At 43.8% G+C, this 72,089-nt stretch overlaps 1 long non-coding RNA gene across 1 annotated transcript; it reads right to left on the minus strand.

Annotated features, from left to right (window-relative positions):
- Positions 1 to 19,984: 19,984 nt before the first annotated feature.
- On the minus strand, positions 19,985 to 41,573 carry LOC117525217. The gene is made up of 3 exons (XR_004564993.1): positions 41,561 to 41,573; positions 40,678 to 40,684; positions 19,985 to 20,077 (listed from the first exon to the last, which is right to left on the minus strand). It is a non-coding gene; the product is annotated as an uncharacterized LOC117525217 (long non-coding RNA).
- Positions 41,574 to 72,089: the final 30,516 nt, after the last annotated feature.

Below are 72,089 nucleotides of genomic sequence, written 5' to 3' on the forward strand. Positions count from 1 at the left end.
CGGTCAAAACGACCCCCTATGAGCAAGCACTTGGCAACAGTGGGAAGGAAAAACTCCCTTTTAACAGGAAGAAACCTCCAGCAGAACCAGACTCAGGGAGGGGCAGTCTTCTGCTGAGACTGGTTGGGGCTGAGGGAAAAAACCAGGAAAAAGACATGCCGTGAAGGGGGGCAGAGATCGATCACTAATGATTAAATGCAGAGTGATGCATACGGAGCAAAAAGAGAAAGAAACAGTGCATCATGGGAACCCCCCCACAATCTACGTCTAAAGCAGCATAACCAAGGGATGGTCCAGGGTCACCCGATCCAGCCCTAACTATAAGCCTTAGCGAAAAGGAAAGTTTTAAGCCTAATCTTAAAAGTAGAGAGGGTATGTCTCCCTGATCTGAATTGGGAGCTGGTTCCACAGGAGAGGAGCCTGAAAGCTGAAGGCTCTGCCTCCCATTCTACTCTTACAAACCCTAGGAACTACAAGTAAGCCCGCAGTCTGAGAACGAAGCGCTCTAATGGGGTAATATGGTACTACGAGGTCCCTAAGATAAGATGGGACCTGATTATTCAAAACCTTATAAGTAAGAAGAAGAATTTTAAATTCTATTCTAGAATTAACAGGAAGCCAATGAAGAGAGGCCAACACGGGTGAGATATGCTCTCTCCTGCTAGTCCCCGTCAGTACTCTAGCTGCAGCATTCTGAACCAACTGAAGGCTTTTTAGGGAACTTTTAGGACAACCTGATAATAATGAATTACAATAGTCCAGCCTAGAGGAAATAAATGCATGAATTAGTTTTTCAGCATCACTCTGAGACAAGACCTTTCTGATTTTAGAGATATTGCGTAAATGCAAAAAGGCAGTCCTACATATTTGTTTAATATGCGCTTTGAATGACATATCCTGATCAAAAATGACTCCAAGATTTCTCACAGTATTACTAGAGATCAGGGAAATGCCATCCAGAGTAACGATCTGGTTAGACACCATGCTTCTAAGATTTGTGGGGCCAAGTACAATAACTTCAGTTTTATCTGAGTTTAAAAGCAGGAAATTAGAGGTCATCCATGTCTTTATGTCTGTAAGACAATCCTGCAGTTTAGCTAATTGTTGTGTATCCTCTGGCTTCATGGATAGATAAAGCTGGGTATCAACTGCGTAACAATGAAAATTTAAGCAATACCGTCTAATAATACTGCCTAAGGGAAGCATGTATAAAGTGAATAAAATTGGTCCTAGCACAGAACCTTGTGGAACTCCATAATTAACTTTAGTCTGTGAAGAAGATTCCCCATTTACATGAACAAACTGTAATCTATTAGACAAATATGATTCAAACCACCGCAGCGCAGTGCCTTTAATACCTATGACATGCTCTAATCTCTGTAATAAAATTTTATGGTCAACAGTATCAAAAGCAGCACTGAGGTCCAACAGAACAAGCACAGAGATAAGTCCACTGTCCGAAGCCATAAGAAGATCATTTGTAACCTTTTCTGTACTATGATGAATTCTAAAACCTGACTGAAACTCTTCAAATAGACCATTCCTCTGCAGGTGATCAGTTAGCTGTTTTACAACTACCCTCTCAAGAATCTTTGAGAGAAAAGGAAGGTTGGAAATTGGCCTATAATTAGCTAAGATAGCTGGGTCAAGTGATGGCTTTTTAAGTAATGGTTTAATTACTGCCACCTTAAAGTACTGTGGTACATAACCAACTAATAAAGATAGATTGATCATATTTAAGATTGAAGCATTAAATAATGGTAGGACTTCCTTGAGCAGCCTGGCAGGAATGGGGTCCAATAAACATGCCGATGGTTTGGACGAAGCAACCAATGAAAATAACTCAGACAGAACAACCGGAGAGAAAGAGTCTAACCAAATACCGGCATCACTGAAAGCAGCCAAAGATAACGATACATCTTTGGGATGGTTATGAGTAATTTTTTCTCTAATAGTCAAAATTTTGTTAGCAAAGAAAGTCATGAAGTCATTACTAGTTAAAGTTAATGGAATACTCAGCTCAATAGAGCTCTGACTCTTTGTCAGCCTAGCTACAGTGCTGAAAAGAAACCTGAGGTTATTCTTATTTCTTCAATTAGTGATGAGTAGAAAGATGTCCTAGCTTTACGGAGGGCTTTTTTTATAGAGCAACAAACTCTTTTTCCAGGCTAAGTGAAGATCTTCTAAATTAGTGAGACGCCATTTCCTCTCCAACTTACGGGTTATCTGCTTTAAGCTACGAGTTTGTGAGTTATACCACGGAGTCAGACACTTCTGATTTAAAGCTCTCTTTTTCAGAGGAGCTACAGCATCCAAAGTTGTCTTCAAAGAGGATGTAAAACTATTGACGAGATACTCTAACTCCCTTACAGAGTTTAGGTAGCTACTCTGCTCTGTGTTGGTATATGACATTAGAGAACATAACAAAGGAATCATATCCTTAAACCTAGTTACAGCGCTTTCTGAAAGACTTCTAGTGTAATGAAACTTATTCCCCACTGCAGGGTAGTCCATCAGAGTAAATGTAAATGTTATTAAAAAATGATCAGACAGAAGGGAGTTTTCAGGGAATACTGTTAAGTCTTCTATTTCCATACCATAAGTCAGAACAAGATCTAAGATATGATTAAAGTGGTGGGTGGACTCATTTACTTTTGAGCAAAGCCGATAGAGTCTAATAATAGATTAAATGCAGTGTTGAGGCTGTCATTCTCAGCATCTGTGTGGATATTAAAATCGCCCACTATAATTATCTTATCTGAGCTAAGCACTAAGTCAGACAAAAGGTCTGAAAATTCACAGAGAAACAGTAACGACCAGGTGGACGATAGATAATAACAAATAAAACTGGTTTTTGGGACTTCCAATTTGGATGGACAAGACTAAGAGACAAGCTTTCAAATGAATTAAAGCTCTGTCTAGGTTTTTGATTAATTAATAAGCTGGAATGGAAGATTGCTGCTAATCCACCGCCCCGGCCCGTGCTACGAGCATTCTGACAGTTAGTGTGACTCGGGGGTGTTGACTCATTTAAACTAACATATTCATCCTGCTGTAACCAGGTTTCTGTTAGGCAGAATAAATCAATACGTTGATCAATTATTATATCATTTACCAACAGGGACTTAGAAGAGAGAGACCTAATGTTTAATAGACCACATTTAACTGTTTTAGTCTGTGGTGCAATTGAAGGTGCTATATTATTTTTTCTTTTTGAATTTTTATGCTTAAATAGATTTTTGCTGGTTATTGGTAGTCTGGGAGCAGGCACCGTCTCTACGGGGATGGGGCAACGAGGGGATGGCAGGGGGAGAGAAGCTGCAGAGAGGTGTATAAGACCACAGCTCTGCCTCCTGGTCCCAACGCTGGACAGTCACAGTTTGGAGGATCCAAGAAAATTGGCCAGATTTCTAGAAATGAGAGCTGCTCCATCTAAAGTGGGATGGATGCCGTCTCTCCTAACAAGACCAGGTTTTCCCCAGAAGCTTTGCCAATTATCAAAGAAGCCCACCTCATTTTTTGGACACCACTCAGACAGCCAGCAATTCAAGGAGAACATGCGGCTAAACATGTCACTCCCGGTCTGATTGGGGAGGGGCCCAGAGAAAACTACAGAGTCCGACATTGTTTTTGCAAAGTTACACGCGTAACCGAGTGTCATTACTGCCGACGTGAATTACAATCTTACCAAATTTACGCTTAGCCTTAGCCAGCAATTTCAAATGTTCTTCGATGTCGCCTGCTCTGGCCCCCGGAAGACAATTGACAATGGTTGCTGGTGTCGCTAACTTCACATTTCTCAAAACAGAGTCGCCAATAACCAGAGTTTGATCCTCGGCGAGTGTATCGTCGAGTGGGGAAAAACGGTTAGAGATGTGAACGGGTTGACGGTGTACACGGGGCTTCTGTTTAGGGCTACGCTTCCTCCTCACAGTCACCCAGTCGGACTGCTTTCCCGACTGCCCGGGATCTGCCAGGGGGGAACTAGCGGCGGCTAAGCTACCTTGGTCCGCACCGACTACAGGGGCCTGGCTAGCTGTAGAATTTTCCACGGTGCGGAGCCGAGTCTCCAATTCGCCCAGCCTGGCCTCCAAAGCTACGAATAAGCTGCACTTATTACAAGTACCGTTACTGCTAAAGGAGGCCGAGGAATAACTAAACATTTCACACCCAGAGCAGAAAAGTACGGGAGAGACAGGAGAAGCCGCCATGCTAAATTGGCTAAGAGCTAGTAGCTACGCAACCTAGTGATTCCTAAAAACACACAAAGTGAATAATGTGTAAATAATTTAAAGGTGATTCAGCAGAAGGAGTGCTCCAATCAAGGCACCAAACAGGCCACGAAGCAGCACAGGCAACGCACGACAATGGCGCCAAAATAAAATAAAAATCAACTAAACACGCTGTGGAGCAGCACAGATAACGCACGACAACAGTGCTAAAAGAGAAAAAAATAAATAAATAAAAAAAATAAATAAAAACGAAAGCGTTAGCAAGCTAGTTAGCTTGCCAACGCTGATGAAAGTTAGCTGATAAAAGTGCTCCGTCGCGATGTTTTTGACCGTTAGAGGTCTTCCTTAGGCGTTGGAGCACAGTAAAAAAGTAAAAAAAAAAGTAAAAAGGTAAAAAAGTAAAAAAGTCTTGAAAAAGACTGTTAATTCAAGTCCAAAGCAACAGGTAGCAGTCTCTGTGTAAACAGTCCCAACAGAGAGCCAAAATTCTGATGCCGATGTAGTAAGCACAACAGCTCTGTAAACACTGATCTTGGTCTTGCATTTCAAGCTGTTGTTGTTCAACACCAAAGGTGCTGTTCACCTTTGCATTGGATGAGATGGACATCAGTATCATCTCTGGATGCTGTGAAAGAAATTTAAAGTGCACTGAACAAAATCCCTAGGAGGAGTTCGTTCAAATACAATGTGTAGAAATCACGCCAAAATGAGAAGAAAATTCAAAATGGCCGACTTCCTGTTTGGAGTAGACCCATGATGCAAGAAACTTTTTTGTTCGTCTATGCAAATCACACGTGTACCAATTTTCATCTCCCTACTCCAAAAAAACTCCTATGTGGAGGGGTTTTTAAAAGTTTCAAGGGGGAGCTATTGAGGCATTTTGCCCCGCCCATGGGCGACACCCCTATGAATTGTAAGAGGTTGTTGTGCTTGACCTGTGTATCAATTTTCATGATGATATGACAAAATTAAAGCTGTCAACGAAGAACGTAATTTCATGGCAAAGGGTCGATATTCGGCATGCCGCCACAGGGATGCTGTTACTCATAACTTCACGGCGATCATCACCTACGTTCACAAACTTGTTCTGCATGTTTTAGAAGTGGAATGAAGTTGATGGGGTTAACTATGTGACATCAGTACCTGTTAAAGTAAAAAAGGCCATTTCCTGTTACCACCGGGGGGTGCTATGGCGGAGGTGGGAAGTTAATATATGCACATGTTCAGGGCAGAGGCCCTCATCATGTCCAGCAGGTTTGAAGGATCTACCATGAAGTATGTGGGCGTAACAGCCGTTCGAAGTGAAATGGCATGCTCTGAAAAGCTTGCCAAAGTTTGACGAACCCTAGCAGCCACGACTTTGGACATACCGAAATTCTTTTCATAACTTTTGATCACCATGGAGTCATGATGACCCAGCAGTGGGGAATAAGTTTCATTACAGTAGAAGTCTTTCTGAAAGCGCTGTAACTAGGTTTAAGGATATGATTCCTTCTTTGTTATGTTCTTCAATGGCGTCTCACTAATTTAGAAGATCTTCATTTAGCCTGGAAAAAGAGTCTGTTGCTCTATAAAAAAGCCCTCCGTAAAGCTAGGACATCTTACTATTCATCACTAATTGAAGAAAGGAAGCCCTACCGTTAATTAATGCTTCGATCTTAAATATGATCAATCTATCTTTGTTAGTTGGCTATGTACCACAGGCTTTTAAGGTGGCAGTAATTAAACCAATACTTAAAAAGCCATCACTTGACCCAGCTATCTTAGCTAATTATAGGCCAATCTCCAACCTTCCTTTTCTCTCAAAAATTCTTGAAAGGGTAGTTGTAAAACAGCTAACTGATCATCTGCAGAGGAATGGTCTATTTGAAGAGTTTCAGTCAGGTTTCAGAGTTCATCATAGTACAGAAACAGCATTAGTGAAGGTTACAAATGATCTTCTTATGGCCTCAGACAGTGGACTCATCTCTGTGCTTGTCCTGTTAGACCTCAGTGCTGCTTTTGATACTGTCGACCATAAAATTTTATTACAGAGATTAGAGCATGCCATAGTAATACCTATGGCATGCTCTAATCTCTGTAACAGGCACTGTAAAAGGCACTGCGCTGATTTGGCGCTATATAAGAAAAAAGTTGATTGATTGATTGATTGACTTTATACATGCTTCCCTTAGGCAGTATTATTAGAAAGCATTCCTTAAATTTTCATTGTTACGCAGATGATACCCAGCTTTATCTATCCATGAAGCCAGAGGACACACACCAATTAGTTAAACTGCAGGAATGTCTTTCAGACATAAAGACATGGATGACCTCTAATTTCCTGCTTTTAAATTCAGATAAAACTGACCTCATTGTACTTGGCCCCACAAATCTTAGAAACATGGTGTCTAACCAGATCCTTACTCTGGATGGCATTACCCTGACCTCTTGTAATACTGTGAGAAATCTTGGAGTCATTTTTGATCAGGATATGTCCTTCAGTGCGCATATTAAGCAAATATGTAGGGCTGCTTTTTTGCATTTGTGCAATATCTCTAAAATTAGAAAGGTCTTGTCTCAGAGTGATGCTGAAAAGCTAATTCATGCATTTATTTCTTCTAGGCTGGACTATTATAATTCATTGTTATCAGGTTGTCCTAAAAGTTCCCTGAAAAGCCTTCAGTTAATTCAAAATGCTGCAGCTAGAGTACTGACAGGGACTAGAAGGAGAGAGCATATTTCACCCATATTGGCTTCTCTTCATTGGCTCCCTGTTAATTCCAGAATAGAATTTAAAATTCTTCTTCTTACTTACAAGGTTTTGAATAATCAGGTCCCATCTCATCTTAGGGACCTCATAGTACCATATCACCCCAATAGAGCGTTTCGCTCTCAGACTGCAGGCTTACTTGTAGTTCCTAGGGTTTGTAAGAGTAGAATGGGAGGCAGAGCTTTCAGGCTCCTCTCCTGTGGAACCAGCTCCCAATTTGGATTAGGGAGACAGACACCCTCTCTACTTTTAGGATTAAGCTTAAAACTTTCCTTTTTGAAAAAGCTTATAGTTAGGGATGGATCAGGTGACCCTGAACCATCCCTTAGTTATGCTGCTATAGACTTAGACTGCTGGGGGGTTTCCCATGATGCACCCAGTGTTTCTTTTTATTCACCTCTTTTTGCTCTGTATGCACCACTCTGCTTTTAATCATTGGTGATTGATCTCTGCTCTCTTCCACAGCATGTCTTTTTCCTGATTCTCTCCCCTAAGCCCCAACCAGTCCCAGCAGAAGACTGCCCCTCCCTGAGCCTGGTTCTGCTGGAGGTTTCTTCCTGTTAAAAGGGAGTTTTCCTTCCCACTGTCGCCAAGTGTTTGCTCATAGGGGGTCGTTTTGACCGTTGGGGTTTTTCTGTAATTATTGTATGGCTTTTGCCTTACAATATAAAGCGCCTTGGGGCGACTGTTTGTTGTGATTTGGCGCTATATAAATAAAATTGATTTGATTTGATTTGATTTAATGATGTTGACCAAATCTGAAGACTGGATGAAATCCCTAGGACGAGTTCGTTCAAATGTAAGTATTGGAAATGGCCAAAAATGGCAAAAATTACCTCAAAATCGAAACTTAAAATCAAAATGGCAGACTTCCTGTCGACATTTCACCATGACGTTAAGAGCCTTTTTTGTGCATCCTAGCATGGGAAATATGTGTACTGAATTTCGTGAGGCTATGACGAAAAAACCCCTATGCAGAGGGTTTTTTGAAAATTTCTAGGGGGTGCTTATTTCGCGACCTTCTGCGCGGCCCCCAAAATATCCAATCTCGTATCGGGCCGGACAACTTTGCAAAGTTTGGTGAGTTTTTGAGCATGGGAAAGGGCCGAAATTTGGATTTTAAAAGTGAGAATAATAATAATAATAATAATAATAATAATAATGCTAAAGAATAAATAATAATAATAATAATAAACAGCGCAATAATAATAATAAACAGCGCAATTACAATAAGGTCGTAGGACTTTTTCCTACTCGGGCCCTAATAACTAGGACTGCAAGCAGTCATGTACGGGACCTCGTTCCACGCGGCCGCCAACCCAGGCCAGTGCGTCCCCTTGTAACCAGATGTGGGCATGTGTGTAGAGGGGCAACCACTCATCACACAGTTCAAATTTAAAGCAAATCACACAATGCATGAAGGAGTTAAGACGAGTTGATGGTTCATCCAGTCGGGGGCGCTTAGTGCACAAACAGAGGAGCCAGGTGTGTTCAGGGGCCAACCCTCATCACACATGTGAAGTTTCAAGTCAAACAGGCAAAGCATGAAGGAGTTATCCTGACTTGATGTTCCATGGCGAGGGGTCAAAATGGTGGCGCCATAGCGGGCACACCCTTTGACATAGAGAAAAGCTTTCGATAAATTTTGATCAGTATCGTCTCTGGATGATCTGAAAGAAATTTGAAGTGCATTGGACAAAATCCCTAGGAGGAGTTCGTTCAAATACAACGTGTAGAAATCACGCCATAGTGACATGAAAATTCAAAATGGCCGACTTTCTGTTTGGAGTAGAATTGGAAGGAAGTTGATTGGATTAACTATGTCCAGCAAGTCTGAAGGATCTACGATGAAGTATGTGGGTGTGACAGCCGTTCGAAGTGAAATGGCATGGTCCGAAACGCTCGCTAAAGTTTGACGAACCCTAGCAGCCATACCTTTTGACCTACAGAACTTCTTTTGATAACTTTTGATCAGCATGGTCTCATGATGATGTGTACCAAATTTGAAGACGGTTGGATGAAATCCCTCGTACGAGTTCGTTCAAATGCAAGTAGTGGAAATGGCCAAAATGGCAAAAATTACCTCAAAACGTAAAATCAAAATGGCAGAGTTCCTGTTGACATTTCACCATGACGTTAACAGACTTTTCTGTGCATCCCAGCATGGTAAATATGTGTACCGAATTTCGTGAGGCTACGATAAAAACCCCCAAAGCGGAGGGTTTTTTGAAAATTTCTAGGGGGCGCTATTTTGCTGCGACGATGTGCGGGACCCACAAAATACCAAATTTCGGATCCGGCCGGACGAGTTTGCAAAGTTTGTGAGTTTTTGAGCATGGGAAAAGGCCAAAATTTTGATTTCAAAAGTGAGAAGAATAATAATAACTAGGACTCGTTCCGCGTGACCGCCTACCCAGGCCAGCGCGTCCCCTTGTGACCAGATGCGCATGTGCGTACAGGGGCTGACCCTCATTACACATGTGAAGTTTCAAGTCAATCTGGTAATGCATGAAGGAGTTATGACAAGTTGATGATTCATCCAGTAGGGGGCGCTCAGAGCACAAACAGAGGAGCCGGGTGTGTTAAGGTGCTGACCCTCATTACACGTGAAGTTTCAAGTCAATCAAAAAAATTTTTTTCCTCCCAAAATGAGACATCCTGCGCTGACGTGCAGCAGCCGGCTGAGCTCAGCTCAGAGGTATGGAGTGACATTCATGCCAAAATGTCTGAAAGGAAATGCTTTTGACAAAAACTACAGATTTTATTTTTATTTATGTCCAAATATCAAGGATCCAGTGACCAATTTCATATTTATTTACTTTAAGACTCAATAAAATATTGTTGACATAGAAAACCTGTAAAGCCTACTTTTAGTACACAGAAAATTCACAGGCGGTATCAATAAGGGAATCGATAAGGAATCAGATCGATAAGCAGAATCGATAATGGCATCAATAGATAAATTGTTATCAATACCCATCCCCACTCCTGAGGAAGCCCATTTTGGCCGCTTGTACCCGCGATCTAGTTTTTTCGGTCATGACCCAACCCTCATTACCATAGGTGAGGGTCGGAACGAAGACTGACCAGTCGATCGAGAGCTTTGCCTTTTGGCTCAGCTCCCTTTTCGTCACAACAGTACAATAGAGCGAATGCAATACTGCCCCTGCTGCATCGATTCTCTGGCTGCTCTCATGCTCCATCATCCCCTCACTCGTGAACAAGACCCCAAGGTACTTGAACTCCTTCACTTGGGGCAAGGCCATATTCCAGGGCTTAACATAAACCAATTTGCCCCACTGGCCCCTAGGGCAGGTAGAATTTAGAAGTTAGTGGCCCACAGTGTGGGAGCATTGGCCCATGGTTTTGCACGCGAGAGTTCATGATATTCCACCTTGAAATCCTGCAAAAAAAAAACTGCCTATATAATATAAACCAATACAGAAAAAAACATAAAATAGTCTATGGACCATGAAGTAAAAAAAAAAAAAAAATAGAATTTATCAGAGGGCATTCTCAAGTGTAAAAAAATAAAGTGACTCCCATAAAATTTAGAAGGCATTTTTTAAGCAACCCTTAGAGTTGGCTAACTCACAGTCAGAAATGTAAAATACAGATGTAGGTCTATATCAAAACTAAAAAGTATGCCTTGTCTGGATTGGAATTATAGATTTAAAAATTGAAAAAAAAAATGCTTGGCTCCTTTGCAAATGTTGTCACTGTGGGGTTTCCACAAAGGCAAGCTGGTTAGACTTTTAAACTAGCTTCAAAACAGCCAGGGTCTCCCAGGACCAAGCATATACTTTACTTACTTGTCAGCATACGACAGATAGGCCCTGCAGATTTGGCAGAAAACCTCTTTCTTCTCTTGGTCATGACCAAGCCATGGCCATTTCTGTGGCCAGGTCGGGACAAAACCTCTCTTCCTCTTGTTTCTTTCATATAGCCTGTCTCTCTCCCTTAACTCATCATCACTAAGCTTCCTCTTCTGGCCAATTCCTTTAGCAAAACTCTTTCCTGGTTGTTGTCCGGGTTTAGGTGGATGTAGTTTAAAAATATTTCAATTTGAATTTCAAAGCATTCTGTTAGATTTGCGTCTTGTTCATCTTCGTTTCTTGCAGCTTCCTGCGCATTTAAATATGCTAATGAACACTGCCGAAGATCGGTGACGAAAACGGCCAAACACATGCTCCACGCATTCGACAACATACGTTTCAATATGCGCAGAGCATGGAGCGTGGTTAGGGATGGGTATTGATAAGATTTTATCGATATTAGACCATTATCGATTCCGCTTGTGAATTTTCTGTGTACTAAAAGTAGGCTTTAAAGGTTTTCTATGTCAACAACATTTTATTGAGTCTTAAAGTAAATAAATATGAAATTGGTCACTGGATCCTTAAACTCTGGACCTAAATAAACTCTATATGGTGGCTCCTTGATCTCTGAATAGAAATAGAAATAAACAAAATCTGTCCAAAGCATTTCCTTTCAGACATTATTGGCATGAATGTCATTCCATACCGCTGAGCTGAACTCTTGCAGCTCGCTGTGCTTCACGTCAGCATCAGTTTAATTCATAAAGAATGCAGGACGTCTCATTTTGGGAAGAAAAAAAAAAACGCTTTAGTTGATTGTAGTTTATTTTCTGTATTACAGTGTTTGGAAAGAGGTGTCATTTTATTTAAAGCAGCAATTCAATTTGAAGCCATTATTTCCAACCGGACAGTGTCTTGGCAGAGAGCCGTGCAGCATTTGGAGCTGTGTCAATGGAGCGGAGGACATTTCTCGTTTCTTGACTGCCACAAGACAAGATCCCACTTAGAGACTTTAATCTGCACAAAAGTGACTCACAGTCACGATTGACATATTTTAATGGCTTTGAGAGGAGTTAAGAAGCGACTTGCCGCTTCTGAAGAGTTATTATTACTATTATTGCTGTTGTTGTTGCTATTATTATTATGAATATATAAATTAAAAAATATTACAATCTTTAATACATTTGACTCTTATGACAAGCCCTGAGCCATTAATTATTATACAGAAAACAAATGCACACAAACGTGCTGAAATGCCAACAGCTACTGCTAACTTTAACATTGAAAACGCCATAGACATGTTAACGCGTTAGCATTAGTCCCCTTTTTAAGTTACAAAATACATCTATCAACTGTTTCAGAAGACCATAACAGGTTGGTTTAACACAAAAGGGTATATATTACTCACAGGCAGCGGTGGGGACAGATAACAAAAAAAAATTAACTTTGATAACAGCACTTGTGTCTTTGAGCGTCCTGCCCCCTGCTGGAAGCTCCAGTTTACTACAAGGCTTCCAGCACAAGCACAGCTGAGAGGAGCCACAAAGCTCAACTCTCTACTTAATCACAACACTGCCGTCAGGTGGAGGTCTTGGAAAATAAAGCAATGCTGACTTATGGTTTGGTGTAAATGAAATGAGTACTGATAGAATAACTCCATTAATGTCAATTCTGTCATTTGTGCAAAGTTAAGATATAACATATATCTTTTAATGTTGAATAATGCACTAATTCTGAAGTTTTGTAACAAACACAGACAGATGGCATTCTGGGTAAAATGTGCCTCCGGTAATACTGATTGGTTGACTCATTCATTCTATGTAAACCAACACGTTAATGTGGGGTGTGTCGTGTGTTGGTGTTTACAGATAATTGTGCTTTTGTAAAATATGCCATTTTTTATTTGTAAAAAGAAAAAAAAAAAGGCCATTTTCAAAAAAAAAAAAAAAAAAAAAAAAAAAAGCCAAGTTGTAATTAGATAACCGTCTGATATAACTGGTGTCAAAATAAATAGAACACAGCCATGATCTACTGGTGCCAGTGCAAGTTTTGGCCCTTTTTCAGCTGATTTTTCATTCGTGCGAGAATTTTTTGGATTGCACCGAGTTTCAAGTTAATCACACGTCCTGCATCGTTTAGTATACATGGAGTAACAAGCTGCGTTTAACATCTCACGACCACCTCCTGATCGGCGATCGTATGGTCAGATGAAAATCAAACCTTTTTAATTCTTGTCAGTCGTCGTGAGGGTATCCCGCTGGTGAAGCGCTACAAGCGTCCAACCTCTCGCACTGTGCCTGTGCAAACACTGCAGACCTGTCTTGTAATGTTTTTTTGTTGTTGTTTTGTTTTGTTTCTAAACTTTGATGTCTCCCATTGAGTTTTTGTAAATTAATTTTGAAAAAAAGCTTCTGTTTACGTTTTGCTTCTGGAAACATGAGTCCAACGTGGTTTTTGAACGTACAATGTGCGTGAGAACATAAACGTGCGCTCTGAACTTTTACACCGTGCGGTTCTGTGGTACAGTTTGAGCGGGAACCGAGTACAGTGATTGAAAGTATCAGCCCAGCTTCAGGGCGAATACTGCCATGAACACTACTGGCCAGTAGATGGCAGTAGACACCTTGAAAACTTGCCAAAACAAAATTCCAGATAATCTGTGTCTGCTACTCTGCTACGTTTAAGATGCATGGAATTTAATAAATGCAAACACAATAACAACGTCTATAATCATTTCTTAACGATACCCAACCCGAGATGCGAGATGTGGTCCGTGGTGCGAGACCAAAACAAACAAAGAAGAAGAAGACCAAAACAAACTTGGTGGACTCAGTGAAGTTTGATGACATGGAGATGTGACAAAATTCGACTTCGTCACCACAAAATATGGTAAAATAAATAGAATTTTGCGTATTTTTGTTGTGGCCCAAGCAGGCCATCATTTGATAAATTGTAGTGGCCCACAGTGGCCCGAAAGTGGGCCAAATTGGTGCTGGGCCAGCGGGCAAATGGCTGTGTCGAGCCCTGTATTCCCTACCCAGAATAGACAATCCATCGGTTTCCTGCTGAGAACTATGGCCTCAGATTTAGAGGTGCTGATCCTCATAATAATAATATATAATAATTTATTAATTTATATAGCGCCAAATCACGAGTAATCGTCTCAAGGTGCTTCACAAGCATTTAAAAGCAGAATAAAATGAAATAAGATTAAAATACAATAAAAATTTTAACCATAAAAAATTAAAAGAAGTAAAATAAATAAAAAGTATAAAAAAAAAGACACAATAAAATACTAATGATAAAATAGGGAGAAGAGATGGGGATTCCCATGATGCACTGAGTGTTTCTTTCTCTTTTTGCTCTGTATGCACCACTCTGCATTTAATCATTAGTGATTGATCTCTGCTCCCCTCCACAGCATGTCTTTTTCCTGGTTCTCTCCCTCAGCCCCAACCAGTCCTAGCAGAAGACTGCCCCTCCCTGAGCCTGGTTGTGCTGGAGGTTTCTTCCTGTTAAGAGGGAGTTTTTCCTTTCCACTGTCGCCAAGTGCTTGCTCACAGGGGGTCGTTTCGACCGTTGGGGTTTTTCCGTAATTATTGTATGGCCTTGCCTTACAATATGAAGCGCCTTGGGGCAACTGTTTGTTGTGATTTGGCGCTATATAAATAAAATTGATTTGATTTGATTAGTTTGTAAGAGAGTAATATAATGAGTATCTGTGCTGAATTTGATGCTTCCATCACCGTTTGTAGGATTGTTTCAGTTATCTGCTGCACTCAATCTGCAAGAACTTTGTAAAAACATTTATGGCAGAAATAACCAAAATGTGGGCCATGAAGGTGCTGCAGATACTCCATGAGAAATCACAAAATTAAATAAAAATGTCTCATTTTCAATCTTGTAAACTTTCAAAATTACCCAAAAGGTTAGATTTACAGGGTGGGCCAATAAAATGTTACCACTTTTTTAATTTGTACAATTAAAAAATGTAATAAATTATTGAACTGTGTGGAAAACAAGAGACAAAGTGGGAAACCTTTGGTATCATATAGTAATTTGATGCTTCTGTTACAAGTCTGTAAATAAAATTTTGAATAAGTTCTCATTTCAAACACTTGTGTATGATCAAAAAGTGGTAACAGTTTATTGGCCCACCCTGTATTTGAAAAATGTATTCAGAAATAATAAAATATAAATTATTCTTCATTTATGTCTCACATTTTAATGGCATATATGTGGAAATACTTCATATGCATCTTGTGTTGTTCTAAATTGTAATGATAGTTTAGGTGGGCTCCAGAAGCTTCTCAGATTCACAGTCTCAGCTCTTTGCTGCCCCCTTGTATCCTGCTTTAATCTGTGAGAATGCAACATATTTCTGTCGGAACTGAGCTCTGGGTCTCTGGAACTCTGTCCTTCTGTGAGATACTGTTACTGTGCTCGTCATGTCATTGTTGCGCACGTGTTCTAGTCTTTGTCTTACTCCCTCAAGCTATTTACAGACACTGTTCCAGGTTCTGAAGGTTCCTTCCAGGACCTGTACGTGGTCTATTAGATAATAAACCGACCCTTTTATTTATTTTTTTAACTATATGGATTTGAATGACATGCGATTACAATCATGCTTGAACCCTCGTGCGCATGCGTGAGTTTTTTCACGCATGTCAGTGACGTCATTTCCCTGTGGGCAGGCCTTGAGTGAGATGTGGTCCCGCACTCTCGGCTGAATTCCTTTGTTTCACACGCTGCTCGAGACGGCGCGCGTTGCTTTATCAACATTTTTTCTGGACCTATGAGGAATATCCGAGTGGACACTATTTGAGAAATTAAGCTGGTTTTCGGTGAAAAGTTTAACGGCTGATGAGAGATTATGGGGTGTTTCTGTCGGTGTAAGGACTTCCCACGCAGTGGGACGTCGTGCAGCGCTTCCAGGCGCCGTCGTCGGCCTGTTTCGACCTGAAAACATCCTAATTTAAGGCTTAATTCACCCAGGACGACGTGAGAGAACAGAGAAGATTCAGAAGAGGCCGGCATGAGGACTTTATGCGGACATTACATTGTTTAAGGACATTTTTTAATGAAAGACGTGCGCGCAAATTCGCAGAGTCGTTTCCGTGACGACTCGGCAAATCTGTGTGCGCCGCGACAGGAAAAACACCTCCGTGTTGAAAACCATTTGTAAAATTCAGGTGGCTTTTGATGGCTTTCAACAAGTGAGTAACTGAGAAATTGTTTAACAGCTTGGGCATGTTCCAACTTGCCCGTTAAGGTTTCCAACGGAGGTGTTTTTCCTATCGTGACCCCCCGCGGTCGGGTCCGGCCCGACATGCGACTCTGCCCGCACGTTCTTTCATTACAAAATGTCCGTTAACAATGGAATGTCCGAATAAACTCCTCATGCCGACTTCTTCTGAAAGTTCTCTGTTCTCTGACGACTTCCTGGGTCAACAGAGCCTGAAATGTGGAAGTTTTCAACTTGAAACGGCAAGACGCTGCCACCTCGAAGCGCAGATCGCCGTCAGGCGCCATGGACCGTCCTTACAGCGACACTACCAGACCAAAATCTCTCATCAGCCGTTAAATTTTTTACCGAAAACCAGCTGAATTTATCGAATGGTGTCCACTCAGTTGTGTCTTACAGTTTTGAAAAAATTTTGATCAAACAAAGCAGCAGTCTCTGAGCCATTCCTAAATAATGAAAAAATCGAAGAGAGGGTGGGCCACTCCTCACTCAAAGACTGCCCACAGGCGAATGACGTAACCGACAGGCGTGAAAAAACTCTCGCATGCCCACGAGGGTTCAAGCATGTCTGAAGTAAAAACATATGAATGAAATCCTTATAGTTTTTGAAAAAAATAAAAAGGACCGTTACTTTATTGACAGACCTCGTATTTTACTGATTAATGATTTATTTACCTGCAACAATTAATCAGAATGTCTTTTTTAAGTCACTTTGTCTGCATGACACGTGGATTACACGTAATGTCTGTTGATATAGATGCATCGTAGGTCTGCCAGTTATATACACCAAATAGAGAGTTAAGGTAACCTACATTGACACTTGCACAAATTTGACTGCTACCACAAAACCAAAGATAGTTCTGTTAACAAAGACTGTTTCTGGGACCAGACTTCCATCACAACCCCTCTTTCTCCCTCTCTCTCTTTTGAAAACCGACATTTCTGCACACTTACACATTTACACTATTCAGGTCAACGTGTCACATCTGGTAGCAAATCCGGATATTAATACTACCAAATTACCAAGGAAATGGAGGAATAACCGATGAGGAAAATATTTGACCGTTACAACAACATGTTATAAAGTATCAGTAACACAAACAAAGCTGAGTGAACAAACCTGTTCTGTAGAAGAGATTTGGAAGATTAAAAATGGAATCCAGCCCTTTACCTCTTTTGTTCTCTTCTTTTAATTGACTCATTTCTTCTTCCTGGTCTGTGATCATTCCTTCATCAGCTGTAGTCTCAACATGTCCCTCAGCTGCTGGACTTCAGACATGTTTGTAAAAAGACTTTAAAACAGACAAAGGAAAGAGAGAGTCAACGACCAAGTGGAGGAAAAACTAAAAACAAGCCGTTTTAATCATCTGCTGCTGCTCTGCTGCCCAGGCTGACCAATCACAAGTTTGTGACAACACCGAAATGTCCCTGTGCTGGGACAGATGTCCAAAAGCAGGAGACACCAACCCTGATCCCAGAGATCACTTCACGTGCACATTTTCCTTATGTACCTGCTGCAACCAACTGATTAGCGAGAAAGAGAGATGATATTAATGTCCATGAGATGTTTGTTTAAATCAAACTATGATGGTGTTAAAATAAAATTAAGTGTTCTGAACTTACACGCTCAGTGATCGGGAATAGAAATGAAGATAATGAGACACTGTCCCTATTTTGTGGCAAATTAATGGGACAATTTAGTTTACAATAAGACATTTGCCAGAAATTATGGCAACAAATTTATAACAATTTTTAAGCTAACATTTGTGTTTAGCTTTCATTTAGATATATTTTATATGTTTAGTTGCCTCAATGGTCAAACTTAGAGCCTTATGAGTGAATTTAATTTTCCAGGATTGTTGAAAAATAATTCAAATGCTTGGTTTGGGCCATATGGCAAAAAAGTAACTTTTTTCCCCATATTGATAATTTGGATGTGTACTATGATACATATATTATGTATCATAGTACATTCAGTAGTATTCAGTTATATTGACTGAAGCCTGAAGAAACCATGTCAGATTGAAAAATTAGATTAAAATAATGTCATGTAGTAGTAAATACATTCTCAAAGCATTTTGTAATTTAACAATGATTTGGTACCAGTGTCGAGGACAAACACTCTAGAGCTCAAATCTTGTGCCAAACATCAGGGGGACTTCCCCTAATATAGATCTGGCAGAGAAAGATTTACATACAGTACAGTACACTGAACAGCAAAGTACATTCAGGAGGAGAAAAACAGCTGAAGCTCACAGAAAAATCCTACAGCAATAAAATGCAGCAGCCAATCACATCTACACCGAGCAACGAAAGACAACTGATGATGTCACGTAGCCTAGCCGTAGGGATGGGTATTGATAAGATTTTATCGATGTCAATACCATTATTCATTCCGCTTATCAATCCGATTCACCTCTTGTGAATTTTCTGTGTACTAACAGTAGGCTTTACAGGTTTTCTATGTCAACAACATTTTATTTAGTCTTAAAGTATATAAATATGAAAATGGTCACTGCATCCTTAAACTCTGGACATAAATAAACTCTACATGGTGAATCCATGATCTCTGGACACAAGTAGAAATAAACTAAATCTGTAGTTTTTGTCAAAAGCATTTCCTTTCAGACATTATTGGCATGAACATCTTTCCATACGTATGAGCTGAGCTCTTGCAGCTGACTGTGCTGCACGTCAGGATGTAATTCATAAAGAATGCAGGACGTCTGATTTTGGGAGGAAAAAAACATTTTAGTCTATTGTAGTTTGTCTGTTAATACAATGTTTGGAAAGAGGTGTCACATGTCCAGTAATAACATGTCACATGTCACATGTAATAACTGGTCACATGTCCAAGAACTCTTCCACTCTCAGAATGCGCAATAAATCATTTGTATGTGTGATATTATCAACACTATCAGAAGCCATAATTCACCCTCAGTGTTAAACAGGTTTATGAAGTTGTCTTATTCAGATAGATCTTCAATTTTATTTTCTTCTAATATGGTTATTTTTATTATAGGGTAACATGGGGGTTAGTGCGCTTATGTCTAATCCAGGAGGTTGCAGTTCCAAGACCAGCCATGCCCATTCTCCATGTCATGTGGAGTTGCGTCAGGAAGGACATCGAGTGTAAAACTTCTGCCAAATCAACATGCATATACATATTAGATCTGCTGTGGCGACCCTGAGCAAAAAGATACAAGCTGAAAGAACTTAGGATGGTTATTTTCTTACCCAGTCTCTTGCTCTTCATGTCGACTTGTATCTCTGTTTATCTGTGCAGTTGGAACATCAGCAGTTTCCTTCAGGATAAATTAAGTGTTCTGACTTTACCTGGTTAACAGGGTGCTGCGTTTTGAAGCACAGTGTTTCTATAACAAAGTGAACAAAGTTTGATAAATGATTATTTTTATGTTCAGAGGTTTGCATCACTGTGATTTAGAATCTTTGAATGAAACCATGGTGTTGTGCTCATAGTTCAGCAGTTTGGAGTCATGTTGATACCAGCTTCTGATTTTATGAATTGCGTGCAAAGTTCCATTTTTTGTGTGTATAAAATGAGGAAAAATTGTAATCGATAGTATCGACTGATTAGCTTCATCAATCCATCACCAAGCTGAATTGTCCTTCATTTATCATCATAAAGTACAGTTTGTTTTATGTATTTTTGCTGATATTTGGTGTTCGGTCTATAATAAGAACTCCAACACAAACTAACAGTGGACAAACCTGCTCTGGATCAGCGAATTTCAGGCTTGAAAACAGCATCCAGTACGTTGATTAGTTTCTTCTCTTCTTTAAATCCACTCGTTTCTTCTTGCTGCTCTACGATCTGTTTGTTTCTACCAACTCAAATATCTCGGCATTAGCAGCAGTTAGCCGCTGTTTCAAAAACCTTCTCAGCTGTTCCACCTTTTCGCGCTAACTTCGCCTTTTCTTCTTCTTCTGGTTTACTGTCGACCTTTGTGCTTCTGGAGCTCTTCAAAAAAACATATTCGAGGATCATAGAGTGAACTTTGATCAACGTCTCCAGCTAACTAGCTTTAGCATCGGACCACAACAGGAAACAATTCTTCTTCGTTGCATTCTCATGGCGGTGACGATTCATTGCATTACCGCCACCTAATGGACTGAAGTATGGACAAGAGATTTGCAGAAACATAAAAAGAACGAAGAAAAGCTATATTCTCTCCATCAATCCTGTAACTTAAAGATGTTGAACTGTTGGGTTCTTCAATGTGCTCTTCACACAGCTGTCATTGTCAGAGTGCAGCAGATAATCAATAAATGACTGTGACTTTGCTCCTGTGAGTACTTTTCCTGCTAGTCAAACAAACTGAAGGTTGTGTGTGAGTTTGATCCTCCATTATCTTCAGACACAGTTTTCCAGTCCTTTATGATGCAACGTCAACAGGTTATGAACCCAGGAAGTTGTTTGAAAGCCGATGGAAGAGATTATGTTTTGATGGAGATGAGAAAAACTACTAGTTATGGGAAACTAAGTTTCTCGTACACCTGCATCTGCTCGGTTGAAAGAGGACCAAACTCCAAGAGCCAGATGAAGGTGATGACGGTGCAGATGAAGATGCTGAAAGAAATGAAGAGGTGTTTGTTGAACTGATTCAAGTGTTGGATGATAAAAGTCACTTGTGATGAGAGATGCAGCGGACGATGGCAGGAAGATGCTTCAGATTCTCAGTGACCATGATGCTGGTAAGGTGAAGCCACATGTGATCAGCCTGTATATGCAGCTGACATCAAAAAACTGTTCATGAGATCGTCACAGATTATATTATTCACAGAGACTGTTATCACCACACAGAGGAAGGAAGAAGAGATTTTGAGTGATGTTTATTTAAAAGGTTTGATTCAAGTTACAAGCCACAAAAGCACATATTAGAGCACAGAGGACAGAGGACCAGCGGGGTTGTGTTAAAGCCTGGAACTCCGATGAGGGCGCTCAACCCACATAGACAATATCCATGGTAACGGACAGACTTCTGAAGCATGGTTCCACTCCCTTCCCCCTACCCCCTCCCTTCCCTGATCAACACCTCCCCTCTCCGGCGCCGTCAACGTCACTTTCCCAAGCTGGCTGACTGGCGGCGCGACTCAAGGTTGCAGCGGCTGTAACACACCACATCGCCTCAATTGGGAAAACGGACTGTTCAAGTTTTAGTGCACATAACAATGTCAAATGTATATGTGTTGTCTTAATTTCTGATGTGTGCCATTATTACGGTGAACAAGTAATAACTGTGGATTAATTGCGGTTTGTCTGTGGTATGTGAGTGTGCAAATCTCGTTGTTGTCATGACAATGATAAATAAAGCTATCTATCTATTAAAGACAGGTACAGCCAATGTTCTTGATTGACAGCAGAGATTGTACGGTGGACATGATACTGATGAAGGCATTGTACGTCCCATTGTTCCACCAAGACAACTTGTCCATTCTTTAAAGGAGTAGAGACAGCGCAACCACCAGACTTTCTGGTAAGTCAGAACAGCTGTTTTGATTTTATTTTCCGCTCCATGCGTCCGTCACTTCACTTTCTGATTGGCTGCACATCACATTCAGCAGGCTGCGTGCTCATTAGTGGTCGGAGGACACCACACACGCTGCGATATCGGGCCCAGACAATCCAACATGTTGAATATCCCTGATTTGCGATCAGAGTGCCCCTGACGTCCTTTCAAGCAGATCAGAGCACTCTTAACACACCACATACGGGAGGAATATCTGATAAGATTATCTTTAGCGTCATCACGATCGCCGTGGCGTCCTTAAGATTGTCAGAAGGGGAAGATCGGGTCCAGTATCGGCCTAATTATCTTGCCGTGTGAACCAGGTATAAGTCATACCCAATGTCATGCTCCTTCAGGATCTTGCTGAGCTGGTCTGTGGTTAAGCAGAATAAAAGTGGTGAGAGGCTGTTTCCCTGGAATATTCCTCTCTGAACTCATATGTCTGGAATTATTATTTGCTCCTCTGTGTGGTTTAGGGTGATGGTGGTGTTCCACTTGTTCATTTGTGCCCTCAGGAAAGATCTTATTTCCTCTTTGATATTGTAGAGTTTTAAGCACCTCATGATCCAGGAGTGTGGCACGCTGTCAAATGTCGTTTTGTAATCAATCCAAGTCATGTTAATGTTTCTCCTCCTTTTTTTGCAGTCCTCCAGGAAAGCTTTATTTATCAATAACTGGTCTTGAGTTCCTAAAAAATTTCTTATGCAGCCTTTTTGCTCATTTTGGATTTTGTTGATGCCAGGTGCTTTGAAGTTACTGTATTCACTCATTTTCTTTCTGCTCTCCCCTTCAGTGATTACAACTACTGGCATTTGCTGTTTATCTTTGTTTTTTCTCTTTTATTACTTCTATCCACTCGACCTCCTGGTGTTGTTTTGGGTCTTCAAATTGTGGTCTCCACAATCTTTCAACTTCTTCTCTCTCGGGTGGCTGTTGTACTTCTATTGTGACCTTTGCTGTGTTTTTGTTTTTGTCTTCGTTTTTCATTTGCCTTGAATTTCCTTCTAATAGGGTGCAGTGGGCCCCAGACATGGGGTCTAAAGTTGCACCCTTAACATTACTGACTTTGTATCCGAGGGCTCTCTTCAAGATGGTGACCTATCCTCTCCTTAAATACTGTCTTTGATCTCCTGCCCCACTTCTCATGTTTTAGTAAGTGAAGGTGGTTGGCTCTCACTGCGGTATTGTATCACTTCCTGTTCCGGAGCACAGCGGTGTTTTTCTGTATCTGTTAGCTGTTTAATCTGCGCAGTTAGATTGATCTAGTTATCTAGATTACGATTTGTTTCCCAGTGTAATCTTTACGTGCCTTAACTAAAGCACTCATTCTGCTGAATCACCTCTAAATTATTTACACATTATTCACTTTGCGTGTTTTTAGGAATCCGCTAGCTTAGCGTAGCTACTAGCTCTTAGCCGATTTAGCATGGCGGCTTCTCCTGTCTCTCCCGCACTTTTCTGCTCTGGGTGTGAAATGTTTAGTTATTCCTCGGCCTCCTTTAGCAGTAATGGTACTTGTAATAAGTGTAGCTTATTCGTAGCTTTGGAGGCCAGGATGGGCGAATTGGAGACTCGGCTCCGCACCGTGGAAAATTCTACAGCTAGCCAGGCCCCTGTAGTCGGTGCGGACCAAGGTAGCTTAGCCGCCGTTAGTTCCCCCCTGGCAGATCCCGAGCAGCCGGAAAAGCAGGCTGACTGGGTGACTGTGAGGAGGAAGCGTAGCCCTAAACAGAAGCCCCGTGTACACCGCCAACCCGTTCACATTTCTAACCGTTTTTCCCCACTCGACGACACACCCGCCGAGGATCAAACTCTGGTTATTGGCGACTCTGTTTTGAGAAATGTGAAGTTAGCGACACCAGCAACCATAGTCAATTGTCTTCCGGGGGCCAGAGCAGGCGACATTGAAGGAAATTTGAAACTGCTGGCTAAGGCTAAGCGTAAATTTGGTAAGATTGTAATTCACGTCGGCAGTAATGACACCCGGTTACGCCAATCGGAGGTCACTAAAATTAACATTAAATCGGTGTGTAACTTTGCAAAAACAATGTCGGACTCTGTAGTTTTCTCTGGGCCCCTCCCCAATCAGACCGGGAGTGACATGTTTAGCCGCATGTTCTCCTTGAATTGCTGGCTGTCTGAGTGGTGTCCAAAAAATGAGGTGGGCTTCATAGATAATTGGCAAAGCTTCTGGGGAAAACCTGGTCTTGTTAGGAGAGACGGCATCCATCCCACTTTGGATGGAGCTGCTCTCATTTCTAGAAATCTGGCTAATTTTCTTAAATCCTCCAAACCGTGACTATCCAGGGTTGGGACCAGGAAGCAGAGTTGTAGTCTTACACACCTCTCTGCAGCTTCTCTCCCCCTGCCATCCCCTCATTACCCCATCCCCGTAGAGACGGTGCCTGCTCCCAGACCACCAATAACCAGCAAAAATCTATTTAAGCATAAAAATTCAAAAAGAAAAAAATAATATAGCACCTTCAACTGCACCACAGACTAAAACAGTTAAATGTGGTCTATTAAACATTAGGTCTCTCTCTTCTAAGTCCCTGTTGGTAAATGATATAATAATTGATCAACATATTGATTTATTCTGCCTAACAGAAACCTGGTTACAGCAGGATGAATATGTTAGTTTAAATGAGTCAACACCCCCGAGTCACACTAACTGTCAGAATGCTCGTAGCACGGGCCGGGGCGGTGGATTAGCAGCAATCTTCCATTCCAGCTTATTAATTAATCAAAAACCCAGACAGAGCTTTAATTCATTTGAAAGCTTGTCTCTTAGTCTTGCCCATCCAAATTGGAAGTCCCAAAAACCAGTTTTATTTGTTATTATCTATCGTCCACCTGGTCGTTACTGTGAGTTTCTCTGTGAATTTTCAGACCTTTTGTCTGACTTAGTGCTTAGCTCAGATAAGATAATTATAGTGGGCGATTTTAACATCCACACAGATGCTGAGAATGACAGCCTCAACACTGCATTTAATCTATTATTAGACTCTATTGGCTTTGCTCAAAAAGTAAATGAGTCCACCCACCACTTTAATCATATCTTAGATCTTGTTCTGACTTATGGTATGGAAATAGAAGACTTAACAGTATTCCCTGAAAACTCCCTTCTGTCTGATCATTTTTTAATAACATTTACATTTACTCTGATGGACTACCCAGCAGTAGGGAATAAGTTTCATTACACTAGAAGTCTTTCAGAAAGCGCTGTAACTAGGTTTAAGGATATGATTCCTTCTTTATGTTCTCTAATGCCATATAACAACACAGTGCAGAGTAGCTACCTAAACTCTGTAAGGGAGATAGAGTATCTCGTCAATAGTTTTACATCCTCATTGAAGACAACTTTGGATGCTGTAGCTCCTCTGAAAAAGAGAGCTTTAAATCAGAAGTGTCTGACTCCATGGTATAACTCTCAAACTCGTAGCTTAAAGCAGATAACCCGTAAGTTGGAGAGGAAATGGCGTCTCACTAATTTAGAAGATCTTCACTTAGCCTGGAAAAAGAGTCTGTTGCTCTATAAAAAAGCCCTCCGTAAAGCTAGGACATCTTTCTACTCATCACTAATTGAAGAAAATAAGAACAACCCCAGGTTTCTTTTCAGCACTGTAGCCAGGCTGACAAAGAGTCAGAGCTCTATTGAGCTGAGTATTCCATTATCTTTAACTAGTAATGAGTTCATGACTTTCTTTGCTAACAAAATTTTAACTATTAGAGAAAAAATTACTCATAACCATCCCAAAGACGTATCGTTATCTTTGGCTGCTTTCAGTGATGCCGGTATTTGGTTAGACTCTTTCTCTCCGATTGTTCTGTCTGAGTTATTTTCATTAGTTACTTCATCCAAACCATCAACATGTTTATTAGACCCCATTCCTACCAGGCTGCTCAAGGAAGCCCTACCATTATTTAATGCTTCGATCTTAAATATGATCAATCTATCTTTGTTAGTTGGCTATGTACCACAGGCTTTTAAGGTGGCAGTAATTAAACCATTACTTAAAAAGCCATCACTTGACCCAGCTATCTTAGCTAATTATAGGCCAATCTCCAACCTTCCTTTTCTCTCAAAAATTCTTGAAAGGGTAGTTGTAAAACAGCTAACTGATCATCTGCAGAGGAATGGTCTATTTGAAGAGTTTCAGTCAGGTTTTAGAATTCATCATAGTACAGAAACAGCATTAGTGAAGGTTACAAATGATCTTCTTATGGCCTTGGACAGTGGACTCATCTCTGTGCTTGTTCTGTTAGACCTCAGTGCTGCTTTTGATACTGTTGACCATAAAATTTTATTACAGAGATTAGAGCATGCCATAGGTATTAAAGGCACTGCGCTGCGGTGGTTTGAATCATATTTGTCTAATAGATTACAATTTGTTCATGGAAATGGGGAATCTTCTTCACAGACTAAAGTTAATTATGGAGTTCCACAAGGTTCTGTGCTAGGACCAATTTTATTCACTTTATATATGCTTCCCTTAGGCAGTATTATTAGACGGTATTGCTTAAATTTTCATTGTTACGCAGATGATACCCAGCTTTATCTATCCATGAAGCCAGAGGACACACACCAATTAGCTAAACTGCAGGATTGTCTTACAGACATAAAGACATGGATGACCTCTAATTTCCTGCTTTTAAACTCAGATAAAACTGAAGTTATTGTACTTGGCCCCACAAATCTTAGAAACATGGTGTCTAACCAGATCCTTACTCTGGATGGCATTACCCTGACCTCTAGTAATACTGTGAGAAATCTTGGAGTCATTTTTGATCAGGATATGTCATTCAAAGCGCATATTAAACAAATATGTAGGACTGCTTTTTTGCATTTACGCAATATCTCTAAAATCAGAAAGGTCTTGTCTCAGAGTGATGCTGAAAAACTAATTCATGCATTTATTTCCTCTAGGCTGGACTATTGTAATTCATTATTATCAGGTTGTCCTAAAAGTTCCCTAAAAAGCCTTCAGTTAATTCAAAATGCTGCAGCTAGAGTGCTGACGGGGACTAGAAGGAGAGAGCATATCTCACCCATATTGGCCTCTCTTCATTGGCTTCCTGTTAATTCTAGAATAGAATTTAAAATTCTTCTTCTTACTTATAAGGTTTTGAATAATCAGGTCCCATCTTATCTTAGGGACCTCGTAGTACCATATCACCCCAATAGAGCGCTTCGCTCTCAGACTGCAGGCTTACTTGTAGTTCCTAGGGTTTGTAAGAGTAGAATGGGAGGCAGAGCCTTCAGCTTTCGGGCTCCTCTCCTGTGGAACCAGCTCCCAATTCAGATCAGGGAGACAGACACCCTCTCTACTTTTAAGATTAGGCTTAAAACTTTCCTTTTTGCTAAAGCTTATAGTTAGGGCTGGATCAGGTGACCCTGAACCATCCCTTAGTTATGCTGCTATAGACGTAGACTGCTGGGGGGTTCCCATGATGCACTGTTTCTTTCTCTTTTTGCTCTGTATGCACCACTCTGCATTTAATCATTAGTGATCGATCTCTGCTCCCCTCCACAGCATATCTTTTTCCTGGTTCTCTCCCTCAGCCCCAACCAGTCCCAGCAGAAGACTGCCCCTCCCTGAGCCTGGTTCTGCTGGAGGTTTCTTCCTGTTAAAAGGGAGTTTTTCCTTCCCACTGTAGCCAAGTGCTTGCTCACAGGGGGTCGTTTTGACCGTTGGGGTTTTACATCATTATTGTCTGGCCTTGCCTTACAATATAAAGCGCCTTGGGGCAACTGTTTGTTGTGATTTGGCGCTATATAAAAAAAAAAATTGAAAATTGAAATTGAATTGAAGTAGTCAAAGATCTTTTTCTTCTCCCCAACAGATCAATTTATAATGATGTAGTTTCACTTGATTCTTTTAGCCCTTTGATGGTGTTGTTGCTGGGGTCCAGGATCAGAACTATCTGGTGGATGACCCAGCTGATCTGGTCGATGACCCAGCTGAGTGCTGCCACAGAAGAGATGTCTCCCCGCAGCACTGGGAGAAGTTGCACCATTGCTTTCTTCACACGCTCTCGTGCCTAGGGCGCTTTGTGGAGTTTTTAGCTGGGGTTTGTTTCTTTTGAAACATCCTCATACCAAGATCTCTCCTGGCAAACCCCTTCACAGTGGGGCCGAGGACACTCGAGGCTCGTGCCCAGTAGGAAGTATGAATTATCATGTGTTTGTTCAGGTGGCTCTTTCATTCAAATCTTTGACCACATGCAGAACAGCCAAGTGTTCTTTGTCCTGTCTGAATTCTCTTGTCTGTGTTCAGAGATGCCTTTTGTTTTTGTCCTTTATGCCGATTGGGACAGCTAAATGATATTCCACTTGCTTGACTCCCCTTGTGTTGCTCCAGGTTGTCAATGTGACCAGAAACATTTCCATATTTAGAAAAATGTAATTGTTTCTCAGCAATGTTGCATTTGCTTTTACTAACAATATCAGTATTTTGTTGACACTTAAAACTTGACTGAAGTTTTCTGGCCTGTTTCCAGTCATCAATGTCATCAGTCTCCGTTGCAGAACTGTCTGAACTCCTGCCACTGGTATCTGGTTGTGGATGACTGTTTGGACTCGAGTTGCTGGCTGGTTGAAGTCAATCAATCAATCAATCAATCAATCAATCAATCAATCAATCAATTTTTTTATATAGCGCCAAATGACAACAAACAGTTGCCCCAAGGTTCTTTATATTGTAAGGCAAGGCCACACAATAATTATGTAAAACCCCAACGGTCAAAACGACCCCCTGTGAGCAAGCACTTGGCTACAGTGGGAAGGAAAAACTCCCTTTTAACAGGAAGAAACCTCCAGCAGAACCAGGCTCAGGGAGGGGCAGTCTTCTGCTGGGACTGGTTGGGGCTGAGGGAGAGAACCAGGAAAAAGACATGCTGTGGAGGGGAGCAGAGATCGATCACTAATGATTAAATGCAGAGTGGTGCATACAGAGCAAAAAGAGAAAGAAACAGTGCATCATGGGAACCCCCCAGCAGTCTACGTCTATAGCAGCATAACTAAGGGATGGTTCAGGGTCACCTGATCCAGCCCTAACTATAAGCTTTAGCAAAAAGGAAAGTTTTAAGCCTAATCTTAAAAGTAGAGAGGGTGTCTGTCTCCCTGATCTGAATTGGGAGCTGGTTCCACAGGAGAGGAGCCTGAAAGCTGAAGGCTCTGCCTCCCATTCTACTCTTACAAACCCTAGGAACTACAAGTAAGCCTGCAGTCTGAGAGCGAAGCGCTCTATTGGGGTGATATGGTACTACGAGGTCCCTAAGATAAGATGGGACCTGATTATTCAAAACCTTATAAGTAAGAAGAAGAATTTTAAATTCTATTCTAGAATTAACAGGAAGCCAATGAAGAGAGGCCAATATGGGTGAGATATGCTCTCTCCTTCTAGTCCCCGTCAGTACTCTAGCTGCAGCATTTTGAATTAACTGAAGGCTTTTTAGGGAACTTTTAGGACAACCTGATAATAATGAATTACAATAGTCCAGCCTAGAGGAAATAAATGCATGAATTAGTTTTTCAGCATCACTCTGAGACAAGACCTTTCTGATTTTAGAGATATTGCGTAAATGCAAAAAAGCAGTCCTACATATTTGTTTAATATGCGCTTTGAATGACATATCCTGATCAAAAATGACTCCAAGATTTCTCACAGTATTACTAGAGGTCAGGGTAATGCCATCCACAGTAAGGATCTGGTTAGACACCATGTTTCTAAGATTTGTGGGGCCAAGTACAATAACTTCAGTTTTATCTGAGTTTAAAAGCAGGAAATTAGAGGTCATCCATGTCTTTATGTCTGTAAGACAATCCTACAGTTTAGCTAATTGGTGTGTGTCCTCTGGCTGGCTTCATGGATACATAAAGCTGGGTATCATCTGCGTAACAATGAAAATTTAAGCAATACCGTCTAATAATACTGCCTAAGGGAAGCATGTATAAAGTGAATAAAATTGGTCCTAGCACAGAACCTTGTGGAACTCCATAATTAACTTTAGTCTGTGAAGAAGATTCCCCATTTACATGAACAAATTGTAATCTATTAGACAAATATGATTCAAACCACTGCAGCGCAGTGCCTTTAATACCTATGGCATGCTCTAATCTCTGTAATAAAATTTTATGGTCAACAGTATCAAAAGCAGCACTGAGGTCTAACAGAACAAGCACAGAGATGAGTCCACTGTCCGAGGCCATAAGAAGATCATTTGTAACCTTCACTAATGCTGTTTCTGTACTATGATGAATTCTAAAACCTGACTGAAACTCTTCAAATAGACCATTCCTCTGCAGATGATCAGTTAGCTGTTTTACAACTACCCTTTCAAGAATTTTTGAGAGAAAAGGAAGGTTGGAGATTGGCCTATAATTAGCTAAGATAGCTGGGTCAAGTGATGGCTTTTTAAGTAATGCTTTAATTACTGCCACCTTAAAAGCCTGTGGTACATAGCCAACTAACAAAGATAGATTGATCATATTTAAGATCGAAGCATTAAATAATGGTAGGGCTTCCTTGAGCAGCCTGGTAGGAATGGGGTCTAATAAACATGTTGATGGTTTGGATGAAGTAACTAATGAAAATAACTCAGACAGAACAATCGGAGAGAAAGAGTCTAACCAAATACCGGCATCACTGAAAGCAGCCAAAGATAACGATACGTCTTTGGGATGGTTATGAGTAATTTTTTCTCTAATAGTTAAAATTTTGTTAGCAAAGAAAGTCATGAAGTCATTACTAGTTAAAGTTAATGGAATACTCAGCTCAATAGAGCTCTGACTCTTTGTCAGCCTGGCTACAGTGCTGAAAAGAAACCTGGGGTTGTTCTTATTTTCTTCAATTAGTGATGAGTAGAAAGATGTCCTAGCTTTACGGAGGGCTTTTTTTATAGAGCAACAGACTCTTTTTCCAGGCTAAGTGAAGATCTTCTAAGTTAGTGAGACGCCATTTCCTCTCCAACTTACGGGTTATCTGCTTTAAGCTACGAGTTTGTGAGTTATACCACGGAGTCAGGCACTTCTGATTTAAAGCTCTCTTTTTTAGAGGAGCTACAGCATCCAAAGTTGTCTTCAATGAGGATGTAAAACTATTGACGAGATACTCTATCTCACTTACAGAGTTTAGGTAGCTACTCTGCACTGTGTTGGTATATGGCATTAGAGAACATAAAGAAGGAATCATATCCTTAAACCTAGTTACAGCGCTTTCTGAAAGACTTCTAGTGTAATGAAACTTATTCCCCACTGCTGGGTAGTCCATCAGAGTAAATGTAAATGTTATTAAGAAATGATCAGACAGAAGGGAGTTTTCAGGGAATACTGTTAAGTCTTCTATTTCCATACCATAAGTCAGAACAAGATCTAAGATATGATTAAAGTGGTGGGTGGACTCATTTACTTTTTGAGCAAAGCCAATAGAGTCTAATAATAGATTAAATGCAGTGTTGAGGCTGTCATTCTCAGCATCTGTGTGGATGTTAAAATCGCCCACTATAATTATCTTATCTGAGCTAAGCACTAAGTCAGACAAAAGGTCTGAAAATTCACAGAGAAACTCACAGTAACGACCAGGTGGACGATAGATAATAACAAATAAAACTGGTTTTTGGGACTTCCAATTTGGATGGACAAGACTAAGAGTCAAGCTTTCAAATGAATTAAAGCTCTGTCTGGGTTTTTGATTAATTAATAAGCTGGAATGGAAGATTGCTGCTAATCCTCCGCCCCGGCCCGTGCTACGAGCATTCTGACAGTTAGTGTGACTCGGGGGTGTTGACTCATTTAAACTAACATATTCATCCTGCTGTAACCAGGTTTCTGTAAGGCAGAATAAATCAATATGTTGATCAATTATTATATCATTTACCAACAGGGACTTAGAAGAGAGAGACCTAATGTTTAATAGACCACATTTAACTGTTTTAGTCTGTGGTGCAGTTGAAGGTGCTATATTATTTTTTCTTTTTGAATTTTTATGCTTAAATAGATTTTTGCTGGTTATTGGTAGTCTGGGAGCAGGCACCGTCTCTACGGGGATGGGGTAATGAGGGGATGGCAGGGGGAGAGAAGCTGCAGAGAGGTGTGTAAGACTACAACTCTGCTTCCTGGTCCCAACCCTGGATAGTCACGGTTTGGAGGATTTAAGAAAATTGGCCAGATTTCTAGAAATGAGAGCTGCTCCATCCAAAGTGGGATGGATGCCGTCTCTCCTAACAAGACCAGGTTTTCCCCAGAAGCTTTGCCAATTATCTATGAAGCCCACCTCATTTTTTGGACACCACTCAGACAGCCAGCAATTCAAGGAGAACATGCGGCTAAACATGTCACTCCCGGTCTGATTGGGGAGGGGCCCAGAGAAAACTACAGAGTCTGACATTGTTTTTGCAAAGTTACACACCGATTTAATGTTAATTTTAGTGACCTCCGATTGGCGTAACCGGGTGTCATTACTGCCGACGTGAATTACAATCTTACCAAATTTACGCTTAGCCTTAGCCAGCAGTTTCAAATTTCCTTCAATGTCGCCTGCTCTGGCCCCCGGAAGACAATTGACTATGGTTGCTGGTGTCGCTAACTTCACATTTCGCAAAACAGAGTCGCCAATAACCAGAGTTTGATCCTCGGCGGGTGTGTCGTCGAGTGGGGAAAAAGAAGTCATCGTCATCTCCATCAGCTTCTGCTGTCAGTGTTCTGTGTACAGATGAGCTGCTGGCTACGGGCTCAGCCTCTGTGCTCTCATCACTTCGGCTTTGATGAAGCTGTGATGACTCTGGTTTTTCATCATCATTTTCACTTTTCACAGGGACGGCAGTGAAACCAAACTTGGTGAGATCTGCCTCCTCCAGGTGCTGAAGCTGCTCTCCCTGCTGACTTATCCACAGCTTCTCTTCTTTTTTAATGTCCTCCTGGTCAACACTCAGATTCCATTCCTGGTGTTCAGACAGAATTTATTCTTTCATCACCAACAACGGCTGAATGTCTGTAAAGAAACAAATTAACAATAAATGTTAGAACAACACTCAATAAAATAAAGTATCAGTGTGGTGAGCTTAACCTGACAGCAATGAGTTTTTGTACTGATGGAAGTGATAAAGTGGAAATGTACATCAGGAGGGTTTGTTTTACATTTCACACTTTTTAATTCAACCTTTGTTTTCCAGAATTGACGAATGTAAAGTTTTATTTTCTGGATTGCCACATAAGAGTATGAGACATCTACAGATGGCACAGAATGCTGCTGCTCGAGTGTTGATGAAAACCAGTGGTGGGCACAGATAACAAAAAAATTAACTTCGATAACAGATAATCAGATAACTGAAAAGTTATCGTTGATAAAGATAAACCAATAAACCACCCAAAAATGTATCAGATGTTACAGATAACCGATAAATTCCAGCATTGTTTCCCATGCACTTGCAACTAGTAACAAGCTGATTTTGAGTTTTAACACCACGATTCCGTCTGGAAGCATCAAAAAGGATGACAGACCCAAACAATGAGTCAGCACTTTTGTCTTTGAGCATCCTACCACCTGCTGAAAGCTCCTGTTTATTACATGGATTCCAAAACAAAAGCAAGCTTAGAGAAGCCACAAAGCTCAACTCTCTACTCAATCACAATGCTACTGTCAGGCGGAGGTCTTGGAAAATAAAGCAATGCTGAGTTATGGTTTGGTGTATAAATAAAATGAATACTGATAGAATAACCCCATTAATGTCAATTCTGTCATTTGTACAAAGTGAAAATATATATCTTTTAATGTTGAATAATGCACTAATTCTGAAGTTTTGTAACAATCACAGACAGATCGCAAAGGATTCTGGGTAAAATGTGCCTCCACTAACACTGACTGGTTGACTCATTCATTATGTAAACGAGAATAAAGCGAGAATTTTTTGGATCGCACCAAGTTTCAGGTTAACCGATCGTACAATGTGTGTGAGGACATAAATCGGGAGCTCTGAACTGTGGATCTGTGGTACAGTTTGAGCTGGAACTGAGTACAGTGATTGAAAATATCAGCCCAGCTTCAGTTTGAATACTGCCATGAACACTACTGGCCAGTAGATGGCAGTAGAGACCATGAAAACTTGCCAAAACAAAATTCCAGATAATCCATGTCTGCTACATTTTTAAGATGCATGAAATTTAATAAATGCAAAGACAATTTACCAGAGTTTTAGGCACTAGAGTTTAATGCTGTTGTCCATGGAGCCTGATCAGAGTGTCTGAAATGCATTTATCCTGTCGTGAATGTACTGAGATTACCCTATTCTACCCATAATGCACTGGGCACAGCATGTCCACGCTAAAACTTTAAATATTAGCGCATTACTTTAAAACTAAAACATATATCTGATATTTTCACTTTATAAAACTTCAGACGTGATGGTAATTTTAAATAACTTGTCCTAAATTAGTTTGGTTAAAATTTGAACCATAAGTTAAAAATGTATGCCTCTGGATGACTTGGGTGATATTGCCCACATTATTGTGTGGGCCGCCCGAAGAGGAGGTACTGCTGGCTCACTACCAGAGGGCATCCTGCCTGTTGTCTGGTTTCAGGCACCAGAGGGCGCAGTTGTCGGTGGAGTCCACCAGGTGCACGGAGCTGACAGCTGTCACACATCATCATCACCACCTATAAAAGTCTGGGAGACATCACACTCTGCCGAGTTATCAGCTTACCAACCAACTCAGCTTACCAACCAACTCAGCCATGTGACTCGAAGAGCAGATTTGACAGGGAAACATCAGCAACTGTTAAATCTAAAAACAAATAGAAGAAAGCTGATACAAGTTTATTGCACCAAATTCTTTTTCAAAGAGATGTGGGCATCTGCTTTGTTTTTTGAGCCAGGAACAATAAGAACTCAAATTAACCCTGTCAGGACCTGCAAGGAATGGTCCTCCCCTACTGGACCACAAATATTGGAAATATTTGCTGTTTCGCAGTTGTGAATCTCGCACCGTCTTACGGTCCGTGACTCACGCGAGAGGTCGTTTCAGCAGAGTTCCAGTGTCAGGAGTTCAGCCCTCAGTGTAAACACACCTCGTGAAGCATGGATAATATGACAACATTGGGGCACGGCAGAAGTTCATCACAGGTGCTACACCTCCTCTAGATAACGTCTCTGCTTCAATACACCTGAGTCAATTCATGAGATCATTCGCAACACTCTGGAGAACCTGACTGCATAGTGATGAGGTAATTCAGCAATTTGATTCAAGTGTGTTGGACTAGGGACACATCTAAAAGTTGCAGGACACCGGCTGTTGAGGACAGGTGTTGAATACTCCTGCTACAGACTCCCTGCAGGTGGTGATCCCACCGCAATGGCTCTTTGGGCTGACCTAGACCGAGTCCCATAATAGCACACCTGGCCACCATGTGCTTGCTGCAAGCGCCACCCACCATCCCACCCCTCAGCCTTGGCACCAGGAGGAGTATCCCTAATCTGGTCGAGGTGACTCCATCCATTGTTGTGTCAATCATAGAGTTATAAAGATCACTGCTTTATCTCCTCACCTGGGACCAATTTGCTAAGGGAGGCCATACCAGGAGCAAATGCTCCAGATAACACAGCTATCAGGATCACTGGAGCACATAACTACCCCCCCACCATGATAAGGTGACAATCCTGAATAATTATGACATGGCTATCTTAACAACATATATACTTTCATTCATTCATTTTCATCCACTTATCCAGGTCCAGGTCGCAGTGGCAAGAGAACAAGCAACTCATCCCACACTTCGTGATCCTCTGTCAAGTCTTGCAACTCTTACAGGGGGATCCTAAGGTGGTCCCAAGCCAGGTGGGAAATACAATCCAGTCAGCATGTTCTGGGTCTTCCCCGGGGTCTCCTCCTGGTTGAATGTGCCTGGAAGACCTGTCTAGGGAGACAACCAGCAGACATCCTCACCAGGTGCCTGAACCACCTTAGCTGGCTCCTGCCAATGCAAAGAGGCAGCGGCTCCATTTAGAGTCCCTCCAGAATAGTCGAGCTTCTCACCCTGTCCAGGAGTGTAAGCCCAGATACTGAAGAGAGGAATCTCATTTCCATCAGGTGTACCCTCAGTCTTTTTCTTTCAGTCATTCAAATCAACTGGTAAATTGAAAACCTCACCTTCCAGCTCAGCTCCTTCACCACGACGGTCCGGGACAGCATCCATAAAACATCAGACCCTGCCCCAATCCATCTATGGATCTCGCACTCCAACCTACCCCACTCATGAACAAGACTCTGAGATACTTAAACTCCTCCACTTTATAACTCTCCCCTCAGTGCACATTGGAGGTCACTGCCTGATGAAGCCAACAGAACACAATCATCCACAAAAAGCAGAGATGGAACTCACCAAACTGGACACCCTCCGGCCCCTGACTGCACCTTGAAATCATGTCCATGGAACTCTCATGAGGCAACCCCACCGCTGGACACCGTTGTGCGTCAACCACTTAACCCACGACGTGGGCAGGTGGTGCACGGAGGTCTAAAAAGTAGGCTGGAGGCTAATTAAGCAAATTATTTTAACTTTGCAATGCAGCACAAGGAACAACATTGCTATTTTAACATTTGAATTGGGGGGAGCAGCTTCACTCAGGTAAAGACCCCCTGCTTAGTCCATGACCACTTTTATCCCATGAAGTACAACATGGCTGCAGTATGCAAACATTTCAGAAAGCCTTATTTTTCATTAAAAGTGCAATTATTGATAATTTTTCTCTCTCTCTCTCTCTCTCTCTCTCTCTCTCTCTCTCTCTCTCCTGTTGTGGCATATCAAATAAATGGACTGCATTTATATAGTACCAGCGTGCCCAACAGCGGGCTGGCTTCCAGTCGATCGCATGCAGGTGGGGAAAAAAAATCTCCCACGGTTCTTTCTATCTGTGAATGTGCAGGGTCAAGAGGTCGCAAGGAGCTACAGTGAAGAGCTACGCGAGCGTACAATGATGGATGCAAAAAAAATCCAAAACTTATTCAAATGGCAAATCAATCTGCCTTATCTGCAATGCAAACATGGCGTTACCAAAGAAAGAGAATTTGGAGCGGCATTTTAAGATGATCCATAAGAGCTACGATGCTAGCTTCCCGGCTAAATTACCTCTTTGCGCCCGAAAAGTGCAGGAAATACCACAAGTAATGGGCCTTTCACACCGGACACTTTGGAAGCATCAGAGGCATCACAAATCAGTCTAAAAAGCATTTTTTCAATGAGACGTGTTGCTTTTTAGAGCCATCAGAAGTGTCGCGTCAAAAGCTGAGCTAAACTGATGCTTCTGACGGGAGCGCACATTGCCGCTTGTTGACAGGCTGACACGGTCAAAGTTCAACCCAGTCCAGCTTTCACTGCTCTAAACTGTGACGTAGCTTCACGCTGTCCAATAGGAACGATGCGTCGGGCCAAAACACGGAAGACTAGTGGCAGAAACCACTGATCTCTATAAAACAGATCAGTGCAGAAACCACTGATCTGTACAAAAACAGAAACATGTCACAGGACTGCTCACTTATAGAGTTTTCTGAAGAAAAATCCTTGCAAATTTGTTTTGTTTTTTTTGTTTTTTTTACAACCCCAATTCCAATAACATTGGGGCATTGTGAAAAATGTAAATAAAAACAGAATACAATGATTTGCAAATCCTCTTCAACCTATATTCATTTGAATACACCACAAAGACAAGGCATTTAATGTTCAAACTGATAAACTTTATTATTTTTTGTGCAAATATTTGCTCATTTTGAAATGGATGCCTGCAACACATTTTAAAAAGTTGGGACGGGGCAACAAAAGACTGGGAAAGTTGATGAATGCTCAAAGAACACCTGTTTGGAAACAGGTGAGTGTCATGATTGGGTATAAAAGGAGCATCCCCAAAAGGCTCAGCTGTTCACAAGCAAAGATGGGGCGAGGATCATCACTTTGTGACAGCTGCGTAAAAAAAATAGTCCAACTGTTTAAGAACAATGTTTCTCAACGTTCAGTTGCAAGAAATTTAGGGATTCCATCATCTACAGTCCATAATATAATCAGAAGATCCAGAGAATCTGGAGAACTTTCTACACGTAAGCGGCAAGGCCGAAAACGAACACTGAATGCCCATGACCTTCGATCCCTCAGGCGGCACTGCATTAAAAACTGACATCGTTGTGTAAAGGATCTTACCGTGTGAGCTCAGGAACATTTCAGAAAACCATTGTCAGTTAACACAGTTTGTCGCTACATCTACAAGTGCAAGTTAAAACTCTACCATGCAAAGTGAAAGACACACATCAACAACATCCATAAACGCCGCAGCTTCTCTGGGCCTAAGCTCATTTGAAATGGACAGACACAAAGTGGAAAGTGTGCTGTGGTCTGATGAGTCCACATTTCAAATTGTTTTTGGAAATCATGGAGGTCGTGTCCTCCGGACAAAAGAGGAAAAAGACCATCCAGATTGTTACCAGCGCAAAGTTCAAAAGCCAGCATCTGTGATGGTATGGGCGTGTGTTAGTGCCTATGGCATGGGCAACTTAACATCTGTGATGGCACCATCAATGCTGAAAGGTACATCCAGGTTTTGGACCAACACATGCACATGCTGCCATCCAAGCAATGTCGTTTTCAGGGACGGCCCTGCTTATTTCAGCTAGACAATGCCAAGCCACATTCTGCACTTGTTACAACAACATGGCTTCGTTGTACTGGACTGGACTGGACTGGACTGGTACTAGACTGGCCTGCCTGCAGTCCGGACCTGTCGCCCATTGAAAATGTGTGGCGCATTATGAAGCACAAAATATGACAACGGAGACCCCAGACTGTTGAACAACTGAAGTCATACATCAAGCAAGAATGGGAAAGAATTCCACCTACAAAGCTTCAACAATTAGCATCCTCAGTTCCCAAACACTTATTGAGTGTTGCTAGAAGGAAAGATGATGTAACACATGGTAAACCTACCACTGTCCCAACGTTTTTGAAATGTGTTGCAGGCATCAATTTCAAAATGAGCAAATATTTGCACAAAAACAATAAAGTTTATGAGTTTGAACATTAAATATCTTGTCTTTGTGGTGTATTCAATTGAATACAGGTTGAAGAGGATTTGCAAATCATTGTATTCTGTTTTTATTTACATTTTACACGTCCCAACTTCATTGGAATTGGGGTTGTACCTCTAAATTTCTGATTAATGTAATAAAAAAAGTTTTGAACATGTTTAATAGCAAACTAAATAAATAAACAAAAGGTTCTTTAGAAACATTTCTTCATCTGTAAATTAAAAGCACCTGCTATTTCAGATTAGACAATTTCTTGTTTAACATAAGAAACCTTGGACATTTATTTTTTTAGACAAATAAAATAACATGGAAATTTGTAAATTTTTTAAGGCTGGTAAATTATATCTCATTTCAACCAGAAAAACAGACACTGTAAATAAATACAGTTATTATAAATGCAGGAGGAGATAATTTAAGAATGATTGCAGTGTGATTGTAAAGTAGGATTTCTGTGACATAAACCTCATGATTAAATATTTCTTTTAATTGAGTCATTTCAACTTGTAATTACATCAAAATATGTGATTGCCTTTAATGTTGTGATCAGGACAGTCATTTCTAAAATATGAATTTGATTAGTGATTGTGAATGTTTTAACATTGTGCACATTTGACTTTGATTTCATAGACATTTTTAATGATCCATTCATTTATTGTTAAAATATAAAATCAAACAGCTTTTCCAAAAAAAAAAAAAAAGTTGCTGTTTAAAGAACCTTTTACTTAGAAGCAGGTGATGTTATGCTGGATTCTCTGGACCAGATGTCGGTCTCTTCTGCAGCTTTGGTGTTGTTGTTGAAGACACTTTTCTCCTATTTTGAAGAGCAGAGATGTTTTCTTTCGACTGGACTTTATGGTGTTCAGATCATCAATGGAAGTTTTTGAAGTGCATCTGTATTTAAGTTGTCCGCACAGCAAATGTTCCTGATTGGGGCAAATAAAAATATTTGTTAAATTATAAATAAACAAATAAACACTATCCCATCATTACCCCATCCCCGTAGAGACGGTGCCTGCTCCCAGACTACCAATAACCAGCAAAAATCTATTTAAGCATAAAAATTCAAAAACAAAAAATAATATAGCACCTTCAACTGCACCACAGACTAAAACAGTTAAATGTGGTCTATTAAACATTAGGTCTCTCTCTTCTAAGTCCCTGTTGGTAAATGATATAATAATTGATCAACATACTGATTTATTCTGCCTTACAGAAACCTGGTTACAGCAGGATGAATATGTTAGTTTAAATGAGTCAACACCCCCGAGTCACACTAACTGTCAGAATGCTCGTAGCACAGGCCGGGGCGGAGGATTAGCAGCAATCTTCCATTCCAGCTTATTAATTAATCAAAAACCCAGACAGAGCTTTAATTCATTTGAAAGCTTGACTCTTAGTCTTGTCCATCCAAATTGGAAGTCCCAAAAACCAGTTTTATTTGTTGTTATCTATCGTCCACCTGGTCGTTACTGTGAGTTTCTCTGTAAATTTTCAGACCTTTTGTCTGACTTAGTGCTTAGCTCAGATAAGATAATTATAGTGGGCGATTTTAACATCCACACAGATGCTGAGAATGACAGCCTCAACACTGCATTTAATCTATTATTAGACTCTATTGGCTTTGCTCAAAAAGTAAATGAGTCCACCCACCACTTTAATCATATCTTAGATCTTGTTCTGACTTATGGTATGGAAATAGAAGACTTAACAGTATTCCCTGAAAACTCCCTTCTGTCTGATCATTTCTTAATAACATTTACATTTACTCTGATGGACTACCCAGCAGTGGGGAATAAGTTTCATTACACTAGAAGTCTTTCAGAAAGCGCTGTAACTAGGTTTAAGGATATGATTCCTTCTTTATGTTCTCTAATGCCATATACCAACACAGTGCAGAGTAGCTACCTAAACTCTGTAAGTGAGATAGAGTATCTCGTCAATAGTTTTACATCCTCATTGAAGACAACTTTGGATGCTGTAGCTCCTCTAAAAAAGAGAGCTTTAAATCAGAAGTGCCTGACTCCGTGGTATAACTCACAAACTCGTAGCTTAAAGCAGATAACCCGTAAGTTGGAGAGGAAATGGCGTCTCACTAACTTAGAAGATCTTCACTTAGCCTGGAAAAAGAGTCTGTTGCTCTATAAAAAAGCCCTCCGTAAAGCTAGGACATCTTTCTACTCATCACTAATTGAAGAAAATAAGAACAACCCCAGGTTTCTTTTCAGCACTGTAGCCAGGCTGACAAAGAGTCAGAGCTCTATTGAGCTGAGTATTCCATTAACTTTAACTAGTAATGACTTCATGACTTTCTTTGCTAACAAAATTTTAACTATTAGAGAAAAAATTACTCATAACCATCCCAAAGACGTATCGTTATCTTTGGCTGCTTTCAGTGATGCCGGTATTTGGTTAGACTCTTTCTCTCCGATTGTTCTGTCTGAGTTATTTTCATTAGTTACTTCATCCAAACCATCAACATGTTTATTAGACCCCATTCCTACCAGGCTGCTCAAGGAAGCCCTACCATTATTTAATGCTTCGATCTTAAATATGATCAATCTATCTTTGTTAGTTGGCTATGTACCACAGGCTTTTAAGGTGGCAGTAATTAAAGCATTACTTAAAAAGCCATCACTTGACCCAGCTATCTTAGCTAATTATAGGCCAATCTCCAACCTTCCTTTTCTCTCAAAAATTCTTGAAAGGGTAGTTGTAAAACAGCTAACTGATCATCTGCAGAGGAATGGTCTATTTGAAGAGTTTCAGTCAGGTTTTAGAATTCATCATAGTACAGAAACAGCATTAGTGAAGGTTACAAATGATCTTCTTATGGCCTCGGACAGTGGACTCATCTCTGTGCTTGTTCTGTTAGACCTCAGTGCTGCTTTTGATACTGTTGACCATAAAATTTTATTACAGAGATTAGAGCATGCCATAGGTATTAAAGGCACTGCGCTGCGGTGGTTTGAATCATATTTGTCTAATAGATTACAATTTGTTCATGTAAATGGGGAATCTTCTTCACAGAAGAAGATTCCCCATTAATTAATTAATTATGGAGTTCCACAAGGTTCTGTGCTAGGACCAATTTTATTCACTTTATACATGCTTCCCTTAGGCAGTATTATTAGACGGTATTGCTTAAATTTTCATTGTTACGCAGATGATACCCAGCTTTATCTATCCATGAAGCCAGAGGACACACACCAATTAGCTAAACTGCAGGATTGTCTTACAGACATAAAGACATGGATGACCTCTAATTTCCTGCTTTTAAACTCAGATAAAACTGAAGTTATTGTACTTGGCCCCACAAATCTTAGAAACATGGTGTCTAACCAGATCCTTACTGTGGATGGCATTACCCTGACCTCTAGTAATACTGTGAGAAATCTTGGAGTCATTTTTGATCAGGATATGTCATTCAAAGCGCATATTAAACAAATATGTAGGACTGCTTTTTTGCATTTACGCAATATCTCTAAAATCAGAAAGGTCTTGTCTCAGAGTGATGCTGAAAAACTAATTCATGCATTTATTTCCTCTAGGCTGGACTATTGTAATTCATTATTATCAGGTTGTCCTAAAAGTTCCCTAAAAAGCCTTCAGTTAATTCAAAATGCTGCAGCTAGAGTGCTGACGGGGACTAGAAGGAGAGAGCATATCTCACCCATATTGGCCTCTCTTCATTGGCTTCCTGTTAATTCTAGAATAGAATTTAAAATTCTTCTTCTTACTTATAAGGTTTTGAATAATCAGGTCCCATCTTATTTTAGGGACCTCGTAGTACCATATCACCCCAATAGAGCGCTTCGCTCTCAGACTGCAGGCTTACTTGTAGTTCCTAGGGTTTGTAAGAGTAGAATGGGAGGCAGAGCCTTCAGCTTTCAGGCTCCTCTCCTGTGGAACCAGCTCCCAATTCAGATCAGAGAGACAGACACCCTCTCTACATTTAAGATTAGGCTTAAAACTTTCCTTTTTGCTAAAGCTTATAGTTAGGGCTGGATCAGGTGACCCTGAACCATCCCTTAGTTATGCTGCTACAGACGTAGACTGCTGGGGGGTTCCCATGATGCACTGTTTCTTTTTCTTTTTGCTCTGTATGCACCACTCTGCATTTAATCATTAGTGATCGATCTCTGCTCCCCTCCACAGCATGTCTTTTTCCTGGTTCTCTCCCTCAGCCCCAACCAGTCCCAGCAGAAGACTGCCCCTCCCTGAGCCTGGTTCTGCTGGAGGTTTCTTCCTGTTAAAAGGGAGTTTTTCCTTCCCACTGTAGCCAAGTGCTTGCTCACAGGGGGTCGTTTTGACAATTGGGGTTTTACATAATTATTGTATGGCCTTGCCTTACAATATAAAGCGCCTTGGGGCAACTGTTTGTTGTGATTTGGCGCTATATAAAAAAATTGATTGATTGATTGATTGATATATAAAATAAAAAACAAACAAAAAAATGGGGATAAAACACACAGAAAAAAAAATTGCCTGAAAAAAAAATTATTTAAAGTTGAGATTTTGTGGTCTCTGAAAAAAGCTGTAGCTTTACTTGGTAAAAAAAAAAAAAGACTGAACCATTTACAAATTAAAGCGTTCACTCAGATCAACTGTGCTAAAAGGCTAATCTGATGTTAGCCGATCAATAAACCTTCACAGCAGTGCAGAAACGTCACGTTTTATTTTTAGAGTATTCTCACCTTGATAAAGCTGCGGAACTAAGCTCCGCTGGTCAAACTGGGACGTCGAATATGTCCAAAAATTGGGAGATTTCGGACTGAGTGGGTCTGCTCCATCCCCCGGCTGCCTGCCTCACTCTGCACAGGGATGATACCTGAACCCTGGCTTGTCCGTGATGGTCGGTCCGCTGTCCCGGTTCGATTGATATCCCACCAAGTCGTCAGTCCTCCCTCAGTCAGCATCACTCCGAAAAGTAGCTGAATAAAAGCTCTCCCAGCAGTGTGATGGGAGCATTGTTCTATTGGTGTTTTTTAAAGCTTCTTGTGGTTCAGGTGATGCAAATTCAAGATGGCGATCGCTAAACTTTTTTTGGGGTTGTGGAAACAGACAGAGTGTGATGTAGCAATTTCTACCCCCCTGCCGCTGCTTCAGAAGTGAAGCATCTGACGTCACATGTTGAAGCGTTGGTAGGCGTTGCCTGAAGCTTATAAAGCAGCGTGAAATGTCCTTAAGGCTGCAACCATAGATTCTTATCATGTTAGCCGTGTTTTGGAAAAAGGAAAGAAATCTTTCAAGGATGGTGAGATTGTGAAAGTAGTGTTCATGGAAGCTGCAGGTGTGCTCTTTGCCGATTTTAAAAATCGAAAGGAGATTGTGTCTGCTACTCAAGGAATTCTGTTACACAACGATGCGAGGGAATGGGAACGGCAATTGAGGAATGTTATTGAGGCATGTGAGTGTTTTTCTCTGCGATGAATCCACTGATGCTGTGGTCAGCTATGTGATTTTATTAGAATAGTTTTTGACAACATGAATGTAAAAGAAGAGCTGCTGACCATTTTGCCTTTGAAAGTGCACACGAGAGGCACAGATATTTCTCAAGTTTTTATGGAATTTGTTAATAAGAGCCAGCTGCCCTTCTTAAAACTCATTTCTATTGTCACTGATGGGGCTTCAGAGATGGTTGGACGTACTGCTGGGTTCATCGGATTGCGAAAACAGTGTGAATCTTTCCCAGACTTCCTGAATTACATTGCATAATTCACCAGCACAGGTTGAGCGGGAAGATTTTAAATATGGAATATGTTTTGGATGTGGCCAACAAAATTGCTTGTTCTGTTTGAGCCAGGAGTCTGCAGAGGCGATTATTTTGTGCAAAGCTGGAGGAGACAGGTGCAGAACACACAGATCTGCTGCTCCACACAGATGTTCGATGGCTCAGCCGAGGGAATTTCTGGAATGGTTTTCTCAGTTGTTGCCTGAAATTAAAGAATTTCTGAAACAGTCAACTCATGCTGAATATGCACAGACAGTCAGTGGCTCTTGGATTTAGCCTTTCTTACTGATCTGACTGACAAGCTCAATAACTTGAATCTAGAACTGCAGGGTAAAGACAAACACATCAACATGATCAGCTCCATGAACACATTTAAAAGCAAGTTACACTTCAAGCAGGCTGCAACAGTGTGATCTGCGGAACTTTCCACACATGAACGCAGAAGTTAAGCGACAAGACAAAGACTGTGCGGAGCTTGAGAGTGCACGTTATGCTGAGCAAGTGCAGAGCATCTTGTCAGAATTTGACAGGCGCTTTACTGATTTTGCTTCCATTGAGCCTGTTCTCACTTTTCTCTGTTTTCCATTTGGGGAAAATATTGATGTGGATGTATAACATCCAAAATAGCAAACTCTTTTCAACCTGGATAGCTGTGCTATTGAGAATGAGATTGACAATAAGATGAAATCCAGAGCAACACCTGGCTTAAACGCCCAATTTTGGAATCTAATGCAGAAAGAGAAATGCCCCAACCCCGGACAAACTGCACAGAATTTGACTGCGCGTTTTGGATCAACTTATCTGTGTGAATCTGCCTTTTCACAAATGAAAATCAGCAAGTCAAAATACAGGTCAACCATGACAGATGACCACCTTGCAGATCTCAGCTCCTACTGTCCGGACTCCACTACTGCACTCAGCTCCTACTGTCCAGATTGCAATAGACTAGCTGCCTCCTCTCAGTGCCAGAAGTCCCAGTAAGGTAGGGCAGTGGTGGGCACAGATAACCAAAAAATTAACTTCGATAACAGATAATCAGATAACTGAAAAGTTATCTTCGATAAAGATAAAACAATAAACCACCCAAAAATGTATCGGAAGTTACAGATAACCGATAACTTCCAATATTACCTCTGACACATCTACAGCTAATAGTAGAACAAATTTAATAGCTTACAATAATATTAAAAATAAAGACAGACCCCAACAATAAGACCACACTTTTCTTTCTACATTCTGCCCTTGCTGGAAGCTCTTATTTACTACAGAGCTCCCAACACAGAAACACTCCAAGAGCAGCCGTAAAACCAACTATGACACCCCGGTCAGGCGCAGGTCTTCAAAAATAAAGTCATGCTGACTTATGGTTTTGATTATAAATAACATTAATACCGATAGAATAACTCCATTAATGTCAATTATGTCATTTGTACAAAGTTAAAATATTAATAACTAATTAATAATTATAACATATATATTTTAATGTTGAGTAATGCACTAATTCTGAGGTTTTGTAACAAACAGACAGATCGCAAAGGATTCTGGGTAAAAGTGCCTCTTTTTGGAGCAAGGCGGAGGGGAAGGTGAAGGGTTACAAATCTCTCCGTTTGGAGGGGTAGGAGGAGCTTACTGCTGTCTCTGAAAAAACAAACATGGCGCCGAAAGAGCCGCACAAATGAAGTGGCTTTCATTACAAATTACGCTGTTTAGAAAGTTATAACTTGCCAAAAAACTTTACAGGCAGTTGTCTAAGACAGCAGCGTGTCTGCTGCTGGATGCATGTTGCGTATGTTGTCGTTCTGAAGAATATCGTAACATCGCTCGTGCGCTGCGTTATAATGCACATACACACGAACGCTACGATAAGACACTTTTATATCTCACAACGGAGAAAATCATGATAAAGTGTAAGCACGTTAATTTGTATGTTCATAAATCTTTGGATAATATCAATCCCTGCTGTTGGATTTCAAGGTCTGTAACGTGTGTGTATTTTGTAAACAAACGGAGCCCTGAACACACTCATCTAATAAGCTTTCAGGCAGAAAATGAAAAGTTTCATCAATGGGAATAAGTTGGAAAATATATACACACACATGTATATGTGTAACACATAACCTGACGTCCTAATAGACTGATATTATTTGTCAAGGAAATTTCTAAAGGAAATAAGGCTGGATGCAAAAAATGGGAGAATTTGAAAAAGAAATAAGGTTGTAATTCCATTAAAAAAGTGAAACTTGTATAATGTATACATTCATTGCACACACACAAAAAAAGCCATTTGCAAAGCCAAAAAGTTGATTTGACAATCATCTGACATAACCGGTGTCGGGTTTAGAATACTGTATCTTTGATAAGAGGAAGAGACAACCAGGCAATAAAACAAGTGAGAGATAGAATTCAATTTAAGCTCGCGAGGAGTGCAGTCAGGCTGTACACCAAAGCTACACTAAAGTCTGGCCCGCTCTTTTTATTTAGGACTTCCCTACATACATGGGCGGTACAGCTCCTGAGGGGAAGAGTGATAGCGTGTGAGCTGTTGCCGCAGAACCGCTGATTGCACAATACATTCAGGACGTTCAGAACCTTTTTAATCTTGGGCTCGATTAAGATGTGTTTAAGACATCTAACGATTAATCACACTTCTTCTGACACAAGGACTAATGTATCATAATCACACTGTGGTTGGAACATTCAATTCTCTATTCTTTATCTCACTGCTCCGCTTACGGCTGCATCCTGCCTGAGTCATCTTCACATGTCCTGAAAAAGAGCTTAGCGTGCACACAGAGATACCACAACTTGCAGAAACACGTCATGTCACATATCTTAAGTAACCTTCACCCATCACATCAGTACAATACACTTTATCAGAGCAGAGAGAACTACATTCTACCAGAGCAGAGAACACAAAACATGCATGATAAAATAAAACAGTGTATCTACAGAATAACTCCAACATTTCCCCTCTGTTTATCATGCATTCCAACGGTATTACATCTTCACCTAAAAGTAAACAATTGTTACTAAGCAACCACTTCTTATTCAGATTTTCAGCTGCAGGGTCATTAAACAATGGTAAGAATACATTTACACTCGGGAGGTCTTATCGTTGGTGTTGAGGTCATCGTCAGGTTTACTATATTCACCTGGATCAGGGAACAGATCTGGAAGATAGTGGTCGTAGTTGTCTTCTTCATCAGTCTCATTATCGTCATCTTCTGGATGGTTACCCAGAAGGGGGTATGCCTGAGCTGAATCTTGTCTGGCTGGTGAGATAGCAGTGGTTATCAAATCCAGCTGCTATCTGATCAGCCAGTTTGTACTCATCAGGCACTCCTCTGGGGACTCCTATTGCGTCAATATATGTTGGATCTCCCTCTCCTTTCCAATCTCTTTTTACTCTATGCCAATTTTCAGGCACCACAGACTTTAGGTGCGTCAACAAGTCCTTGGCTAAAATGGGAATGGCTTTTACTGGGAGGAGTAGGGACACTAAAGCACAGTAGCCTGACACATTCCTAGGCAATCTGTCAAAAATTCTATTATCTCCACACCACCACCACACGTCACTTCGGCTGACTGGTATAAATGAACCGTTTATCTGTATTATTCGACTACACCACTTGTCTTATTACATTTTCAGCTAAAGCTTCATAGGCTAAGAGTGTGTTAACTCATCACGTCAACAGTTCAAGCTTGAACTGGAGTTGTGAGCTTTTCAATATCATCATAATTCTCAACACAGTCATTATAGTTTTCTCCACTAAGGTCTGACTGTTTCAATGCTTGATATTTTGGCATAGTTTGTTGGAAAGCCAGATTACACTGTACAAATGTATTTGACACCATTTTGCCAACCATTGTTTTGATATAAGGGATCACACAACACATGCAAAGTCCAATCAGAATTAGGACTATAACAACTGGTGTCACCATTTTCAATAGTAACTGCCACCATGGTCCTGAAGTCAACCAGGACCAGAGATTCCACCGGTTCACGGCTAGGGTGTCTTTATGCATTGCATCACAAAGTTTATTCAGCTCTTCCAATTCATGAACAGACCCAATCGATAATTCAGAGTTTCAATCATTAATGAATTTTTTTTTTCCACTCCTATCCAGGGGAACAATGAATGTGCTATTTTATCTCCTACAGACCACAATTTTTGGTCCTTTGGTACATCCGAGCCCCACATGTGATCATGTGGTAACACATCTGGGTATATCAATCTCCTCCGTCTGGTGCTGCCATTCTTCTCTGTGGAGGTCCTTGGCACTACCACATATGTATGGTCAGTCACCTGGTTAGGTGCACACACACCACCCCAATTTGGTGGGAGACTCATGTACAGTCTGGAACCACAAAGCCAATAGATGTCATCATACACCGGAGTACCATTTACAGGTGGCAGCAAAAACTTACTAACATAAGCACATGCTTCATCCGTTCCCCATGGACAGGAGCCTGTATAATTACATCCCCGTCCAATGTGATGAAGATAAGTACCATCCACATATTATGTTTTGGTTAGGCTTAAATTATTTGATAAAACATACGTTTGGGTACACAGACGTTTCTTAATTTTACCTACAGTTTTATTCCCTGTCCCGTAAAAGCAAATCGGGAATGGCCATTGTGAATTTAACGTGATGATATTTTTGCATTTCCCTTCAGTCTAGTCAATGGAGCAGCACTTGGGCACGCTTGTACGTCCTCTGTTGAAATCCCTATCATATAAGTGGTTGCACTGAGGCAAGTGGTGTTACATCTTATCAGATTTGCTGAGAACTGCTGCTCCCGAAATACAGTTTGATTATGCATCCGTATGATAAGACATTCTGTCACCCTAGCAGGGTACAGTTTAGCCGTCAGAGCTGGGTGTGTTGAGGATATAGGCATTTGCGAACAAACATAACAATTAGTAACGTAATTCCATAGCCAATAAATGAACATCTCTGTACCACAAATTAGTATGGTATATATGAGGGTGTCCATCTGTCTCATTCACATTATGAATAAACCTCTTCTGACGTTGCTTCCGTTGTTCTCTGGCTCGGTCCACAGTGAGCTGCAATTCTTGGGTCAACCACCAGGCCAGGAATCCGAGGAGCACGAAACACACTAAGATCACAACGCAACCGGCTGCCCTACCAACAGTCCGGCAGCGGCGGCGCTGAGCACGCCGCTCCGGGGTCTGCTGTAGTTCAGTCATGATTGCTAGGATACAGTGTTGTTAACCAACCTCACCTAATAGTGCAAGGATCTCCCTGCTTCACTGGCATTGAGACAATCTATTTGTTGTGAAAGTGTAGGAACACGGACCCACAACAGGGGGCGCAAATGAACGGACAATGGAGAAGGTAAATAACAAGGTTTTACTGTTGTGGAACGTGCACAACCAATACAACAATTGACAATTTGGGGTTAAACCGAATTCCTCTGGTGTCGTGTGGGCAGGCTCGAAGGTAGGAGACGTCCGTCCAAGTCGAACCGGAACCACCCAGATTTCCTCTGCCACCGAACCCTGGAAGTACTGGAACTGCCAAGTCCCGAATTCCCAGGTGGCCACTGCCTCCGCTCGTCGGATCCGGTACTGCTGGCAAGAGAACAAACACACAGGTGTGGATGCGGCTGCACCCAGTAACACAGAGAGGGGAGAAGCCGTCTCCACCTCACGTCACAATACTGCAGGAAGGTGAGTACTTATCTTTGAGTAGACAGCTGTCCTGCAATGCTCAGAAAGGCAATATAATATAGCAGAGAATTGTTACCTCTATCTTAAGGCGATATCTCGGCATCGAGGTGGAGACGCCGTCCTGCTGATATACATCCGTGCTGAGTGGAGTCAGCTGTGTCCGGTAATGGGTGACAGCTGTCACCCTGGCTGCTCTCATCAGGCGGCAGCGCCCTCTGGTGCCTGGAGCCCGCACTCCAGGCAGGGCGCCCTCTGGTGGTGGTGGGCCAGCAGTACCTCCTCTTCAGCGGCCCACACAACAGGACCCCCCCCCTCAACGGGCGCCTCCTGGCGCACGACCGGGCTTGTCCGGATGGCGACGGTAGAAGTCGGCCAGGAGGGCCGGGTCCAGGATGAAGCCCTTCTTCACCCAGGAGCGTTCTTCGGGGCCGTACACCTCCCAGTCCACCAGGTACTGAAAACCCCGGCCCATTCGACGGACATCGAGGAGCCGGCGCACGGTCCAAGCCGGTTCCCCGTCGATGATCCGGGCAGGAGCTGGTGCCGGACCCGGGGTGCAGAGGGGTGAGGTGTGATGGGGTTTTATCCGGGAGACATGAAACACTGGGTGAATCCGCAGCGAGGCCGGAAGCTGAAGCCTCACTGCGGCGGGATTGATGACTTTGAGGACCTTGAAGGGACCGATGTATCGTTCTTGGAGCTTGGGGGAGTCCACTTGAAGGGGAATGTCCTTGGTGGACAACCACACTTCCTGCCCAGGACGATACGTGGGGGCCGGGGCCCGCCTCCGGTCTGCATGTTTCTTCGCCCTTGTCCGGGCCTTCAGCAAAGCAGAGCGGGCGGCACGCCACACCCGACGGCACTTCCGTAGGTGGGCCTGGACCGAGGGCACACCGACCTCTCCCTCGACCACCGGAAACAAGGGGGGCTGATACCCCAAGCACACCTCAAACGGGGAGAGGCCGGTGGCTGATGACACTTGGCTGTTGTGGGCGTACTCGATCCAGGCCAGGTGGGTACTCCAGGCCGTCGGGTGCGCGGCTGTCACACAGCGTAGTGTCTGCTCCAATTCTTGGTTGGCCCGCTCTGCTTGCCCGTTGGTCTGGGGGTGGTACCCGGACGAAAGGCTGACCGAGGCCCCCAGTTCCCGGTAGAAGCTCCTCCAAACGTGTGAGGTAAACTGGGGACCGCGATCGGAGACGATGTCTGATGGTATACCATGCAGACGGACGACGTGGTGGACCAGGAGGTCCGCTGTCTCCTGGGCCGTTGGGAGCTTCGGGAGGGCCACGAAGTGGGCCGCCTTGGAGAAACGGTCCACTATCGTGAAGACGACGGTGTTTCCCTGGGACGGCGAGAGACCCGTGACAAAGTCCAGGCCGATGTGGGACCAGGGGCGATGAGGCACGGGCAGTGGCTGTAGCTGCCCTGAGGTCTTTCTGTGGTCGGCCTTGCCCCTGGCGCAGGTGGTACAGGCCTGGACGTAGTCCCGGACGTCGGCCTCCAGGGATGCCCACCAGAAGCGTTGCCGGACGACTGTCACGGTCCTACGCACCCCAGGGTGACAGGAGAGTTTAGAACCGTGACAGAAGTCCAGGACTGCAGCCCTAGCTTCTGGTGGGATGTATAGTCTGTTCTTTGGTCCGTTTCCGGGGTCCGGGTCACGGGTCAGGGCCTCCCGGACAGTCTTCTCCACGTCCCAGGTGAGGGCGGCCACGATAGCGGACTCCGGGATGATGGGATCCGGGGGATCCGACGGTTCCGTTTTGACTTCATCTTCGTGCACCCGGAACAATGCATCCGATCTTTGATTCTTGGTCCCGGGACGGTAGGTAATCCGGAAGTCAAAACGGCCAAAGAACAGTGACCAGCGGGCTTGCCTGGGGTTCAGCCGCTTGGCGGTCCTGATGTACTCCAGGTTCCGATGGTCAGTGAAAACCGTGAATGGCACGGCTGTTCCCTCCAACAGATGTCTCCACTCTTCGAGGGCCTCTTTCACAGCAAGGAGTTCCCGATTGCCGACGTCATAGTTCCGTTCAGCGGGGGTCAACCTGCGGGAAAAATAGGCACACGGGTGAAGGACCTTATCGGTCTTCCCGCTCTGGGAGAGCACCGCTCCTATCCCTGAGTCCGAGGCATCCACTTCAACCACTAACTGGCGGCTAGGATCGGGCTGCACCAGAACTGGTGCAGACGAAAAGCGCCGTTTCAACTCCTTGAACGCGGCTTCGCACCGATCCGACCAGGTGAAGGGGACTTTTGGTGAGGTCAGGGCTGTCAGGGGGCTAACTACCTGACTGTAGCCCTTAATGAACCTCCTGTAGAAATTAGCGAAGCCGAGGAACTGTTGCAGCTTCCTACGGCTTGTGGGTTGGGGCCAATCTCTCACCGCCGCAACCTTGGCCGGATCAGGGGCGACGGAGTTGGAGGAGATGATAAACCCCAGGAAGGACAAAGAAGTGCGGTGGAATTCACACTTCTCGCCCTTCACAAACAGGCGGTTCTCCAACAACCGCTGCAGGACCTGACGGACATGCCGGACATCAGTCTCAGGATCCGGGGAAAAGATGAGTATATCGTCCAGATACACGAAGACGAACCGGTGCAGGAAGTCCCGCAAGACATCGTTTACCAACGCTTGGAAAGTCGCGGGAGCATTAGTGAGACCGAACGGCATGACCAGGTACTCAAAATGGCCTAACGGGGTGTTAAATGCCGTCTTCCATTCGTCTCCCTTCCGGATCCGAACCAAATGATACGCATTCCTAAGATCAAGCTTGGTGAAGATTTTGGCTCCATGCAAGGGGGTGAACACTGAATCCAACAAGGGCAACGGGTATCGATTGCGAACCGTGATTTCGTTCAACCCCCTATAATCAATGCATGGACGAAGCCCGCCATCCTTTTTACCCACAAAAAAGAAACCAGCACCCATCGGAGAGGTGGAATTCCGGATCAACCCGGCAGCTAATGAGTCCCGGATGTAGGTCTCCATTGATTCACGCTCCGGCCGTGAGAGGTTGTACAGCCTACTGGACGGGAACTCACTGCCTGGAACCAAATCAATGGCACAATCATACGGGCGGTGGGGAGGAAGCGTGAGAGCCAGATCCTTGCTGAACACGTCAGCGAGGTCATGGTACTCCGCCGGCACCGCCTTCAGATTGGGCGGGACTCGGACCTCCTCCTTAGCTTGGGAGCCGGGAGGAACCGAGGAACCTAGACACTCCCGATGGCAGGTTTCGCTCCACTGAACCACTACCCCGGACGGCCAATCGATCCGGGGATTGTGTTTTAGCATCCAGGGAAAACCCAAAACCACACGGGAGGTGGCCTGAGTCACAAAGAACTCGATCACCTCCCGGTGGTTACCTGACACCACCAGAGTTACTGGAGGTGTCTTATGCGTGATTGGTGGGAGTAGGGAGCCATCTAGTGCCCGAACCTGCACAGGCGAGGTAAGAGCCACCAGAGGGAGCCCTATCTCCCTCGCCCATCTACTGTCTAGCAGATTCCCCTCGGAGCCCGTGTCCACCAGTGCTGGGGCCTTCAGGGTTGAATCCTCAAACAGGATCGTGACTGGGAGTCGTGTGGCAATGTGGGTGTGTCCCACGTGAATGTTTCGGCCCACCCCTGGCCCAGTCTCTAGGGGCGGGCGTTGGAGTTTAACCGCTCGGGGCAGTCGTTTGCCAGATGCTCAATCGAGCCACAAACAAAACAAGCTCCGTGGGCCCGCCTCCTTTGTGCTCCAGGTGCCCTAAATGTTGCCCTGCTCGTGTCCATAGCTTCGTCAGCAGGGGGAGCCGTAGGCGCACGGAGCGCAGGAACAGAGGAGCGTGGGGAGGGCGGAGCTCGGTCGGAACCGGAAGGGAGAGGGACGACGCGTGCCTGGCCACGCCCTTCGCCTCGTTCCCGACGGCGTTCCTCTAGCCGGTTGTCGAGTCGTATGACTAGATCGATGAGCCCATCTAAATCCCGCGGTTCGTCCTTCGCCACCAGGTGCTCTTTTAGGACCAGTGACAGTCCGTTTACAAAGGCGGCGCGGAGGGCAGTGCTATTCCAGCCGGATCTCGCCGCCGCGATGCGGAAGGCGACTGCATAGGCAGCTGCGCTCCGACTCCCCTGTCTTATTGACAGTAGCGCGGTTGAAGCGGTCTCTCCTCTATTGGGATGATCGAACACCGTTCTGAGCTCCCGCACAAACCCATCGTATGTATGAAGGAGCCGTGAGTTCTGCTCCCAGAGCGCTGTAGCCCAAGCGCGTGCCTCCCCGCGAAGCAGGTTTATTACATAAGCTACTTTGCTAGCGTCAGTCGCGTACATCACGGGACGCTGTGCGAAGACGAGCGAACACTGCATCAAAAAATCCGCGCACGTCTCCACACAGCCTCCGTACGGTTCTGGAGGGCTTATGTATGCTTCTGGGGACGGAGGGAGGGGCCGTTGAACGACCAGTGGAACGTCACTATTATGCGCAGGGTCTTCGGGAGGGAGAGCCGCAGCGGCGCCCGAAGGGCGTGCTTCCACTTGTGCGGCGAGAGCCTCCACCCTGCGGTTTAGGAGAACGTTCTGCTCGGTCATTAAATCCATCCGAGTGGTGAAAGCGGTGAGGATCCGCTGCAACTCACCGATTACCCCTCCCGAAGACGCCGACGCACCCTGTTCTTCCATTGGCCGTTCAACAGCCGGTTGACGCCCCTCGGGATCCATGACGCTGGCCGAGATATCCTGTTGTGAAAGTGTAGGAACACGGACCCACAACAGGGGGCGCAAATGAACGGACAATGGAGAAGGTAAATAACAAGGTTTTACTGTTGTGGAACGTGCACAACCAATACAACAATTGACAATTTGGGGTTAAACCGAATTCCTCTCGTGTCGTGTGGGCAGGCTCGAAGGTAGGAGACGTCCGTCCAAGTCGAACCGGAACCACCCAGATTTCCTCTGCCACCGAACCCTGGAAGTACTGGAACCGCCAAGTCCCGAATTCCCAGGTGGCCACTGCCTCCGCTCGTCAGATCCGGTACTGCTGGCAAGAGAACAAACACACAGGTGTGGATGCGGCTGCACCCAGTAACACAGAGAGGGGAGAAGCCGTCTCAACCTCACGTCACAATACTGCAGGAAGGTGAGTACTTATCTTTGAGTAGACAGCTGTCCTGCAATGCTCAGAAAGGCAATATAATATAGCAGAGAATTGTTACCTCTATCTTAAGGCGATATCTCGGCATCGAGGTGGAGACGCCGTCCTGCTGATATACCTCCGTGCTGAGTGGAGTCAGCTGTGTCCGGTAATGGGTGACAGCTGTCACCCTGGCTGCTCTCATCAGGCGGCAGCGCCCTCTGGTGCCTGGAGCCCGCACTCCAGGCAGGGCGCCCTCTGGTGGTGGTGGGCCAGCAGTACCTCCTCTTCAGCGGCCCACACAACACTATTGCTAATTAAATAGACTCCCTTTGTAGCCAGACTTCCCCTTACACTGTGGAGGCAGCCAACACACGCTGTATCTTACAGTGACTTAGATGTATCCACGTTGATCTCTCCGCTATCTTTACTGCAGCTGGTGTTGTTAACAGCACTTGGTATGGACCTTCCCAACGAGGACTGGACCAGTTCTTCCTCTTAATCACTCTGATGAACACCCAGTCTCCTGGCTGGACTACTGGAAGGCCGTCCTGTGGAAGATCAAAATTATTCAGCAGTAAATGTGTTTAAGTTATCTCTTTCTGTGTTAATGTCTTTTTCATAAAATCTGCTAATGTTTGTTCCTCATCTGCTGTTTTAGTATCCATGTCAAAAATTGGTAGACGATATGGTCGTCCATAAAGTATCTCAAATGGTGTTAAACCTGATGGTGTTGGTGTTATTCTCATATACAATTTTACTAGGTCCAAACATTTAGTGATCCCCTCTTGCTTGCCTCTACTGGTGGTTGGCTCTCACTGCGGTATTGTATCACTTCCTGTTCCGGAGCACAGCGGTGTTTTTCTGTATCTGTTAGCTGTTTAATCTGCGCAGTTAGATTGATCTAGTTATCTAGATTACGATTTGTTTCCCAGTGTAATCTTTACGTGCCTTAACTAAAGCACTTCTTCTGCTGAATCACCTCTAAATTATTTACACATTATTCACTTTGCGTGTTTTTAGAAATCCGCTAGCTTAGCGTAGCTACTAGCTCTTAGCCGATTTAGCATGGCGGCTTCTCCTGTCTCTCCCGCACTTTTCTGCTCTGGGTGTGAAATGTTTAGTTATTCCTCGGCCTCCTTTAGCAGTAACGGTACTTGTAATAAGTGTAGCTTATTCGTAGCTTTGGAGGCCAGGCTGGGCGAATTGGAGACTCGGCTCCGCACCGTGGAAAATTCTACAGCTAGCCAGGCCCCTGTAGTCGGTGCGGACCAAGGTAGCTTAGCCGCCGTTAGTTACCCCCTGGCAGATCCCGAGCAGCCGGGAAAGCAGGCTGACTGGGTGACTGTGAGGAGGAAGCGTAGTTCTAAACAGAAGCCCTGTGTACACCGCCAACCCGTTCACATCTCTAACCGTTTTTCCCCACTCGACGACACACCCGCCGAGGATCAAACTCTGGTTATTGGCGACTCTGTTTTGCGAAATGTGAAGTTAGCGACACCAGCAACCATAGTCAATTGTCTTCCGGGGGCCAGAGCAGGCGACATTGAAGGAAATTTGAAACTGCTGGCTAAGGCTAAGCGTAAATTTGGTAAGATTGTAATTCACGTCGGCAGTAATGACACCCGGTTACGCCAAACGGAGGTCACTAAAATTAACATTAAATCGGTGTGTAACTTTGCAAAAACAATGGGCCCCTCCCCAATCAGACCGGGAGTGACATGTTTAGCCGCATGTTCTCCTTGAATTACTGGCTGTCTGAGTGGTGTCCAAAAAATGAGGTGGGCTTCATAGATAATTGGCAAAGCTTCTGGGGAAAACCTGGTCTTGTTAGGAGAGACGGCATCCATCCCACTTTGGATGGAGCAGCTCTCATTTCTAGAAATCTGGCCAATTTTCTTAAATCCTCCAAACCGTGACTATCCAGGGTTGGGACCAGGAAGCAGAGTTGTAGTCTTACACACCTCTCTGCAGCTTCTCTCCCCCTGCCATCCCCTCATTACCCCATCCCCGTAGAGACGGTGCCTGCTCCCAGACTACCAATAACCAGCAAAAATCTATTTAAGCATAAAAATTCAAAAAGAAAAAATAATATAGCACCTTCAACTGCACCACAGACTAAAACAGTTAAATGTGGTCTATTAAACATTAGGTCTCTCTCTTCTAAGTCCCTGTTGGTAAATGATATAATAATTGATCAACATATTGATTTATTCTGCCTTACAGAAACCTGGTTACAGCAGGATGAATATGTTAGTTTAAATGAGTCAACACCCCCAAGTCACACTAACTGTCAGAATGCTCGTAGCACGGGCCGGGGCGGAGGATTAGCAGCAATCTTCCATTCCAGCTTATTAATTAATCAAAAACCCAGACAGAGCTTTAATTCATTTGAAAGCTTGACTCTTAGTCTTGTCCATCCAAATTGGAAGTCCCAAAAACCAGTTTTATTTGTTATTATCTATCGTCCACCTGGTCGTTACTGTGAGTTTCTCTGTGAATTTTCAGACCTTTTGTCTGACTTAGTGCTTAGCTCAGATAAGATAATTATAGTGGGCGATTTTAACATCCACACAGATGCTGAGAATGACAGCCTCAACACTGCATTTAATCTATTATTAGACTCTATTGGCTTTGCTCAAAAAGTAAATGAGTCCACCCACCACTTTAATCATATCTTAGATCTTGTTCTGACTTATGGTATGGAAATAGAAGACTTAACAGTATTCCCTGAAAACTCCCTTCTGTCTGATCATTTCTTAATAACATTTACATTTACTCTGATGGACTACCCAGCAGTGGGGAATAAGTTTCATTACACTAGAAGTCTTTCAGAAAGCGCTGTAACTAGGTTTAAGGATATGATTCCTTCTTTATGTTCTCTAATGCCATATACCAACACAGTGCAGAGTAGCTACCTAAACTCTGTAAGTGAGATAGAGTATCTCGTCAATAGTTTTACATCCTCATTGAAGACAACTTTGGATGCTGTAGCTCCTCTGAAAAAGAGAGCTTTAAATCAGAAGTGCCTGACTCCGTGGTATAACTCACAAACTCGTAGCTTAAAGCAGATAACCCGTAAGTTGGAGAGGAAATGGCATCTCACTAACTTAGAAGATCTTCACTTAGCCTGGAAAAAGAGTCTGTTGCTCTATAAAAAAGCCCTCCGTAAAGCTAGGACATCTTTCTACTCATCACTAATTGAAGAAAATAAGAACAACCCCAGGTTTCTTTTCAGCACTGTAGCCAGGCTGACAAAGAGTCAGAGCTCTATTGAGCTGAGTATTCCATTAACTTTAACTAGTAATGACTTCATGACTTTCTTTGCTAACAAAATTTTAACTATTAGAGAAAAAATTACTCATAACCATCCCAAAGACGTATCGTTATCTTTGGCTGCTTTCAGTGATGCCGGTATTTGGTTAGACTCTTTCTCTCCGATTGTTCTGTCTGAGTTATTTTCATTAGTTACTTCATAAAAACCATCAACATGTTTATTAGACCCCATTCCTACCAGGCTGCTCAAGGAAGCCCTACCATTATTTAATGCTTCGATCTTAAATATGATCAATCTATCTTTGTTAGTTGGCTATGTACCACAGGCTTTTAAGGTGGCAGTAATTAAAGCATTACTTAAAAAGCCATCACTTGACCCAGCTATCTTAGCTAATTATAGGCCAATCTCCAACCTTCCTTTTCTCTCAACAATTCTTGAAAGGGTAGTTGTAAAACAGCTAACTGATCATCTGCAGAGGAATGGTCTATTTGAAGAGTTTCAGTCAGGTTTTAGAATTCATCATAGTACAGAAACAGCATTAGTGAAGGTTACAAATGATCTTCTTATGGCCTCGGACAGTGGACTCATCTCTGTGCTTGTTCTGTTAGACCTCAGTGCTGCTTTTGATACTGTTGACCATAAAATTTTATTACAGAGATTAGAGCATGCCATAGGTATTAAAGGCACTGCGCTGCGGTGGTTTGAATCATATTTGTCTAATAGATTACAATTTGTTCATGTAAATGGGGAATCTTCTTCACAGACTAAAGTTAATTATGGAGTTCCACAAGGTTCTGTGCTAGGACCAATTTTATTCACTTTATACATGCTTCCCTTAGGCAGTATTATTAGACGGTATTGCTTAAATTTTCATTGTTACGCAGATGATACCCAGCTTTATCTATCCATGAAGCCAGAGGACACACACCAATTAGCTAAACTGTAGGATTGTCTTACAGACATAAAGACATGGATGACCTCTAATTTCCTGCTTTTAAACTCAGATAAAACTGAAGTTATTGTACTTGGCCCCACAAATCTTAGAAACATGGTGTCTAACCAGATCCTTACTGTGGATGGCATTACCCTGACCTCTAGTAATACTGTGAGAAATCTTGGAGTCATTTTTGATCAGGATATGTCATTCAAAGCGCATATTAAACAAATATGTAGGACTGCTTTTTTGCATTTACGCAATATCTCTAAAATCAGAAAGGTCTTGTCTCAGAGTGATGCTGAAAAACTAATTCATGCATTTATTTCCTCTAGGCTGGACTATTGTAATTCATTATTATCAGGTTGTCCTAAAAGTTCCCTAAAAAGCCTTCAGTTAATTCAAAATGCTGCAGCTAGAGTACTGACGGGGACTAGAAGGAGAGAGCATATCTCACCCATATTGGCCTCTCTTCATTGGCTTCCTGTTAATTCTAGAATAGAATTTAAAATTCTTCTTCTTACTTATAAGGTTTTGAATAATCAGGTCCCATCTTATCTTAGGGACCTCGTAGTACCATATCACCCCAATAGAGCGCTTCGCTGTCAGACTGCAGGCTTACTTGTAGTTCCTAGGGTTTGTAAGAGTAGAATGGGAGGCAGAGCCTTCAGCTTTCAGGCTCCGCTCCTGTGGAACCAGCTCCCAATTCAGATCAGGGAGACAGACACCCTCTCTACTTTTAAGATTAGGCTTAAAACTTTCCTTTTTGCTAAAGCTTATAGTTAGGGCTGGATCAGGTGACCCTGAACCATCCCTTAGTTATGCTGCTATAGACGTAGACTGCTGGGGGGTTCCCATGATGCACTGTTTCTTTCTCTTTTTGCTCTGTATGCACCACTCTGCATTTAATCATTAGTGATCGATCTCTGCTCCCCTCCACAGCATGTCTTTTTCCTGGTTCTCTCCCTCAGCCCCAACCAGTCCCAGCAGAAGACTGCCCCTCCCTGAGCCTGGTTCTGCTGGAGGTTTCTTCCTGTTAAAAGGGAGTTTTTCCTTCCCACTGTAGCCAAGTGCTTGCTCACAGGGGGTCGTTTTGACCGTTGGGGTTTTACATAATTATTGTATGGCCTTGCCTTACAATATAAAGCGCCTTGGGGCAACTGTTTGTTGTGATTTGGCGCTATATAAAAAAATTGATTGATTGATTGATTGATTGATTCATTCATTCCAGGTTCGTTTTGTCTCTTCTATACATTTCCTTAATCTTATTTTTATTGTGCCCTTTGTCCTTTCCACTAATCCTGCACTTTGTGGGTGGTAAGCACAATGATGTTTTAACTTAATTTTCATGTGTTCTGCTACTCTTTGTACAACTTCATTTACAAAATGTGTTCCATTATCACTGTACAATGTCTCTGGTATTCCATAATATGGAATAATTGTCTTACACAGTGCTTTTGCTACTGTTAAAGCATCTGCTTTTTGTGATGGAACAATTTCTACCCATTTTGAAAAGGCATCAATTAATACTAGACAGTATTGATAAGGTCCACATCGATTTAGTTCAATAAAGTCCATATGAACAATTTGAAAAGGATACTGTGGTTTTGGGAATTGCCCTCTCCGGGGTCTTATATTTCCCTGTGGGTTGTGTTTCAATCAGGTAACACAGGCTTTACAAAAATTTTTTGAGTATAAATTAAATCCATAGGTAGTAAAGTATTGGTCTACCATATATACCATCCCCCCTGTCGACACACCCATGTGTCGCAATTGCAGCTGCTTTGAATAAGCTTTTGGGTAGGATGGGTTTGTTATGTACACAATAAAGTCCTTTGGGGTTTGGGGTTGCCCCATTTTTCAACCACAAATGTCGTTCCTGCGCTGGTGCCTGTTTTTGCATATCCAATAAAAGGTCAGAATCTATTAATGGTTCATTGTCTGTCTGAGCAGGTAGGAGCGTGGCGGGATTCAAGGTGTTGCATCTTTCAATGGTAATATGTGGCTGAGACAATAGCATTGCTGTATAAGCTATCTGTCTAGCAGGCGATAAGAATGTATCCAAACGTTTGGAATAATAGCCAACTTGTTTATTTTTATTACCATGTTGTTGTAGCAAGACTGCACACATGAATCCCTGTTTTGTGTCCACCATGAGAGTGAATGGCTTGGCATAATTGGGCAGAGATAATACTGTGGAACTCACAAGTTCTTGTTTAAGAGCTGTAAACTGTTCTTCAGCTTCTTTATTCCACTGTATTTTGTCAGTCATAGCCATTGGTATAGAGTGTATTAAATCCTGCAATTTCTGCACCATCTCTGCATAACATGGAATCCAGGCTCTGCAATAATTACAGATACCTAGAAAAGTCATCATTTCCTTTTTCTGCTTCAGGTTTTAACGGATATTGTTTGATCCGTGGTCTCCAATCAGATCGTGGCTTAATTTTGACTGGCGGAATATTTTTCAACAGTCCTACATCTGTGGGTGCTTTCACCCAGAGATGAGGAGGCAGTTTGGCCAATAAAGTCTCATCTTCCTGTGTCAACAACACAGATGTTGTTAAATTTCAATCATCCAGATCTACTTCATGTATCACCGGTGTCGTCCAAGCACTTACAAACTTGTATTTCCGATACAAGCCTGTGGATGGACTGAAATCCCACACCGACATTGCATCTGCTTCATGCCAATCAGTTGCTTCCTCAGCTATTTTAACAATTCTTCCAAGGTCCTTCCAGGACTGAGTGTCTGCCCTTGTCAGTGAAATATGCGGCACAGCCTCAGGTTTTCCTCTGTACCATTTGTCTGCACTTTGGGTCAGCACTACACTACACACAGAGGTGGTTTTTCTGTCTGTGTATAGGTGTGCTACTGTCTGTAATTCTGATGGAATTTTCAGAAATCCTGCTCCATACCTTTCATTCTTTCGTGGAGTGAATAGCATAGTTATGTGTAGATCTTTAGGTGACATCATTACTACATGTTCTCTGTTTTCACAGGTCATCAGACCTTCCTCCAATAATTGTTCAGTTTGTCTCAACTCCGACAGATCCAAAGAGTACTGCCAGGCCTGGGCCAAATTTGTATATACAGTAGCGGGCTGCCTTTTTTGTTTTCAGATTTCTTTCTGCGTGTATGGCGTGGTCTACATACTCTTGTAACCCAGCTGTTGGGAGCGTTATCATGTGTTTGTCTACCCATGCTCGGATATCTGATCTGGAGTTGGCATGGAGTGCATTTTTCAATTGTTTTTCATACACGCTATCATTTTTCAGTGGTAGAAGACCACTGTGCACTTTAAAAACTTTTTCCATTCGATGTCGATAGTCTTCGAATGGTTCATCATCTTTCTGTTTTGTGCGATTTATTTCTGTGTAATTTGACTTCTGCTGGTATTTCTGCTTAATTCTCAGCAATAGTGCGGCCAATCGATCTTCCAATTCCTGACTATCATGGGCTAATGGAGTGTGGTCTGCCTCTGCAGGATCCCAATCTCCTTTTACATCAGCCCAATCCTTTGTCACAGTTGCCATTATGACTTGTTGAACTTCATCCCCTCTAAGATTGTAGGATTTAACCAAAGCGGTTACGTCAATAATGTACTGGGCTACATCTTCTCGTGGGGGAGTTACACCTTCCACAGCTGCCTTAACGTCTGCTTGTGTCCAAGTTCGGTACACAAGAATAGTTCTTGGTCCTAACGTATGTGGATTTGCCACATGAATCATTGGATAGACTCCTGATCCACCTGGTTCCTGATCAGCCGGTGGGGCTGATGGTCCAGGTTGTTTTTCTTCATCTTTTGGTGTTTTGGATCGTGTTCTCATGACGTGTTGTGTAGGGTCTACATATGATGGGGGTTGTCCCTGTGGTAAATCTGGATAGAGTTTATTCTCCTTTATTTCAGCTTCTGGCTGACTGTGTTTTGTAGTATCCAATTTTACTACCATTTCTACTTTTGGAGCCGCAGGCCCTCTCTCATTATCTTCTTGTCTGTGAAACATCACGTTCCCCTGCTCCTTCTTATCATTTACTGTTTCTTTCTGTCTTTCCTTTGCTTCTCTAAGGCCCTTCTTTCGTTTCTCAACTTCTCTTTCCCATGCTACAATTTCACCTTGACCTTCTTTTTTTTTTTTTTTTTTTTTTTTCCACTTGTTCCACACTTCTTCTCAATACTGTTCTTTAGTTTAGTTAATGACTCTTTCTGCAGGCGTCCATCAAATCCATGATCTTTTATCCACTTATTTAAGTGTTTTGTTTAATTTGGATCAATTTTATTCATGTATATCCAATCTTTTGTTTTTAGATCGTCCCGGGACTTAGGTCTCTCATTTTTACTGTTAGATTTTCCCATTTTGTGTTTTCAGAACGTTTTAGACCAGTGATGGTTTTGCCCCTACAGGGTCCTAATCCACTGGTGTTGTTACAATCACAGGGTAGTAATCAACTATTCTGAGAAGTGCGTTCCCTTTCGCCACCCCGGAGGGCACAGGAAGGCCTTGCCTTTGCTTCTTCTCAAAACTTACTACTTACTTTCCTGTGAGATTTTCATAGAGGGGAGTCGAAGTGACTCCACACTCTCACTCAGTCACCTTTATTACACTCACACACAGTTATTTTATTTACACAAATACATAGAAATAACCGTACGCGTATTCTTAGGCCAGGGGAGCTCGTCCTCCCGTGGAATTTAACTAATGTCCTGCATTAGGGGACTCCACCATCCCTGCGAGGTTTAACTGCCTTTTCACTGTGCACTTATTTTTAATAACCGTACGCGTATTCTTAGGCCAGGGGAGCTCGCCCTCCCGTGGAATTTAACTAATGTCCTGCATTAGGGGACTCCACCATCCCTGCGAGGTTTAACTGCCTTTTCACTGTGCACTTATTTCCCTGTTTAACCGTGACTTTCTGTCACTATTTCACTATTTCAACATTTCTATTTTACGCAGCCTACTGCCACCATTCACAACAACAATTTTATCAGAATCAAATTCTATACTCACACTCCTGTCGGTCTCTCTCCCTCTCGGTGATCCCGTCAACCTTTCAGATCCCAGCCAACAGATTGAGCCAGTCCCGTCAAAGGGTCTGAGTTACCTTGGCCAAGGATTTCTCTGGTGTCGATCACGCTCGCTGGAACCGTCAGGTCTGTTGGGATCCCGGACGTGCCCCCAGTCTTTGTCGGGTTTAGAATACTGTATCTTTGATAAGAGGAAGAGACAACCAGGCAATAAAACAAGTGAGAGATAGAATTCAATTTAAGCTCGCGAGGAGTGCAGTCAGGATGTACACCAAAGCTACACTAAAGTCTGGCCTGCGCTCCCGCTCTTTTTATTTAGGACTTCCCTACATACATGGGCGGTACAGCTCCTGAGGGGAAGAGTGATAGCGCGTGAGCTGTTGCCGCAGAACCGCTGATTGCACAATACATTCAGAACGTTCAGAACCTTTTTAATCTTGGGCTCGATTAAGATGTGTTTAAGACATCTAACGATTAATCACACTTCTTCTGACACAAGGACTAATGTATCATAATCACACTGTGGTTGGAACATTCAATTCTCTATTCTTTATCTCACTGCTCTGCTTACGGCTGCATCCTGCCTGGGTCATCTTCACATGTCCTGAAAAAGAGCTTAGCGTGCACACAGAGATACCACAACTTGCAGAAACACGTCATGTCACATATCTTAAGTAACCTTCACTGAAGAACACCGGAGCCGCCAAGTCCCGTATCCCCAGGTGGCCTCTGTCTTCGGCTGTCGACCCTGGTACTGCTGGCAGAAAGCAGAGACAAGATGAATGAGTGTAAGTCCGCACACTCAGTGGTCCACGGTCTGTACACAGTTAGGAGGGAGAACCTCCACCTCCAAATCACACACTCGTGCAGCTCTTGATTAACCACTTATCTGTTTGGAGTGTGAGGCGCAGTCGTCGCAGTCACACCAAACGCCAAAATCCCAGATAAGGCAACAACCACAGGACAACGGCTGCAAATGAGATTAGATTAGTACACAACGTATAGTCAGCAGAGAAAATTACCTCTTGGTAGTCGATTTCTCGGCGGGGAGGTGGAGTTACAGTCCGGCTTATGTAGTGGTGTAGATGAGTGACAGCTGGTGCGATGAGTGACAGCTGTCACTTCTTCTGGGTCTGGCGCCCTCTCGTGCTTGGAGCCCGCACTCCAAGCAGGGCGCCCTCTGGTGGTGGTGGGCCAGCAGTACCTCCTCTTCAGCAGCCCACATAACAGTATATACTGTTGGGAAAGTGTAAGTACACGGACCCACAACAGGGGGTGCAAATGAACGGACAATGGAATAGGTCAAATAACACACTTTACTGTTGTGAATACGCACAACAAGGACAACAGATCACAATAAAGGGGCAAAGTCAAATTCACACAGGTGTCGTGTGGGCAGGCTCGAAGATAGGAGACACCTCTCCAAAGTAGAACCGGAACCACACGGTTTCCTCCGCCACCAGACCCCGGGAATACTGGAGCCGCCAAGTCCCGAACTCCCAGGTGGCCACTGCCTCCGCGTGTCAGACCTGGTACTGCTGGCGAGGAATAAAGAACAGTTAAAAGAGGGCGCGTTCGCACCCAGGAATCCGAACAACAGGTAAGCTACCTCCACCTCTCGTTGGGAAGTTCTCTCAGAGTAATGCACAAGTTACAAAGATCACTGTTAATCAGCTAGCAGAGTACGTTACCTTCTCGGTAGAAACGATATCTCGGCAAAGAGGTGGAGACGTCGTCCTGCTGATGTACTCCTGCCGATCAGATGATTGGTAACAGCTGTTGCGGGTGATGCGTGACAGCTGTCACCCTGGCTGCTCCTGTGAGGCGGCTGCGCCCTCTGGTGCCTGGAGCCCGCACTCCAGACAGGACGCCCTCTGGTGGTGGGCCAGCAGTACCTCCTCTTCTGGCGGCCCACACAACAGGACCCCCCCCCTCAACGGGCGCATCCTGGCGCCCGACCAGGCTTGTCCGGGTGGCGGCGGTAGAAATCGGCCAGGAGGGCCGGGTCCAGGATGAAGCTCCTCTTCACCCAGGAGCGTTCTTCAGGTCCGTACCCCTCCCAGTCCACCAAATACTGGAAGCCCCGGCCCATCCTACGGACATCTAAGAGCCGGCGCACAGTCCAAGCCGGCTCGCCATCGATGATCCGGGCAGGAGGTGGTGCCGGACCGGGAGTACAGAGGGGTGAGGTGTGATGGGGCTTGATCCGGGACACGTGAAAAACGGGAGGCCGGAAGCTGAAGCCTCACTGCGGCTGGACTGATGACCTTGATGATTTTGAACGGACCGATATACCGGTCCTGCAGTTTAGGGGAGTCCACTTGAAGGGGTATGTCCTTGGTAGACAACCACACTGCCTGCCCTGGCCGGTACGTAGGGGCCGGGGTCCGCCGACAGTCTGCATGGGCCTTCGTCCTCATCCGGGCCCTCAGCAAGGCAGAACGGGCAGCACGCCACACCCGACGGCACTTCCGTAGGTGGGCCTGGACCGAGGGCACACCGACCTCTCCCTCAACCACCGGAAACAAAGGAGGTTGGTACCCCAGACATACCTCGAAAGGGGAGAGGCCGGTGGCTGACGACACCTGGCTGTTATGGGCATACTCGATCCAGGCCAGATGGGTACTCCAGGCCGCCGGGTGCGCGGCTGTCACGCAACGCAGGGCCTGCTCCATCTCCTGATTGGCCCGTTCTGCTTGCCCGTTGGTCTGGGGATGATACCCGGATGAGAGACTCACCGTGGCCCCCAGTTCCCGGCAGAAGCTCCTCCAGACATGCGAGGAGAACTGGGGACCGCGATCGGAGACGATGTCTGTTGGGATCCCATGCAGCCGGACGACGTGGTGAACCAGGAGGTCCGCTGTCTCCTGGGCCGTCGGGAGCTTCGGGAGGGCCACGAAGTGGGCCGCCTTGGAGAATCGGTCCACTATCGTGAGAATGGTGGTGTTGCCCTGGGATGGCGGGAGGCCCATGACAAAATCCAGGCCGATGTGGGACCAGGGGCGATGGGGCACGGGCAGCGGCTGGAGCAGTCCCGAAGCCCTGCGATGGTCAGCCTTGCCCCTGGCGCAGGTGGTGCAGGCCTGGATATAATCCCGGACGTCGGCCTCTAGGGACGCCCACCAGAAGCGCTGCCGGACAACTGCCACGGTTCTTCGCACCCCTGGATGACAGGAGAGCTTAGAGCCGTGACAGAAGTCCAGGACTGCAGCCCTAGCTTCTGGTGGGACGTAGAGTCTGTTCTTCGGCCCAGTTCCGGGGTCCGGGCTTCGTGCCAGGGCCTCCCGGACGGTTCTCTCTACGTCCCAGGTGAGGGTGGCCACGATAGTGGACTCCGGGATGATGGGTTCCGGTGGATCCGACAACTCCGTTTTGACTTCATCTTCATGTACCCGGGACAACGCATCCGATCTCTGGTTTTTGGTCCCAGGACGGTAGGTGATCCAGAAGTCAAAACGGCTGAAGAACAGTGACCAGCGGGCTTGCCTGGGGTTCAGCCGCTTGGCGGTCCTGATATACTCCAGGTTCCGGTGGTCAGTGAAAACCGTGAATGGCACGGACGTTCCCTCCAACAGATGTCTCCACTCTTCAAGAGCCTCTTTCACCGCAAGGAGTTCTCGATTGCCGACGTCATAATTCCGTTCGGCCGGGGTCAACCTGCGGGAAAAGTAGGCACACGGGTGAAGGACCTTATCGGTCTTCCCGCTCTGGGAAAGCACAGCTCCTATCCCTGAGTCCGAGGCATCCACTTCAACCACTAACTGGCGACTAGGATCGGGCTGCACCAGAACGGGTGCAGACGAGAAGCGCCGTTTCAACTCCTTGAACGCGGCATCGCAACGATCCGACCAGGTGAAGGGGACTGTTGGTGAGGTCAGGGCTGTCAGGGGGCTAACTACCTGACTGTAGCCCTTAATGAACCTCCTGTAGAAATTAGCAAAGCCGAGGAACTGTTGCAGCTTCCTACGGCTAGTGGGTTGGGGCCAGTCTCTCACCGCCGCAACCTTGGCCGGATCAGGAGCGACGGAGTTGGGGGAGATGATAAACCCCAGGAAGGACAAAGATGTGCGGTGGAATTCACACTTCTCGCCCTTCACAAACAGCCGGTTCTCCAACAACCGCTGCAGGACCTGACGTACATGCCGGACATGAGTTTCAGGATCCGGAGAAAAGATGAGTATATCGTCTAGATATACAAAGACGAATCGGTGCAGGAAATCCCGCAAGACATCATTAACCAAAGCTTGGAACGTCGCGGGGGCGTTTGTGAGGCCAAACGGCATGACCAGGTACTCAAAGTGACCTAAGGGGGTGTTAAATGCCGTCTTCCACTCGTCTCCCTTCCGGATCTGAACCAGGTGATACGCATTTCTAAGATCTAGCTTAGTGAATATTCGGGCTCCATGCAGGGGCATGAACACTGAATCCAATAGGGGCAACGGGTATCGATTACGAACCGTGATTTCGTTCAGTCCCCTATAATCAATGCATGGACGAAGTCCGCCGTCTTTTTTACCCACAAAAAAGAAACCTGCACCCATCGGGGAGGTGGAATTCCGGATCAACCCGGCGGCTAAAGAGTCCCGGATGTAGGTCTCCATTGATTCGCGCTCAGGTCGTGAGAGGTTGTACAGCCTGCTGGACGGGAACTCAACGCCTGGAACCAAATCAATGGCACAATCGTACGGACGGTGGGGGGGAAGGGTGAGCGCCAGATCCTTACTGAACACATCTACAAGGTCATGGTACTCCACCGGCACCGTCCCCAGATTGGGCGGGACTCTGACCTCCTCCTTAGCCTGGGAACCGGGAGGAACCGAGGAACCTAAACATACCCGATGGCAGGTCTCGCTCCACTGAACCACTACCCCGGACGGCCAATCGATCCGGGGATTGTGTTTTAACATCCAGGGGAACCCTAAAATCACACGGGAGGTAGTAGGAGTTACAAAAAACTCGATCTCCTCCCGGTGATTTCCTGACACCACCAGAGTTACTGGTGGTGTCTTATGTGTGATTGGTGGGAGTAGGGAGCCATCTAGTGCCCGCACCTGCACAGGCGAGGTAAGCGCCACCAGAGGGAGCCCTATCTCCCTGGCCCATCTGCTGTCTAACAGATTCCCTTCAGAGCCCGTGTCCACCAGTGCTGGGGCCTTCAGGGTTAAATCCTCATAAAGGATTGTCACTGGGAGTCGTGTGGCAATATGGGTATGTCCCACGTGAATGTTTTGGCCCACCCCTAACCCAGTGTCTAGGGGCGGGTGTTGGTGTTTTAACCGCTCGGGGCAGTCCCTTACTTGATGCTCTATTGAGCCACAAACAAAGCACGCTCCGCGGGCCAGCCTCCTCTGTCTATCTGGTGCCCTAAATTTGGCCCTGCTCGTGTCCATAGCTTCATCAGCAGGGGGAGCTGTCACCACACGGAGCGTAGAGGCCGTGGAGCGTGGGGAGGGCGGAACTCGGTCGGAACCGGAAGGGAGAGGGACGGCGCGTGCCCGGCCACGCCCTTCGTCTCGTTCCCGACGGCGTTCTTCTAACCGATTGTCTAATCGTATAACAAGATCAATAAGCCCGTCTAAATCCCGTGGTTCGTCCTTGGCCACCAGGAGCTCCTTCAGGACCAACGACAGTCCGTTTACGAAGGCGGCGCGGAGGGCAGTGTTATTCCAGCCGGACCTCGCAGCCGCGATGCGGAAGTCGACTGCATAAACAGCTGCGCTCCGGCGCCCCTGTCTCATTGACAGCAGCACGGCTGAAGCGGTCTCTCCTCTATTTGGGTGATCGAACACTGTTCTGAACTCCCTCACAAACCCATCATATGTCAGAAGAAGCCGTGAATTTTGCTCCCAGAGCGCTGTAGCCCAAGCGCGTGCCTTGCCGCGAAGCAGATTAATTACATAAGCTATCTTACTAGCATCAGTCGCGTACATGACGGGACGTTGTGCGAAGACGAGCGAACACTGCATAAGAAAGTCCGCGCACGTCTCCACACAACCCCCGTACGGCTCTGGAGGGCTTATGTATGCTTCAGGGGAAGGTGGGAGGGGTCGTTGAACGACCTGTGGAATGTCACTGTTGCGCACAGGATCGACAGGAGGGAGAGCCGCAGCAGCGCCCTGAAGGCGCACCTCCACCTGCGCGGCGAGAGCCTCCACCCTGCGGTTAAGGAGGATGTTCTGCTCGGTCATTAGATCCAACCGAGCCGTAAAAGCGGTGAGGATTCGCTGCAACTCACCGACCATTCCTCCTGCAGACGCCTGTGCACCCTGCTCTTCCATTGGCCGTTCAACAGCCGGTTGACGCCCCTCGGGATCCATGACGTTGGCCGAGATATCCTGTTGGGAAAGTGTAAGTACACGGACCCACAACAGGGGGCGCAAATGAACGGACAATGGAATAGGTCAAATAACACACTTTACTGTTGTGAATATGCACAACAAGGACAACAGATCACAATAAAGGGGCAAAGTCAAATTCACACAGGTGTCGTGTGAGCAGGCTCGAAGATAGGAGACACCTCTCCAAAGTAGAACCGGAACCACACGGTTTCCTCCGCCACCAGACCCCGGGAATACTGGAGCCGCCAAGTCCCGAACTCCCAGGTGGCCACTGCCTCCGCATGTCGGACCTGGTACTGCTGGCGAGGAATAAAGAACAGTTAAAAGGAATCCGAACGACAGGTAAGCTACCTCCACCTCTCGTTGGGAAGTTCTCTCAGAGTAATGCACAAGTTACAAAGATCACTGTTAATCAGCTAGCAGAGTACGTTACCTTCTCGGTAGAAACGATATCTCGGCAAAGAGGTGGAGACGTCGTCCTGCTGATGTACTCCTGCCGATCAGATGATTGGTAACAGCTGTTGCGGGTGATGCGTGACAGCTGTCACCCTGGCTGCTCCTGTGAGGCGGCTGCGCCATTTTGTATCATTTCATATCTTCATGTAAATTAAAATCTTAAATAATAATAAATAATGTGAAAATGTATCATAACGTGAAAATCTAAGTGAACGTGTTATGAATGAGGATGCTTGTGGACTGGGATTTTATTTTTTTATTTTTAAAGTTTTATTCAAAAAAAGAAGTTGTTCCAAAGTCTTGAATTTGAGTCTGTTACACTTGTTTGATGCAACTTCTCCAGCTTTAGAAAACACCTGCTCACCGGGCACAGATGAGGCTGGAGTGCAGAGAAATTGTAATGACAGCTGGAAGAGGTTTGGATATACTGTCTTGTGGTTGTCCCAGTATCTCATAGGATCCTGGGACCTGGCAATATTGGCCTCTGCCAGGTACCTCTGCACCTCCTGGATGGCATCATCCTGGTCTGCCTGCCCACTTCGATGTCGAGATGTTGCCAAAGGTCATCTAAAAACAACAATGTGGTATTCAGTACATGATTTCCAAACAACAACAACAAACAAATAATAATACAATAACATGCAGTTGTCACTTGGTATGCATTTTCAGAGTCCTTCCGTCCATGCCCAGTTGCCCGCAATGACTGATTTTCGCCCTCATCTAACTTGGGCGAATATCGGTCATTGCGGGTGACAGGTAAGAGTCAAGAAAGCCTCCATGTTCACAGATGTCCACGTCAGCTGTTACACTCACTGTCACAGCTTGCTGTACATCCATTTTCACTCGTTCCCGTTCCTCC

This window comes from Thalassophryne amazonica, chromosome 14, assembly GCF_902500255.1.
Source record: "Thalassophryne amazonica chromosome 14, fThaAma1.1, whole genome shotgun sequence".
Classification (NCBI taxonomy): Eukaryota; Metazoa; Chordata; class Actinopteri; order Batrachoidiformes; family Batrachoididae; genus Thalassophryne; species Thalassophryne amazonica.